The sequence below is a fragment of the Crassostrea angulata genome, chromosome 2 (assembly GCF_025612915.1).
Source record: "Crassostrea angulata isolate pt1a10 chromosome 2, ASM2561291v2, whole genome shotgun sequence".
In the NCBI taxonomy this organism is placed as follows: Eukaryota; Metazoa; Mollusca; class Bivalvia; order Ostreida; family Ostreidae; genus Magallana; species Magallana angulata.
This window is the reverse complement of record NC_069112.1, coordinates 15,102,561-15,174,649: the sequence shown is the minus strand read 5'-3', so window position 1 is coordinate 15,174,649 and position 72,089 is coordinate 15,102,561. Positions and strand designations below refer to the sequence as shown.

The following is a 72,089-nucleotide window of genomic DNA, read 5'->3' as shown; positions in this document are numbered from 1 at the left end:
ATTAAATTGTTTATTGGATGATTCCTGTGGGTTATGAAGGTAGCGATCATTGCATAAAACAAATGACATTCTAGTATCCCGCTAACGCGGGTTATGTATTTTTTTTCTGTAGTGTCGCTACTGTCATGTTGTAAATTTTGAATTTACCGGGTGGCAGTAAATACAAAATTTACAAAATGACAACTGTTGTCATGATGGTAATTTTAATTTCACTGCCATCCAGTAAATTCAAAATTTACAACACGAGACGAACTTAATATTTCAACACCAAGGTATATTTTGATTTTCCAATTTTTTTGTCGTCCTTTTAGAAGTCACCTTTGTTAATAAAAATATGGTTGGTGAGTATTTTGTGGTTATTATTGTTTTTTTTTTACTTTGAATGCAACAAACACTTTTAATAGATAACCGTAATTGAACCAGTAATCCAACTTAAATAGCCACTATCTACAACGTGAACAATAATAAAAAAATAACTGGGAAATGGACAGCAAATTTATATTACCAGTTTGGTGTGTTTGCATCGTGAGATTCAATAGCCAGAGTTTATAATTATTTCTCTCGCTGATATCGTAACTGACATGACTGAGTCGGAAACTTAACGATACTCCCTCGTTCCTGGGATATAAAAAGTTTAGAAAAAATGGTGTTTCTACTGCTTAAACAAAGTTCCTATGAGCATTACTTTTCTTGTTAAATGGGAATTTTCCTAATTAAAAAAAAACCCATTGTTTTTATCCCGTACAAAAACTGGTTCGATATATTGATATACTAGTATACCTTAGTAGATAAAGCTTTCTTCTGATAAAATGTAATGACTTATTTTAATCTTATTTACCTATCTCAATATGAGGTTTATTTTTTACATTAAAAAAATACAGCTTGCATGTATTGCTTTTAATTTCTACTATGTGCAGGGGAAAGGATTATCATTGGATAAAATTATATGTACACCTATCAATTGAACTCAGCTAAAGAAAGATAACTCTAGTCTACAACACATTACACACTATAACGGTATTTGCATATATTATGGAAATCAATTATACCGCTCCACTGTTGCATAAATATTGTATTAGGCAGTGATAAATTTCTCTACAACGGCAACATTCAAAGATAAAATGGCTTATGATAAATTTACCAACAAGCAAAATTAATTTATGTTCATGTTAATAGAATAACTGCTTATGAAAGTAGATGAATAATAACAATAGACTGTCTCTCATACACAAAAGTACAAATAAAATATTTTTACAAAAAACAACAAACAGACAAAACTAAACAATAATGATATTAACAAAAAACACCCCTCCCCTACACTTCCCCTAATAAAAAAACCCTTCAAAATCCGCAGTCAGCACTTTTGTGAAGACCGATTAGCATATGTTAAGTATCCTCTCTGTTGTTTAAGTAGCTTTCAAGAGAAGGATCTATTTCTACCATATATTCTTCCTGATCATCCATTATTACGCAAAGAATGAGCGAGAGGACACTGTCACAAGCAACATGGCAAATAAAACAATACAGTTACTGCTGTCTGAACGATACTCGAAACCTTTCCTTAACGCCGTCTTAGACTTGATTGAAGGCGGAATTAGTGTTTTTGCAAACATGACTGTTCTTGTTATGTATTCAGGATACATAGTTGATAAATCCCGGCTTTATTTTGATTACCCACTCATCTAATTTTCGCGCTGCAGAGATACCTGATGATTTGCCGTCCGTTCACTAACTTCAATGACTTGAAACTACTGCAGAATTGCTATTTAATGACCATTTTTTTTCTCGCTTGTCATTTTTGGTATGCGTGAAGAGAGACGTTTTTCTATTGTGATGTGCAAATTTGATTAATTACTGATCCTTAACTATGTTTTTTGTGTAAATTTTGCGAAATTTTATGAACATTGTTTCTCCAAATTTGTTTTTTCTGTAATATGTTAAATGTCCGAGTCAGAAAAAAAGTCGTCGTCAGTCGTCCGATGGGCTCATAATTTGGTGAGTTCGATTAGGAATCTAGAAAACTTGGAGTCCGATTTGACAGATCGAATGGTTATTATAGGAAAGGCTATCGAAAATCTACAGAAAGGCCAGTTACAGTTACAAAAGCCTTTGGATAGTAAATTGAATATTTCCGAAAAGAATTTCTGTCAAGTTTTTACGATAAATTTAATGCTATAAAAAGCGATCTCGACCTTGAGCTTGGATGTCAACAAACAAAAATTATGAATAGATGTCTTATCAATATCTATCAACTCCATTCTTAAGCGAGAAAGTTGAGAAAATTAAACGACCGGTCTCAGAAAATTGCTCAACCGAAATTGGTTGTTTATTAAACAATGACCCGTTAAGAGACCGATGGGTACAATATTTGCGAATAATGTGGAGCAAAATATAGTGTTCCGATGGGACCACTTCGACCTTCGCCTTTAAGGCGAAGATGCAAGAGTGCGAAGTTGTGAAGGCGAAAGTGCAAAGATGCGATGGTGAAGCGCGAAGATATGAAGACTTTCGCCTTCGCGTTTTTTGATTGCATTCAGCAAGTCTCGGTCGGTTACACAGAATTTGGTGCAGGCACGGTACTCGGCCAATGTTTGCCGATTTATCTAAGATAATATTGGTACGCATGCGCTAGGCCATCGTGCTTACTTTGATTGTTTATAATTATAAATATTTTAATGTGTATATGTGACATATATGTTTACCAGCCTAATCATTATATACTCTACATAAGATTAATGTCCGCCATAATGTGTACACATGCACTTCCAGACTCCTGTTACCAGTTGTCTATTTACCGTGGATCAAACACAGTAACATTCTGATTTCATTATGCGACATTCCTTGCTCATGCATGGATCTAGAGGGGAGAGGGGGTCCGGACCCCCCCCCCCCCCCGGGAAATTCAATATAAATAATTTCACACAGTAAAGGGGAAGAGGGGGTCCGGACCCACCTTCCTGGAAAATTTAATATTATTATTCTTATATAATAAAATTTCAAAAAATATGCCTCGGAACCCCCCACCCCGACATATACAATTATCCGTCGACCCCGCCCCCGGGATTTGTTCAGTTCCTCTGAAATTTCGAGCGGAAGTATAAGTATTTGGATAATATTATCAAAATACGTAAGTATTGGTCGTTTTTTAAATATCATATCCTGGTTTTATTTATGTTAACATATGAAAATCTATTAATTCAACCACTATACACATGGTTGAAAACATAAATATTGGGTTGCCGAATAAAATCATACCCATGTTTGATGCTTTTAGTGTGCAATACCATGCTTTAAAAAAAATAGATGGGTGTCTGTTTATTATAAATACTTAGTTTATCGAGCCATTTTCAAGGAACATCCTGCATAAAATAGTAAAATCTGTTTCACTATTGATGCTATTTCTTGGTCAGGCGCGGATCCAAAATAAATCTTTAGGGGGATCGCTACCAAGCATGTTAATTGTCTGCCTGTCTGTCTGTCTGTAATCATTCAGCTTTTTTTAAAACTAGACCTAAATTCGATTGTGATTTCACTATTTTCCTCACAGTTTAAAATGCGTTTTGTAAAAAAATTAAACGAATGATTGAATGAATGATTGGTTGAAAATTGAAAACAAAATTATAAATTGAAAATAAATATGAATGAACAAAGAAGCAACATAAAAAGATTTTGAAATAGCATATGTTTACCGTATGCAATCATATAAGTATAAATTCAACTTAATTACAAATGTAAACTGACTTACAATTCCATTTTTTAAAGCATAAATTGGACATAAAATCAAATAAAATCATGAAAAAATCTAACGTGTTGCATAGTTCATATTCCAGATGATGTAAAAGAATTTTATACAAGAACCCATCAATAGACTAAAAATCGCTTACGTTTCAAGAATCTTTCTTAATGACAGCGCTGTGCAAAAATCGCTGATTTTGATGATGTAATGGACACATTAAATAATATATACAGGCAAAAGTGCTTCGCATATCCCTTATGAAAATCTTAAAATTCACGCAAATTCTTTGCATGAGAAGGAAACGAAAAGTAACACGCATGAATTTCATTTCAAAATTATGTTTATTTTAAATGCGTTTTAGCTGCAGATTACACTGGTACACTTCACAATAAATCCTTGATACAACCATATCAAAGAGTGGGATACCTTAATAATTCTATCAAATTCTTATAAATCTATCTTTTTATCATATAATATTCTTTCCTTTGTGTGGTATCAATTGTTTTCTTTTAAATTAACATATTACTTTACTTTCTTGGCGACCTGTTGTGATCAGTTTTTGTCCGCCTATTTATTTTCAAAAATTAAATGGATAGTGTAACTGTTAATAATATTATTCAATTGATTTGGTCCTAACGTGTTGTTTGCGATCTGGAGAATGTCATATTTAAAAAAGAAATCAAAAGATGTATGGACTTTTAAACGTCGCTACCTGATACACTCACTTCTTGTTCATTCTTCTTCCTTTTTGAGAGATATTTAATAAAAAGTCGGCTAGGATAAAGCTAGATGAGGTACGTTTTATCATTTTATATCACCATTAATAACCTTTATAAACCATCTTCTAATTTTTTATGATCAACTTAAATACAAATATTTTATGGTTGTTTTGCATGTTTTATAGTTTAGATCTTTCATATTTTAACTTATATTTATTTGTGACATTAAAGTAATCATTTTCTTGACATTATCATTAAATCTCAATTCATATTTAATCGATATTTGCCCTGGTTAGTAATTATATTTGAAATCAACGTACATGTTTAATACACCATGTATCACTTCTATTTTAAACTTTTTCTATGAAATCTTTGAAAACATCAAACACTATTTTGAGAATTTATTTTTCTTAGTCATATATAATAAAAAAAACTTGTACATTCAAAATTCAGTTTGATAATTTGCCTCATAGAGTATTTGCTATAAAAGCTTAGTGTACGATAAGTGTACGATAAGGAAAATATAAATTGAAAACCAGAATGTCTAATGTATCTGCACGCACAAACGTTCTGTAGTAGGTAAGAAACAGAAATCATAATATATTCTTTAATTAAATAACTATTGTACTTTGTTGAAAATAAGACTGAATGATGTATAATAACTGTTTTGTGAAATATCTTTAACTGGGTATTTTAAATGGGAATTTTAGACTAAGTCTAACTTTGTTTCTTAATTTACTGGACAATTATGATAAATCGTGACCTGTTTTGAAAACTTTTTTTAGTAGGCGATATATTGATCATAAAATTGTGTAATTTGTATAATATTTTCTTCAAAAATGTTCTACCTGATATATATATATATATATATATATATATATATATATATATATATATATATATATATATATATATATATAAACGACGACAGATTTAAAGAAAATATTGATTCCGACTTTATTGTCCATTTTTTTTTCATACACACTATTTTTGTACATTTTAAGTGTTTTGATTGTTTGAATAAAATATGAGAACAATTATCATTTAATGTTACGTTATATTTGACATAATTCCATTTGTACGTAACAAACAATTTAATAAATGAAAGAGCGCATATTATATACACATTATATATAACACACTGTCTGCATTAAAATCGATCAGAGTATTAAAAACAGATATTAACACTTTGTTTTGCTAGAAGTGATAAACAGTTCTTAAAGCACGTCTTGTCCCTTTGTTAATATTTTCTAATTATCAATCAACTTTGCTAACATTTCTGTTAGAGAAATAATTACAAAACATTTCTCGAATATGTGAAGACTTCCCGACTGACCTCATGGCGATGTGTAGAAAGTCACATGTCTGTACTTAATACGAGATGTCGGCATAAACAACTTTGACGTCACATTCTGCATTACTTTTGGTATTTTTCAGGGAATGTATTGTAACATTCTAAGTGAATTTCATTGAATATTGATAAAACCAAGCGTTTCCTTTATGTTAACCCTGTTGTGTTTAAATATGTTTTCTCTAAACTGAAAAGCACTACAAAATGAAAATGAAACTTAAAACACGAATTGCAAATGCAACATATTTGTTTCTTGTAAAACAGTCCAGACTTAGTGTATCTATCTATCTATCTATCTATCTATCTATCTATCTATCTATCTATCTATCTATCTATAAAACGATCGTGCCTATTTTAATGATAACAATGAACAAATTATCAATAATAGTATCAACTTTGTGTCACTTTTAATGTGTATTACGTACGAGGGTTGTTAGAAAAGTTCGCGGACACGGTGTTTTACAGAAAAATCACACACTTTTCATGCTATTTAATTAACTAATGAAATGCACCTTCTTACCATTATTTGTCAAGTTTTTGTCTTTAGTGGCATTTCGTAGATCATTAAGGTATGAAAATTTCAGTCGACGCCGTTTCGACTTTAGATAAGGAAATGAATCAAAATCAATAAAAAAGAATCTAAAATGTTAAAACAGTGACCCCGGATATTTGTTCGGGTCATATATTTCCTCCGTCACAGGATGAATCTTTGCCATTCAGTCAATTAAAAGGTAACTGAAAGGTGACTGAATGGCATAGCTGTGCCATTCAGTCAATTTCCAGACCATTCAGTTATCATTCAGTTGACTATATGGCAGAGCTTCATCCTGTGCGTTTGCCTATTCTGGCTAATACTACATCCAAAAAGTGCCTTTTGTTTAAGGGCGTACAGTGACATTAAAAAAAGCTTTAGATCAAGGGTCAAAGTAATATCTGACGTCGCCAAATCATTGTTCAGAGCATATATAGTCTCCATTTTACTATAGGATTCATAATTTATGTACACAGAGCTTTTAGGTACATTGTATGCAAGTACGAATGTCAACTGTGAAGGTCATAACAGCTCTATATAAAGCCAGGTTTTATGTCATAAAGTATTCCCTTTTGGCTTAATCTTGTTCTTATCACATCAGAAAAATGTAGATAAAGAATGTACATTGAGCTTGACTTCAGTTCTATTCCAAGTGAACCATTTTATCGAATAACAAAATTACTATAGAAGATATTATCAACAACAGTACAAGACATCAGAAACTAACTACACATTAAATCCACTAAATGTAAAGGAGATGTCTGAAGTTTTTTTTGGAAAAGACAGGTAACTGATGAAACCTCTGATGGATATTTACCATGTATTGTATAGTTTGACTTTTCCAATTTGTACGTTAAGGTCAGATGCTACCTATCTTCTGTGATTTCTATTTATTCCGATCTCCACAATGTGAAGATTTCCACTTAGTTATTCTATTTTTATTTAGATATAAAGTGTTCAATTGAAAATGTATAGTATGGCTTTATATATAAGCATTCAAAAGCATTTTGCATGATATTTTAAGGAGAAATTGAAATATTCTAGCTCCGAAAAGGGCCTGTTAACGTACCTCTTGACCCATTATGATGTTATGCAGGATAACAGGGGATTGCGCAATCAGTGTTTTATAAAGAAAAACATTTGCATGTATAAAGATTAATAAATAAGGAATAAAATATCCAGGAAAATTAAATAAGACCGAGGAACGTCTCGTGTTTTCTTAAACTACAGGTAGCTATGAATTAACAGGAAAAATAAATACCTAAGGCAGCTCTATGAGATATAATTTTACTGCTTACTAATAACGCATAGCACATGATCTGGTCTGTCAGCTTGAAAGGGCTACCTGATTTAAAATTAGAAAAAAAGTATGGATACTAAAACGGCGCTATCTAAACTACCCATTAAGTCAACTTTTAACTGACATTTTATTCAGCTAATATAACGCTAAAAAAAGATACACGTTTGATATTTTCCCTTAACTATTAAAACTTTTAATAATGATCTTCTTTTTATTTCTTAATTTCTTATATTAATGCATATATTTCATGGTTGTTTCGCATGTTTTCTTTGTTAATATATTTAACATTTAACGTATCTGTGATAGCTTGTCATTATCTAAATTTAATTCATTATCAACCTATATCTGCCCTGGTAAGTATTTTTAATTTGGAAGTCAGTAGAAAAGTGCAATGTTTTATACATGGTTTTTTTGGTCTTGGTCTTCGATCTTACAATTTTTTTTTGCGTAAAAAATATTCCGAAAACCTTGTTTTACCAAATGTAAACTGTCATCGCATATGCTTTTGGTAGAGCAAGGCCGTTATAATGGGACCGTCAGATCGATGCGTATCTGCAAATGTTGTAAATTAGGTGAAGTCGAAGATAAATTCTATTTCATACTTATCTATCCTTTTTATAAATGTCAACGTGTATTTTATTTTAAAATAATATGACTGGACTCGTCATTCAATGTTTAAGTCAGTTCAACTCCTTGCCATTCATAATCACAAATAATTAATTGTGCAACCTCTCAATTTATCGGCGTGAGGCAGGTAGAAAACGGGAATGTCAAACTACTCTACTCGGACATCCAATTAATGTATTTTTATTTACATAACTAATTGGTTTAATAATTTAAAGAGTCTTTCCTCCTATGAATGTACATGTACGAATAATATTCTTTTTAGAATATAAACGTTTATAATGATATGCATGCTTCTGTTTTGAGAGAGTCTAGTGCAATATGTGTATAATTGTGTACATGTATGTTACAACTGCTTCTTTATTCATATGAATTTTAGCAAATAAACAATACTATACGAATATATATACACGTAATATAACATTATTTTAATTATCTTTTTTTTAAAATAATAACGAACATTTGATTTACAAAATATATGTCTAAATATAGCAAAAGGGTGCATAAATTTAAAATCCTACTGACAATATTATGTTGTTATTGGGTCTTATGCTGAGTTAAAAAATTGCCAAGAAATGCTATAAACCATGGTTATGATTATCTTAAGAAGGGTCTAAGCAATGTTGAATGGTGTATCATTTTCTTTCGGATTTGTTTGTTTATCGATAGGTAGATTCTTTTAACTATATAATTTGCTCGGGAATACCTTTCTTTAATGACTTAATTAACCATAATAGTGAAGAGACCATGAATTACAGGCAATCAAAGATACGCGACTTTAATGCCTAGGACGGGTCATCCACATTTCTCCGCGAGAAATCATTGCTGATCGACTGACTGATCTACGCACGGATACATAGAAAAGTTTATATAATGTAAACATTGTGCAAGTATTCCTAAGTAGAGAAGTGACATTTAATACCTTTGTGTTTTTAGATCTCATAGTGGGTCTTTTAGAAGTAAGGAAGTTAGAAGAAGAAAAAAACCCATCATAAACATGTAGCACAGCAATCCTCACAAGCTTTGTATAGAGCAATGAGAAAAAGATAAGATATTTTTATTTACCAACCAAATTTGAAAATAGATTAGTTTTTATCAGTGTTATTAACCCAATCTTATTTTATGATTGTGAAGTGTGGGGATTCGAAAACAGCTATTTTAGAGAAAGTTCAAACTTTTGAAATTTGTATGTCATATGAAGTATAGCACCCAAAATTGTATGGTATACAAGGAAACCTGGCGATATCCATTTAAACTTTTAGTGGCATATGATTGAAAACTTACTTACCTTTGTAATGTATCATTATTTTTATTATTGCTTTTCTAAGGTATTTATGCACCCATAATTAAAGGTCCGGTATTTGCTTTTAAAAAATATACCTTTTAGTTGTTGTCTCTTTTCGCCTTATTATACAAGTCTCTATATGTATGATTATCATTTTCATTTTTTTTTATTGATGATGATGATAATAATAATAGTGATAATAATATTAATGATAATAATAATAACAATATGTTTTTAAAAAGGACACGTAAGTAGTAAATAAACCATTATTTTTCAAACAAGTTATGCATTTTAGAAGTCCTGTAGTAGAAAAAAAAATTGAAACTATTAAAGATAATCACAAGATTAAAAAAGGTAACAGGGTCATTTTTACATACATCTTAAAGAAAATACTTTATAATATATCATTATTATCTTTTATTATTATTATTAATTATCGGTAAATGTACATTGATCGGGTACACTGTCATAACTGCTCGCATCATTGTCAAACTGCAGGCGGAATGTCTACTGCATCAAGGAAATGCTCACCACCAATCACAAAGCGCACCGTACTTCCTTCCCTCATGTCTTCCTTTTGTCAGGGACCAATTACATCCAGTAAGGAACATTGTTTGTGGTCTTTTAAACGTGTTGCGGTTGACTCCATCAGGTATAATATTGATTTTTTAAAAGTAGAAAGCCTTCAAAAAGGTATGTTTAATTCTTTTGTTTTATCATTATGAAACATGTCTTAACTTAATAATGTCAAAAATGAAATAAGTCTATATTTGTAGTGTATTGAGTTAATTTTTTTAAGATTGTTTCAAAAATGTTGATGGCTTAGTAATCTTTCTGTTGATCTTTAAAACTGAATCAAAACTCGTTTTTAATTTCAATATTTTGAAGTATCCCTCATATATATACATATAAGCAAATAAGTCTATATAATCCCTCACATATTATTTTCTACGTGTCAAAATTCGTCACTCGCAGATTTGTAACATGTCAGCTGTGCTATTTCAGAAAACGGATGGAGACACTAAAAAACGCATATTATTGGGACAGGTTACATGTAAATAACAAACATCATTCTAAAGCAGCAAATGTCCAGCTGTAAGAATTAGATTAAAGACTTGCCGAATCATTTTTTGAGTGTTTATGCTCGAGTTTTTATTGGTTACACCATCAGAATTACACACATTCATACGCGGACACATACACCATCACGACTGCATATTCGAATTCACAGGTTAACTTGTCTTGATTTATAGAACACAGTTACCCTCCATAAAACTTGAGCAAGACATGAGCACATGCTTTAAAGGGCATGGTCACGATTTTGGTCAAAATTTCTTAATAATTCTTTAGTAAGGCATTTCTAATAATTGGTCTGAGTATGAGCGTCAGTAATCGAGGTATAAGCTAGTTCACAAATTGTTGTTATGTAAACAAAGCACAGGTCATTTCTTTGTTTTTTTAATAACTGAAAAATAAAAGTACAGGTTTTGACCAAAAATGTATGCAACAAACGTAAGGAACTGTTTATTTCTGTTCAAAACGAATAAGCAGAAGCAGAAAAAATAACATGGAAAAGAACTTTCACGGAATATTAACCAATGTCAACAATAACATGGCACTAGCCTTGGTTACATTACAAAGAATTCTTGGCTCTATATCTGGCTTATAACTCTACAACTGACACTCAAATGTTGATTGCTTATTAGAAATGCATTACTTGAGCATTGTACACAACAACAATAAAAAATTAAAAATTTTACAAAATTGTGACCTTTAAGAATTTTTAATAATCGCGGCAAATATAAAAATCTAATGAAAAAGAAAATCACCATGTGTCTACAAAGATAAAAGATATGTTCATAATATTAGATTTAAAGAAAATATTTTATGTCAATATTAACTCAACGGCGTTAAAAATCGCGTACAATTAATCTAATAGGTAACATTTAACCATCTCGGCTCCTTTATTTATAATAGAAGAAACTTGCATTGTCATCCTCAAACAGTATAATGTTTTTTATTCGATTATCTACAAGAAATGACAAGGACGTACATAGGCATGTTTTAATTGTTTTACATGAAATGGCAATCAGATATTTTATAAAAACAAAATATACATGTATTTGTACAAAAAACTTTGGTAGCATTTCGGGTATGTCAATAAGAATTACATTGTAGTTGGAAAAGATATTTAATAAACTTTGAATTCTGACAGGATTTATTTTGTTTAATAACTTTTATCGTATTTTCATGTGTATGATCAGTGAGATGTGTATTGAACTCTAGTTTTTTTTTAGCACAATGCCTGAATTACATATCAATGGTCGGATTCCATATCATAACCCCTCCCTGGAGAATAATGCTATTGGAGCCAGTTATAATACCAGTTCCAGTTTTATAGTCATAGGGCGAATGCTCAACTCAACAATTGCTACCAGCACTACTACACATACTATGGATACTGAAAATTCATTCTGTAGAATTGTTTTCTCTATTTTCTGTATCTGTCTTGCTTTGGCCTTTATAATTTCGATTGGAATGTGTCTTATTCAAAAAAGACAAAAAAAAGAAAACACGAGAAGGTCAGGAATTCAACTAGTCATTTGAAATGAAGTCTCTATCGCCTCCCAATTCCATGCAAACTTGACACTGAAAAAACACCATATAATGATTACTTTTTTTGTTTGAAAATGTTTTTGTTTTTGATTCTTAATTTTTGGCTTCAGTAAAATTTTCAGATAATACGTGAATTAGATTTTTTAAGATTGTCAGTTTTAGAAATTTTACTTCAAGCGGATATTTTTAAGAGGAAATTGTCAAACTAATGTAATGGTCAATATTGTTGTACACAAGGAAAATAAAAATAACATTTAGAAAGCCCTATCTATGTATATATTCATTTGATATATTCTTAAAAAGGAACGAGAGCGGCAGTTACATGTAGATGCCATTTGTTATCATTTTGTTATATGCCAAAATTAGACGGATGATGCATCTCGTGACATTGATGCAGTCGACAGGATTAGATGCTTTGAGTCATAAATTTCGGATGCTGGTGGAGGTTACAGTTTTTGGAGCAGGTTACATGCTAAGATAAATTATGTTACTTATTCAAACTTTTATTTACAATGAAAATGAATAACAGAGCTAGGCTTCAGATACTAAACGTGAACTTGATTATCTAGATGCTAAAGCAGGTTAAAGATTTTGAACTACTCATATTTTTTGAGGTCTTGGTGATGGTTAAATAATGATATTATTTACTTGATACGTACTATAAGTGCATGACGAATATATTGCTAATTAATTCATTACTACAATTACAAATGTATAAACAGCACGACCGTTTTATGTGCATTATTATTAAAAGTCAAGGAAATTCCTTTTAAAGCATTTGATTTTTATTCAACTTAAACTCCTTTCTTCATAGGTTGAATTATGCAGTAGCATTTGGCCTAAATTTTCGAGAGACAAATGCAGAATACTAATAATACAAGCACTAGCTTTTAATATAGATGCATGGTTCTTAGGAGCAACAGTTTATCTGAATGTTTATGTCTATAGATAAAACAGGACGGAATATTTTATAAACGTCCTAGCACACACACCCTCTTATATAGAAGAACTAGCCGCCAAATGGCGTGTTTATTAGTTCTAATTCTTAAAAAAATTAAATGAGACAATCCGGGGTTTTTGTGTATTTTCGGTAAATTACGTTTTAAAGTTCGACCCGAAAAATTATTTAAGTGCTATATTTCTCTTTTATTGTACATTGTTACATGTTGTTACAACTGTATATTCTTGTGCATTATTGATGCACAATAATAAAGCAATCAGACAATTGCGCCTTAAAAATTGTAAACATTACTTTTCTTGAAAAAATGATTTTCATCCGACTAGAGCCCTAAACTAAAGCAATGAAAATCGCTGCACACCTTTCAAAATTTCTATAGTCTATCTAAATATTTACCAACGGCGCTTTCACTGCCCTTTTGTTAAAGGACGTAGCGGATAAATAAGTATAACCTCTAGGTGGCAAGGGATAGTTTCGAACGAAAGACCCAGTCATAATTTTGAAATAAAAAGAGAACCTGAGGTTTGGCTAGTTATTTGAGGGGTATAAATTGCTAAAATATTTATTGCATTCGTTTTGTGGATAGAGGAGCCCAGTATGACACTTTAATACTGGTAGCACTTTTCATCAGATATGGAATGAAAATGCGAAACTGGGGCCAAAATTTTCACTCTCGTTTTTGTGTGAGTTCAGAACACGAAATGTCACTCGAAAAGAAGGTGATTGACCCCCAATAATTGGTGATTATTTGCATGGGTAAACATTAAGCTACCAACCCTATGGTAGTTTATGGCAGTTGCTTAGAACTAACTGGAGCGTGATGCTGGACCCGTGAAAATTGGAAAAAAGGGCAATTTTCAGAATTTTTTTAGACCCTGGCTATTCTATATAGTGCTATATGTAAGTTGTACTTGTTTTATTCTGAAATGTTTAAAAATCAACAAGGGTGCATTCGATTTGGCGACCCGTGTTACTCGTGTCGTACTCCCAACAAATAAAACACCGAGAGTACACGTCGAGTGTCAAACACGTGTGACACCAGTATTCTCTCCAATGTTTGGAGAGTAAACGAGTTCCAATATGGCGGACAAGGACAGTAGGTTGCAATTAAAAGAAATGAATATTTGAACGATATATTTAAATAAGCACATAAATAACTGTAAATACTATCACATACAATACTTGTTAATATCGTATACGCATTACCATACACCCACTGTCAGTTTAAATGGCTAATCTACATCATTCGCTGATCCAGATTTTTTTTTCAGGGGGATCCGAGGGATAATTGTGTTTTCCTGGGGAAGAGGGGGGGGGGGGGGGGGGGGGGGGGAGTTCGCGGCATATTTTCGAATTTACTTCTTGAATTTATTAGAGCTAATGGATCCAGTCTCCCAGTCCGAGATCCGAGCGTAGTGCATGTTTCTATAGTTATGTTAGCAGTGAGCGGAAGACTGGTGTGGGTAGAGTGGGTCGCTTTGAGTTTGCTCTATATTGGTGATCAGAATAAATAAGGTTGAGTTTAAAAAATGAATATTTTTTCAGAAAAATAATCGGTACAATAGGTTGTTTGCCCATAGTTCTGACAATCTTTGAAATATCAGGCTCTATTTCTTGCATTATTCTGTTTCTTTTAAAAGTATGAAATGACGTTCAAAATCACTTGAAGACAGTGTTGGAACAACTTCTTCATAAAATCCTTGAACTGACGGAACGTTTTCTTTCGAAATAAATGATTATTTAGAAGAAACGGGAAAATATAATCCTCAACTTCATCTACATCCTCTTCTTCCAAAAATTCAGTCGTTAGTAAAATACCGATTGTGTCAGCCATATTTGTTTACTCTGGTTACAACTCGAACCGTTCGATTAGAACTAATATTTATTTTTAAGTGTTGTGCATGCTCTACCGCGACACTAGTGTGTGTAGTGTTGCTCAAATCGAACGCACCCCAAGAGTCGGGACCATGTGTTGCCTGCATGCAAACCAATTTTAGCAAATTCAAAAATCCACTGAAAAATTAAATCACATAAATGAGCACTATCTGCCTTTCCTCCACCAAAAAAAAAACTATCCCCTGCCACCCTACGCATTGAAGCTATCTTGTATGGGATAATGGATTCGTTCCAGAAAATTGAATAAAACATTAAAGAGAAAAAAGGAATGAGTCTTTATAGATTCACCTTTTATCGTCATTAGAATTACTGAGCATCAAAAAACATAAAATGTGCATCAAGATAACCGCTACAACATTCACATTTAGACGCACCTATCTATGTTTGTCGAAAATTAAAAAAAATTACATCAAATTAATTTCAAGACGGTTAAAATAAAAAAAAATCTCTATTTATGTTGACAAATCGGCGAGGAACATTTTATCATAAGCTCTGAAGAGAGCAAAAAATATTTTGCATTATCTGACATTGGATCCAAGTACTTAAACCCTGCAACAGTGTCTCACCTTTATAAATATGTAGTTCTTCCATCAGTTTTGTATGGTTGTGAACTGTGGAGTAATATAACCTCCTCAGATCTACAGCAACTTCATACATTTCAACACTTATGCAAAAATGCCCTGGAACTTCCCAAACTATGCAGATCCGATATATCCGAGTCACTTTTCAACGTTTAACCTATATCAGCAGAAATTGACACAAGAAAACTGCTTTTCTTCGGAAGACTCTTCCGCTTGGATTACGATGCCCTGCCGAAAAAAATCTTTCTCACTCGATTGATGTCCTTTATGCTAGTTTTGTCGGACAACGCAGTACAGTTAAGGCGGTCAATAAAAATATGGGCAAATTTTTGTGATGAAAACACGTATACTTTAGTTAAACTGACATGTCCTTTTTAAAATCAATAACAGTCACTCAAATGCAATATATTTTTAAAATATATATATAACAGTACAATATTTTATGTTCATAGTGGTCACGTGATATGGCAGTCGCATGGTACAAGCAGATGTATTTGTGGTTTTGAGGTCATCTAAAAAATTCAATATTGCAAGGGCATAATCATGTCAAAATTCACAACTGAATTATGAAATAACTTGATGTTATATCGTAGATTTTGAAAAACGGTGCGAACTTTTTAAGATAAGAATATTTGTTAGTAGAAACCGTAATCTATAATGTTGAATAATTTTGAAGGTCACAGGGTTAATTTCATTAAAAAATAATTAATTTGTAAGATTTTACAAGGATCGTAGAAGTTTTTAAGTTACATAGCATATTTCAAATTCACATGTAAAAGTTTGTCGGGATCAGGTAAGTGTATGCCCTTGCAATTAAGTGATTTATTTAGGTACTCAGATTTTAGATATACGATATTTTATACAAAACCGAGGTGGCTTCTTTATACGATGCATACTTTTAACAAAATGAAAATAAGACTTTATAGGTAGCATTCTACTAATAATAATTTTTAACAAAATATTCATTTATACTTTTCCGTTAATGTATGACATTTATTTTTCTTCGCTATAAAACTGCACGATAGCCTTCAATGATTTAACTTAATGCGTCATTTTGAAGCATATGACGTCATATTTTGTAGTACAGCGAGAATGACATCTCGCTTATTTTTCAGTGTGTACGATATAACGGACATCAAAATTGTAAGTAATAGCATTTGTTGTTTTTAATTAAAAGATTAGTATAAGTTAATTTTACTAATAAATAGATTAATAAGTACTTTCGAGGTTTGTAATATACTGTGATGTCATAATGCACATTTCCCGTACTTTTTGTCTGAACGGAGTTTATTGACAGCCTTAACTGTGCTGCGAAGCAAAAAGGATTTATCCCGGACATCATAACAATCCTTCATCTTTATGACCTTGCAGACTACTTACAAAATTGGCTGTTTAATGGTACTTTCCCAACCAAAGACTCCTGGAAAAAATTGTCAGACAAACTGTGAAATCGTCTCATTACAGAGATCGAGAGAGACGCATATCCTATGATTCAGACTTTTCCTTCAACCGAGAATTTTTTTCCAGGTTTATACCTTCATCTTTACGGAAATTACCATCAACTTGGTAAATTTACTGCCAAATTGTGTTCAAATATGCATTGTAATTATCATGAATATATATATATATATATATATATATATATATATATATATATATATATATATATATATTTATATATATATATATATATATATATATATATATATATATATCTGTGTGTTGTGTAATCGTGCATTCAGGGATGTCTTCAGTCACTGCTCATGTACGTGTCCAGTTACTTCCGATCTTCGTAATAGGTGGTGGAGCGTAATTATTAATTTTTTTGATATTCCACTATTTGCAGAAAAAAAGTGTTCTCTCTGAAGATAACCTATATATGAGTCTTATTGGTCGCCATACATCTACTCCGCTGGACAAGTCACTCCATGAGTCCTTTTACCTGGCCAATTTTCGTTTAGTGCGTTCATGTGCCGCCCGATACTTACGAGCCCTCCGTTCAAGTGCAATGTGAGCTCATAACTCCCAGTTTTGACGAAATTTTCGTGAAAATTGTGCAGTATACAATCGTGTATATTTTATATATATATGTTTTTGTTAGTCATCTTTTCTTTTCTTTTCACCCTTTTCCTTATTATTTGGTGTTTTCTGAACATTTATAACTTGTATGTATCTTCATTATCTCCTTAAGGAGGAAATAAAGTATGAATGAATGAATAAACCCAACGACCTTATTTAACAAAAGGTCGTTGGGTTTATTCATTCATTCATACTTTATTTCCTCCTTAGTCTTACTTAGTCAGACTACTTACAAAATTGGCTGTTTAATGGTACTTTCCCAACCAAAGACAACCGAGAATTTTTTTCCAGGTTTATACCTTCATCTTTACGGAAATTACCATCAACTTGGTAAATTTATTGCCAAATTGTGTTCAAATATGCATTGTAATTATCATGAATATTTATATATATATATATATATATATATATATATATATATATATATATATATATATATATATATATATATATATATATATATATATATATATATCTGTGTGTTGTGTAATCGTGCATTCAGGGATGTCTTCAGTCACTGCTCATGTACGTGTCCAGTTCCTAGTCAGAATACAATGTACTGTGTATTCTGACTAGGACACACAATCGTGGGTAATCTGTATAACAAAAAATGGGTTTACTATATCAAAAGAGTGGGTTTCATGCGTTTCAATTTGTGAGATTTAGTTTGGTAATGCTAAAAACAAACTATATCGAGTAAATATAAACGGTGCCATATGTACTATGAATAGTATATATAACGGTCTATACATGAAAAGAAATATAACAAAGTTCCATTATTAAACTAACAATTACTGTTCTTATGATTTTGATAATTTAACAGCATTTATAAAATTAAAAGAAATGTAAGTAGACTACTTAGACTCCTAAAATTCGCATTTTAAGTTTACGTGCAATTAAGAAGAATAGATGGTAGTGGCCATTTTTTCTCTCTGTTTATCTTTCTGATACTAAGACATTTTTTATGTATAAAAGTTTTCCAATTCTAAACTTTAAAAAATATAATTGGATTTTTCCTTTCCTATATAATTATGTTTACGTTTAAAAATCATATTTATACTTGTAGATTTAATGGTTGTTAAACCTCCATTCCCCATATTTTAGTAATAATAGTGTAAGTTTCCTCATGCATCTGTAATTTGAATGTGTCGATGTGAATAAAACTCTCTAAGCGACACATCGAATCTTAACGGTTTAACGTTTACTTATACATGTACATGTACTGTGGTTTCATAATATTAGCTAATTACAAAGTTTTCGTGAATGTTGTTAATAATATTGTAAGTTTCCTCATGCATCTGTAATTTGAAAGTGTCGATGTGAGTAAAACTCTCTAAGCGACACATCGAATCTTAGCGGATTAACGTTTACTTATACATGTACTGTGGTTTCACAGTATAAGCTAACAACAAAATTTTCGTGAATTTATTTGTTAAGTTGATTCAAATATTCTACAGCTCATTGATGTGCACTGTAGTAACTCGAAATGAAATAACAACGCAAAATGTAATTAACCTCCTTTATAACATTTTGCGTTACTTCATTCTGCGTCGGTGTCAATGCAGAATGTAGAGGTTCATTACACTTCGTGTCGCTACGGTGCACTATCTGAAAACAAATTGTATTTATAGTATCACTGGCCAACAATTAACGAATTCTTGAAACCCAATCCCTAAATGCATGACCTCTTGACAATAAAAATAATATTAACGTTGTTGTCATGACGAACAATATTTGCAGACGTAAATGTAGATTTAGAGTTACATTAAAGGGAAATGTCATCTTTTGAGCGATGAAATTTTCACTACATATAGAGAAAGTTCAGGACATGTCACGAAATGACTTAAAACAATGCTTAATTAGAAAATTCACTGTCTTCCACAAAGCATGTAGGTGAAAATACGCATGTAAACATTACTCAATCATTGCTTGCTCTGTAAAGAGTAGGTGGGGGTAATGGTTGATATCCGGGCCCTCCCCTCCGAAGATTTAAAACTATGAACTTTCATAACCCTTAAAAAATAACGCATGGTGCTCATTACAGTGTTTTTGTTGTACCTCCAGTCCTAAAAAGGAATCATGTTTTGAGCTTCAAAACACTTCCGTGCACAACAATTCAAAGCACTTTAACGGCCTTTCATATCGTAATAATGAGTTATCGGCCAAGAAAAGAAAGACAACCCCGTTATTGTCCGGAAGAGTTTTTGTATGAACGTGTTCAGTCTATCTTGATGTTTTGATTTTTTTACGACCTTGCTGCTCTGACTCATTTTTATATTTAAAAAATGTAAGGACAACCGTTTTATTCTTAATATTTGTGTCATAGCAAATTTATCTCGTAATTTTTACTTGCAATTTATATTTGATTTTTTACATCTACTAAGTATGATTCTTTAGACTTTTACGGAAATTAATAACAATTTACAGCTTTATAGAATCTGACAGGACTAAAATCTACCCGATCCAGTTCTTAAAGATTTATCGATTGGTCGAAACCTTCGGTCACGTTGATTTTAGACTCCAAAAAGTAATCATTAGCATGTCAGACTCAAATTCTCATACAACGATTTGGCAGTTTCTTTTATCTAACGCACTTATTTACACTAACAATGATTTAATTAGTGCTACTTTTTAGGATCAATTAATTGGTTTGGTAAAAGTAATCTTTAGATATAGGCAATAAACTTCTTACAACGGAAAATATTGCAGAAAAAAAAATAGCATAACCTGCTAACGCGCGGTATGTAATCTTTTGCAATATTGCTTCATGTTCCTTCATGTCCTGCATGAATAACCAAAGATTTATTGTTTAGATGGTACATGATGCCTTTGCTGTACGCTGTTTAAAAGTTTTCTATTTTTGTCCTCCTTTCAGAAGTCACCTCTGTTAATAAAAATTATGGTAGGCAAGTAATTGTGGCTATCATTTCTAAACTGAAATGCAACAAACACTTGCAATAGATAAATTAATCAGGGCTGCGTTTTACAAAAGAATTTACGACAAAGTCGTAATTTAGTTTAGTTTCATAGAATGATCCCTAACGTATAAAATGTATACAAAATAATTTGTATAAAATACTATCCAGTTCTTGTAAGTATGGTTTATTAGTAACAAGTTAAATGAGTTGGTAGCTTATTATTAATGAGATTTTATAAATTTTGTCGACACCAAATTCAGTGGTCATTATGTATAAAGTGAATAATAAATTTAAAAATATGGAAATCCGACAGCAACTTTTGATTACCAATTTGGTGCGTTTCCATCGTGTGATTCAATGACTCGAGTTTAAAATTAATTTCACTGCGGGTATCATAACTGAGTTGGAGAACTATAATGTAGCCACTAGATAAAAACGATAGGAGAAATGGTGTTTCTACTGCATTAAACTAAGTTTACATGAGGTTAATGTTTGTTGTGAAAATGGGAAAAGTCATTTAGAGGCCCGGATTGGAGAATACTACATTGTTGTCATCATGTACAAAAATTAGTTTGATATACCGGTATACTCCTTAGAGTAGAGAAATCTTTTTCTCAAATAAAATAAAACCATTTATTTAAATCTTATTCATCTTAAAGGTTTAAGTTACTGATACATGCAGGCTTATCATTAAGTATATAGTTTAATCTTTTTTTTTACGGCAAAATACAATTCAAAAAATACAGCTAGCTCTTGCGTGGCATGTACTGCTTAAAGTTTCAACTACCTGTCGGGGATAGACAACTCATTGGATAAAAAATAAATATCATCAGAAGACATGAAAGATCCTATAAATATCATAATTATCTATCTTCTGCTAACATTGAATCAGCTAAAGAAAGATAACTTCTGTCTACCACACATTACATACCGTGGTATGAAAATTACAGTATATGCATATATTATGAAAATCAAACATATAGCTTTACTGTTGCAAATGAATTAAGCAGTGATAACTATTTATACAACTATTTATACAACGGCAACATTCAAAGATAAAATGGGCTACCTTATGATAAATTAATAAAAAGCAAAATATTCTTTCATGTTAATAAAAATAACTCCTTATGAAAGTAAATTAAAAAAACCCAATAGAAATGATTAATAAGCACATAAAAAATGAGAGAAAACTTACTCCCCTCACTCACACACACACACACAATAGTACACATAAAAAATAAAACAAAAAATCCACAACAAACAATCAAAACTAAATAACAATGAGAATAACAAAACACATCCTCCCCTACACTCCTTCAAATTATAAACCCCACAAAATCCGCAATCAGCACTTTTGTAAAGAAGTATTTGAATACGTTAAGTATCCTCTTTGTTGTTTAAGTAGCCTTCACGAGAAGGATCTATTTCTACTACATACTCTTCCTGATCATCCATTCTTAAGTACAGAACGAGTAAGAGGACACTGCCACCGGGGACATGGAGAATAAAATTATTTAGGTATAACACTGTCTGAACGATACTCGGAGACATTTTTTCCTAACACAGTGAAGATGAAGTTAGTGTTTCCAGAAACATCACCGTTTTTGTAATGTATTCAGAATACTGTACGCAGGGTTATTTTCGGCCCTTGTAATTTTCGCTATTATACACCTGCAAACAATTTTGCCCCATCTTGAATTTGCCCTGGCACATTTGTATTTAAAAAAGATTAATCTAAAACATTGGAATTTGCCCGATCTTAAATTCGCCATCAGACAACGAGGGCAAAAGTTGCAAAAATAGAACCGAGGCGGATATTTCTCAGTATACAGTATTTTGATGGAATATCTTTGTCTTCTGTCTTCGTTTTAATCTTCAAAACCATATTGCAATTCCGTATATCTACTGATTAAATGATATGATATTTCAGAAAGTACTTTAGAAGTTATGCTGTAGGAGAGACTTAAGGAAATCTATTTAGATGGTATGGGACACTCCATATTGTGACGTACTGCGTATGGAAATAAACAATGAAATATAGTATAATTTTATTAGTGTTTTTGGGAGTTGATTTTAATCAACTCTCCTATGCACTCACCCGGCAAAGCGAAAGTGAAACAGTGTTGTGGACCTAAGCACAAATCAATTATACCACTGACAACACTTAGTTCTTGAAAATAATCGATAAATTCGATGCTATGTATTCTGAAGCACTGTTTTCAAGAAAACTTATTTATATATACCATGAAAATAGTGAGATTTAAAATTGTACTAACAGTTTTGATATTTTTAAAGTCGTATGTATTCCAACGCTAGAGTTTAATGTAGTCTCGTTCAACCAGACGCTTGACTGTCTCTGTTAATATCCGACAAAACAGAGTCTCTCTTGCTTGTCGGAGATATACGGAGACAGCCGAGCGTTTGGCTAAACAAGACAAGAGTTCAATCTTGCCTGAATCCATGCAATTTCTAAGAAATATTTCGATTACTGATACTACTTGCGATGCAAAATCAGATATCGTTGATTTTGATTAAATGATAATTGATAAAATCAACTCAAAACTTCAGTACTTTGATTTTTAATTGTTACCTAACAATATGAGCTTCTGATATGTAACTCATGAGTTCGAATCTCGTTTGAGCTTGAATATTTTAACCTTACATTTTTAAATTATATTATTTGTTCAAATATCGTAAAAAATGAAAATTCTAAACAGGTGAAAGTATTTTGATTATAATGACATTGTATTCACCTTAATTTCGTCAGGTGTCCAATATCAAATTAATTAAACTTCACTGGGGAATAGTATGTAATAATGTAACAAAAATTTTATTGGAATGAGTGAATGCTTATACTACATTCCACAGACGATCGTTGAATAAGTGTTTACCAAAATAGTAAACGATCGTTTTTTCTGAAAAACAAAATTAGCTGTGACATCGTTAATTTCTTTCTTATATTCAAGTTTATGCTCATATTAATCTCTTTTCGAGATAGTAAAATTATTCACGAGACATTGTTCTTAAACAAACTGTGGATGTTTTTTTTTACAGGATATATCCGAAGGTTATTTACTAAAGACAATTATTGTACCAAATATCATTAGCTATATTTACTTTACTTTAGAAAATCAAGTTACATGAAAGACGTTGATTATCTATAAATTTACGAATAGTCTCTACGCTCAATATAAAATTGTTTTATAACAACTCACATAACGAACTTTTGACCGTATCAAAATATAGGCCTAAATATGGGAACACGAAGTAATCACTACAAAATCCTCCTTACTTATACCTGTTTAAAAACTGATTATGTTGTTTCTGGGTCTTACACTGTTTTAAAAAAAAGAGTGAAAAATGGCCAACAAATGTCATTAACCATGGCTATAATTATCTTATAATAAGGGTCTAGGCAATACATTTGTATAAGTTAATATCATGTTTATTTCCCAATAAGTAGATTTTTTATGAGCATTCATTTGATTATATAATGTGCTTATGAATACATTTGTTTAATCACTAAGTCTGTGAATGCAGATTAACAAGTAGAACAGGAAACACTTTCTTATTGGTACAAGTGATAATTGAGGCAATTAATCCGCTGGAATGAGTGGGACGATAGGAAGTTTTCACTCACAATTGAATTTTTTTTTTGTGATGACGGAAAAACAAAGGCCATCCAAAACAATGAGAGCTTCATGTACGTGTACAATAGAAGACACGGAATGGCCTCATATAATTGTTTTCTTCAATCTAAAATTCAATGCACGCGATCCTCCCCAACGACCCCAAGTCTATTTTCCATACAGAATTGTAACGGATCCTTTCCACTCCCATTAAATACTAAACAATAGTATGCTATTTATAATAACGCTATTTGTATCACATTATAATTATACACCCCATCCACCAATTGTGATTCGAGGTTTTGGTTTTTTCAGCGGCTTTTAATTTGTAAAATCTAAAAGTACAGGTTAAAGAAAAAAAAACCAATTTCTAAATTTAACGCATTAATGACCTTAGTAAAAGTTTTAAAACAAATTTACTATTGCATATATTTTACAATGACAAAAAAGCTATAAATAGTTTAAATAAGCAACCTGTTAAAATTTACAAGTTTTGATTTAATATTGAGTTAATTGAGTGAATGATAAAAAACAAAAGATGATTTAATAGAGGAAAAACTGAAATATATTACGCATTAATTGTTTCTCGTAGAGCAACACTCCTTTCTTGATTCATCTTTTTGACTAAAATACCCTCCAAAATATTAACATTGACCTATAATATTCTACTAGGCAGCCTAAATACTAGTAGATGTCGAAAGACCAACATATTACGTACAAACATTTAAATAACATACGACTAGTCATACTAACGCAGTAAGAAAATCTGTCAAATTAAGCACACCCCTTCTCCAAAACATTCTCGAGAAGGAAGTATTTGAGACGTGAAGTATCCTCTTGATTGTAGCTGCTGAAGTCTCCACATTTTATAACATCATAACGATATACTCTTCCTGATTATCTAGTCTTCAGTTCATTTGAAAACAGAAAGCAGAGAAGACATTCTAACATGGAGGGTGAAACCATTCAAGACCTCCTGTCTAAGCGATATTCGGATAGACTTATCCCAAACACTGTGATTCACCTTACTGAAGGTGCCATTGGTATATTCGGAAATATAATTGTTCTTGTAATGTACTCCAGATATATTGCTGACAAGAACGGGACAAGGTACTTTATCCCTGTTCTAGCTGTGGTTAACCTCATGGGATGTCTGTCAAACGTGGTCCAATTTCAGCTGGACAACACTATGCGATACACCTACCCTGACGTCCATCTCTGCAAAACTCTTTTTTTCTTGATGATAATGTCTGGTGGACTCTCCGCTCATCTTATTTTCGCTATTTCTCTGCAGAGATACTTGATGATTTGCCGTCCGTTTGGTCAGCAGATGACACGAAAGTACTGCAGGCTCGCTTTTGTGATTTTTGTTCTTTTCTCGTTTGGATATGCCGCTCCTGTGTTAAAGTTTGGAGGATTTAATGAAATAAAAATATGGCTAAAGAGAAAATCTGGCAATGTGAATCGGACTTTCTCTTTTACTATAGGGAGTTGTCATTTCGATGATGGTTCGCACGGACCTAGAGTTATGGTTCCTTACTTCGGAACATTGTTGGTACTTTCGTTTATTAATATCATTGCGACTTCCGGTTTATACATACCCGTGACCAAAACTATCTATAGGACACTCTCATCAAACAAGAATCATGGAAACAGAGTCAGTCGAATGTTGGATGGAGATACACCGATATCCTCAAAAGACACACACAGTACTAGTGTTGAAAAAATCAAAATGTCAGAAATTCCTCAACAAAGCCAAAATACAAAGTCAAAATGCTCTGGAACTGAAATAAAAGCTGGACCTGGTATAAAATCCGCACTGCAGGAAACGGACCGAGAACAGAAGGCTCGTAAAAGAATAAGCGTCATGTTTCTTATCATCATAATTGTCTACGTAGTTTCGTATCTGACGTCACTAGCCACACAAGTCTATGAATTCCTATCCACAGAACGTATGTCAGGTTACCGATTGCACATCCGTATGTTTTGTCTTCGTTTAAACCTTCTAAACCACATAGCAAATCCGTATATCTACTGGTTTTACGACGTCAAATTTCGAAAAGAACTTCAGAAGTTATGTTGTAAGAGACATTAAGTGAGGCATGTGTAAGACAAGAGAGGCTATCATAATGAATGAACGAAATAAAAGCAAACCCCAATCCTATATTCATATTATTTGCGAGTTAAGGTGATATATTTTATTTCGGTTTATTTATTAGCGCTGTTTCTCGGTTGGGAATGAATTTTCTGAGTTTTCTGCTTTAAGGTACATTTGCTTATAAATAAGAATCCGTTGTATGGATTGGATATGACGAATGGCAAACTTTGATAACTTTAAAGAAAAAAGAATTCAAAAATCAAAATTCTTCTACTGAAAAACATTTCCCAAAACAATTTAATTGTATTTGATTCATTTCTAAGTTGATAACGTTGGAAAATTTTGCGAAGAGTTGCGAGTATTTCCGTATAGAGAAAATATTTAAACAATTCACATTATGAATCTCCGTAAGAAATGTACTTTTGTTCACGTGAGTTATTTTAGGTAAAATCGTATCTCGATTTCAATTGTACTTCATTAAAAGGTGTGTATATTCTGGACAAATTTCGTCAAAGGAGTTACGAAAACAGTCACCATGGACATATTATTACAACATCTCTTAATATTTTTTGTGAGTTTCTTTAAAAAAAACATTTAAAGTGACACTACAGCTCATTTTGCACAAATTTCATAAAATGGCAGTTTTCTCGTTACCTAAAGGAATTTTCATGCAAAGTTCTAAGTATGAACTTTGCAAAAATTACGCTATGTGAAACTAAAAATTCTCAATTTATCACTAAAACGAATAATTTTAGACGGACCATAGAGTTAACATTGTCAGTCCAGTCTTTCGTTCAGCAGCACATGCGCATCGATTGTAAGCATTTCAGTAAGAGGGTTAGAGGACCACGAATTTCGACAGATTTGGCTAAAAAGTGAATCTTCTTATCTCGTTAATACGCAATTGTATTATAAGAATATGTTAACATCTAGATGCGCAGAGGATTATAATTTCCTTTCTTCGCAAAGTGCCTCATTTCATATGATATGATATAAAATCTGAATTTCGAAACATCTTTGACACGCAGTAGAGAGCTTATTATTGCAGTAAAGAAAATCAAACTTTCAATACATGCACAGCTTTTTTTTAAAAATTTAATTGTGTTAATAAATGACCAAGATTATGAAAATAAGCTGTAGTGTATCTTTAAAGAAAACCGAGTTAGAACAGTTTGCATATATCTATTTTTTCATTTTTGCTGCTGCATTCTATCATTTCATTGTAAAGGTTAAATATGCTATTTTGACATATCTTTAGAGTAAAGATTTGTGAGAACATCCCCAATTTTTAACCTGAGGAGAGTGGACATAAACAAAATAAGGTCTGGTGTTAATAATCTTTAGCTCTGAGATAATATAACATTTAAAGTTGTTTAGTATTTTTCATTGTCTAGAATTTTCTTAATGAACAAATAAATTTCTTTGTTGATGATTTTGACTTAACTTTTCGTCACATCTGAGTTAACTGAATGACAGAGATTCATTCTGTGATGTCGATACAGCAAGTAAAAATATTAAATACACAGTCTTACAGGGTCGAATTATTTCGAGGCAATTTTACACTAGAACACTGAATATTCTGTCTTTTTAAGGTATTTGATTTATAATGAAGAGAAATTGAACACTTTTTCATCATTTTAATTCAGTTGTATACGTGTTCCTAAATAACAAACCAAAATCCCATCATTTCGCACTTTAAATGTCTTTGAAGAGTTAATTGTATTTGGTGAAAGAGGAATTAATTTCGTCAATATGTCTGCGGTAAATGATTTATTTATTTCATACTTTGATAAAGAGAGAGTTTATGGATATATATTTACCAGGAGATTTAATGAATTTCTGATTAATTTCTACAATATCTCGAAAACACAACTGCCTCCCATAGTCTTCAATATTAAATTTGAGGTGCAATTACTTGGACAGTAATCAAAATTTTGTGAATTCCTTTGGTGGAGTATTTTTTTTAATTTGAAAACACTTTCAAAATCCTACCATCGGACCGTGAATTAACTACTTACAAAATATGGCCGTAATCCATTGAGTACTTTACGAGGACTAATCGCGATCGTTTTTAGGCTGTATTATTCCCTACAGACAAAAAAGCTCTGTAAACATATATACAGAAAAAGTTCAAGTTTTATAGTTTTAATGTTTGGAATTTTTCTTCCAAAAAGAAAAGTACGCTTTTACAATGTCAGAGTTAATACTCATTGTGACGTCATACTTTGAATTCTACTACATCACATTGATTTCACTGGATATATGTGGTGTGTGATTCTGAATATGAATTTTATAAAAAAAACTATTTATATTTATATGAATTAACACATTATAAATCGTTTTATTTCTTTTCGTTTTATAAAAATTATCTCGTTTCATGGTGTAGGCATGAGAGAGTTATCGATCTTTATGTAAACAATTTTACATGAATTTTATGTTTTGGAAATTACTAAAAGGGTGTCACGTTAGGTTGATGTTGTATATATATATATATATATATATATATATATATATATATATATATATATATATATATATATATATATATATATATATATATGCCAAGGAAAGGGGAGTCCAAGGAATATTTTCGGTACTTTTATCATGCAAATTTAAGATTTCTTTAGTACCCTCAGTGCCGACTTTAGGATCACTCAGAGTTTCCCCAGTACCCTCAGTGCCGTCATTAGGGTCTCACGGGGTAAGTAATCTTTTTGCCGTGCCACACATGGCTTCCCCAGAGTTGTTTGATAGTTGATAGTCTCAGGGTTCTTTTATAAAGAAGTGAACCGTTATAAAAGTAGGGTTTTAAAACGCAAATCTATCGAGGAAAACAGGGAGTGCCTCCATCTTCATGGATCATGGGTGAAGAGCAGGATAAAACCCTTAGTGCTCTGAAAGAAAAGCTAAACACAGTTCCGATTGTTGCCTACCAATAAGTCACCCCATACTAATACCAGCATTAAAGAGCTGGTAGCGGACATGTATAAAGGTAAGACAGAACCAAGACAGTGATTATAAATGCAAGTCAGAGGAGAATTTTTCGGTACAATAACTTGGGTATCTGGCTTTGAAGTGGTCTGTGAAGATTTTTGATTCATAAGCAGGAGCTGAGGTTGCTGTTAACGACGCAAATAATTGGTACCGGCAGCACTCCTAGCATTAAAACGATCCCTGCAAATAAAAAAAACACGTCCCGTTAATTTAGTCAAAAGATTATATGACTTTAGTTTAGTTAAACAAATATTCATCTTTTGTTTGTTACGTCATTTTTTTTGTTTCGTTAAACTCCGCCTTCATAGGATATTTTATGCGTAACAACTTTGTTATATTTTACGTAAACTTGGGTACACATGTGTATCACAGCCAGGGTTTGAATTATTTGTGACCGGGTTTACTAGGCGATGCCTTTCCTAGGAGTGTATTACTATTTTTAAAGATAATGATAATTAATTTTATGACCTGTACCAACTTTAAAATATTTTTTGCAAAACTTTTTGCTATTTCACATTCGCAACAACATCGAACTGTTTAAATTTCAAATGTTGTTTAATGACATTACTGAGACAATGAGCCAATTATACTTTCATGCTAAATACTAAAATCTGATTGGTTTTGACTCAGTTCATAATCCGTGCTATTGCCCTAAGCGTTAGTAAAACAATAGCATGCAACGAATAACACAACGGATTGTTACATGCGCGTAGAGTATGCGCGTACGGTTTGACGTAAAATTCACGGTTCGTCTTTTTACCCCAATGAACCCCAATGATACCCAAATAGTCCTTATTGATTCCCAAATATACCTAATGATACACCTATGATACCAAATGATATCCCAATGAACCCTAATGATACCCTAATGAACTTTGAAATACCCCAATGATGCTAAATATCAGCATATATAAAAGATATTCAGCGCAAGCGTGTGAATAAACATTGTTTATACATTAATATCATTGTTTTTTCCCTTTCTTTGTTCATTCTTGACCGAACGTTTTCTAAATTCTATTATTTTTAATCTATTCTCTAAAATAAAACTAAAAAACTAAAACCATAGCTAAATATTTAGAGGAGCGGGTAGAAATCTATGATTTTTGTTACTGCCCCAAATAAGAAATTAAAGACTGTTTTTAAAAAGCAATTGGGGAGAGAGGGGTTCTCCCATTCAACTTTCCCGTTTTCTGCATTCATCATTTATTCGTATAGGCGTAGAACACAATACATTCATTGCTTACAATTTAGTATAAGTATTAGCTTATATGATATAAGTATTAACTACCAATCTGTCATGGTATAAAAATGAAATTAAAATATGCTCCCCTATGCGTATTTATTTGCATACTTTAAACCAAAGTTGCTAGATCCAAAGTATCAGCCCGATTCTAAAATCGCCTTACATTTTCTGTCATTATGTTAATTAGTCAAGACCTTGCGACAATGGCGCCCACGTTGATTTTGAGGAACCAGGATTCAGAACTAGATACGAGGACGGAGACTAACGCCCAGTGAAGTTGCTGACAGTTCTATATTTTGGTAGGCCTACCGATACAAGAAGCACTACCAAGAGTGGTACTTGGAATTCCACCCGAGATTGGTTCATTCATTGCTGAATAACCGGCAAAACTCATACGAAAAAAAATTATTTGTGAAATTTTCACTAAAGTATGCAGTATTTCGTTTTGAAACACCGCCGAAACCATCTCTAACAGTCGGCCTTTCACCTGTTCTTGTTTACCAGGAAGTCTTCTCTTCGTCTTTGCTGGTGCTGATGTGGACGTAGAACTACGTGCTAGTGGTGTTTCCTCAGATTCAGAGACACAACTACCCTGTGGACAAGTGATTTGTTACATTTGAAAATGAACAATGAAATTAATTTATCTCTCATTTATGAATATGATACTTTACTTGATATTACTTTTAAAAAAGATTTTGTTGATTTCGTATTCCTTATATCTAACCTCTTTATCTGGACAACAGATGTTATCTAAGTCGCCATGTAAAACCACATCATCATCGAATTTGTTGCCAATGCTATGAATTTGCTGTGGAATCACTGAGGAAACTGCTGACTGAAGGCTGTGTCAGAGATCATAAGTAGGGGATAGCTTGTGATAAAGAGATAGTGTACGTGTAATACATGTACTCAATGCTAATAGTTGTGCATAACCCATGCTCATCATATTTTAACAAATATATACTTAGCATGTTTATCAGAAGGGTACTGCACTTTAAAATTATCTAAAAAGAATATACTATTATTTTTCGCAGTGATTGCCAAAAAATTACTGCTTGTAGTTTTGATTTACTCCAGTTAGAACAAAATGCATTAATTTCAAAAGTTTTATTTATTTTTCATTTTCAAAAAATCTAAGAAGATGAAATAAAAAAGAGATTTGCATCCAGATTCTTGTTTCACAACCGATCGCTGACATAACCTTTAGTTCTCAGTGTTATGCATTTAACTAGCGTTTGAAATAAAGTTTATTACCACTAAGCGAGATACAGAACGCAAAAAAGAAAGTTTACAGGAAAACGCACGATTTTGCACGTACTCAGGTGCAACTTTGGGCTGATCAAGATAAGAAAACCTGAATAGATAATCGACAAACCGAGAATTTATTTGTCTATACATGTATATATAAATTCAGCCCGGGAAAAGGTCTATGATTGTTGTTGTCGCCTGGTGACAGCTTTCTCAATATACATGTAAGAGTCAAAACGACGCGTTTACTCAAATAAAAATGAAAAAAAAAATTGTAAAAAGATATCAATAGATAATATTTATAACGGTTCATATTGACGCCAACTTAGAGGGTACAAATTAGCTGCATGTCTTTAGCTCTCAAACTGAAAAAAAATCCGATTTTTTTTCAAAATCCAATTTTGAAATTTCTGTTTAGTGATCATAGTGTCCTTTCTGACATAAATTATCTTTTAAAATAATATTTGCAATATGACTACCTTGTTGTCATGTACAAATTTTGAATCGCAATAATCAAAATTTTTGTAAAGAACAATAGAAACACATGGAAAATATGCATTTTTCGATAATTATTCTGTGTCTCTAAAAAATTACATTATTTAATCACATTTTATAACTCAAGAAAACCCCTACGCTGTAGAAAGCGATGTTGGCATATTTGCATTCGGTTATAATGTTAGTGGGACCAATTTCATTCAAACAAATGGTGTGGGGCTCTGTTTTCTCATCAAAGTTTATTAAACTGTATGAAGGAATTCGATGACTATGTTTGGCCACCAAGCTTTGATTCCTGCATAGAACTGATCTCAAAGCTTTTTCATTAGGTATACGTTTATTTTCTTTGTTTGTTTTCATGAATATGTATAAACCTTGTCTATATTTTTCTAGGAATGGAATTTTGTTTTTGTTTTTTGTTTTGTTTCTTTTTTTGTGGGGAGGGGGGGGGGGTTCAATTTATAACTATCGGTAATTTAATTTCTCCACGGGGAAAAGTGTCAGACCCACACATCCCCTCCTAGATCTGATCAAGATATGAATACTTTGATACTACATTCAGCATTTTTTTATTCCACTGAATTAAAGTACATGTGTAATACAAAGCCTTGTTTGTAGATTTCATATGATTAAAACCAAAATTTAAAATGAGTAGCCATTTCCTGATGTTCTAGACAATTCAAAAATTCATTCATTAAATATTGGGGAATAGATAATACCTCCTCAGCCTGGCCAAGGAGCCCGGCTAAAAATTGCTTGTTGAAACAATAAAACAAGCAGTAAAGGATCTTTGCTATGTATACTTTTAAGTTTTATCTGTAATTTATTGTGCATTATTTTCTCGAACATTTAAAACAAAACTCAATGGATGTAAATTCAAAGTTATGAAATAAAATGCTGTTAGAGGTACATTATATATGTTCCACAACTTACAAGGTTGTAAATTTTGAAGTTTGACACTGCCCGACCAAAAAGTACTTACACAGTTACATAAAACCATAAATGCAATTTTACCCTCCATATTCGCTTACTCCTTGGTATTAAGTCCATTTGTCAAGTTCATCTTTGTCATTCAAAGAGACGCAGTAATTTTTTTTATATGTACAGACATATTTCACCGAAATCAAATTCAATCTCGTTTTCATAAAAAATGAAAAAAATCGGTTTGGTTTTTTTTAATTTATCATATTTAAAAGTAAGTTTTTTTCCGCAGCATTTTCAGCTCCAAGAAATATCAACAAATTTTTTTTTTTTGCTTCAAACACTTCATGTTTAAAAAGAATACTCGAATAAGAATGCCAGGTCGGTTTGCTTGTAAGTCAAACGCGGAAAAGATCAAAACCTTTCAATTTCGAAAAGTAGAGTAAAAAAAAGTGAATCGTTGTATGTCACAAGTGTGAGTTTATTTCGCTAGAATCATAAAATAATGAAAGAAAAATCCTATATCAAAGTATTGAATCGGTATCTTTTTTTAATACCACACTACACTATTCCTAATGTAAAGCTAAATTAAATGTTTTTGTACAATCCAAATGAATATAGTTTTTCTGTCCTTAAGAGAATATTTCCGACAAAATTTCGATAAAAAATGGCTTATAGTGTTAAGAAGAGAACAATGTGTTTCTAATTTTCAATTTTACGTCGAAAAAATATTTTGATCTATCTGGAAACAGAATTTGAATAATCTTTACGGCATTATCTACATGTATCGTATTGTGATCGTTGCAACTCTATCTTTAAACCCTTGTATAGAATATATCTGGTAAACAGTCAAATTATGAATATTTGCTGTCAGCAATAAGCGTCTTTTTAATAATGAAACAACATCCCAAGAATGAAAACAACATGAGGCATAAGCATGGTATAAAACACAATATTCATCATCACGGAACGATTAATGTATTTGCATATCACGTGGGTTTTCAAGTTAAATACCATTGCGTGCAGTTTATCGAACATTTTGGACGTATTATTTCGTGAGAAAACAAACTTTTTGAATGTTTCTCATAAGAACACTTTTCAGCTAGAAAAAAAATACAAATGGAATCCAAGGTATTTTTCTTTTCTTACATTATGAGCTAATTATATTAAATGTACCTTGTTATTTATAGAGTTTAGTTTGTTTTCTTACTACTAATAACCTTCTAGGTTTTTGTAACTTCAATTTATTAAATAATTATATTAACAGATAATATGAATGAACTATTGCTAAAAAAAAAGAAGTAAAAAAAACGTGTTTGTCCAAATAGTTCGTGGTCTAATTACATGTATATTTTAGTCAAAAGCGACACTATCTTCAAAAAAGCGTTGCAGTATTTTAAAGCTATACACGCTATTATATATATAAAAGTGTCACTTTTGAATGGCGGTTGGACCGCATGTTTCTTTTACCAATAAAAGTTACTGAATCTGATCACGTAACTAGGACATTTTAATGATAAGAAAAAGAAATTAAATATTAACTACTTTTCAACTAAAGATAATGATGTTTTGACATGTTTTACAAAGAACTGTAAATATTCATATCTAAAAACTTAATTACGAAGTTTTGACAACTTTTATACTGATTCATGCTTATTTTCCGTTACCCTTTAATGCTGTAAAATTCTAGTTACATTTTTGTGAAAACATTCAAAACCACTCTACTTTGATTTGGAATTTTATGACAAAAAATTCGGTATACAATATACCGTTTGAAATGACAAACACTCGTTATTGCATGAACTTTTAAGACAGTCATCGTATATTTGACATACATTTAAATCAAACCTCCGATTAGAAAAAATCTTAGACAAAATGTGCGAGATTATACAAATTAAGAACTTTTACATACATCTTTCATATGCCCATTTGTCCATTCTTTTGGGCAAAACAGTTGATATAAACTGCATTAATCATGGTTTTTAATGTCACAAACTTTTGTGGTAGTAATACCATTCCTGTTTAACTCCAAAAGTGTTCAATTGTATCCTGCGTGTTCGTGAGTGTATCAACTGATCTGCGTTGATTATTGTGCGTTATTGTGCCTGGTTTCGTTTTGAAACATTTTATTGCGGAATTCCAGAGTTAGTAAAATTTCGGAAACTGGGAGAAGTATATGAAACGAGACGCTATGCCTTTTGAAAAAAAAAGAATAATATTGATAATTGTTTGCTACCCTAAAGATCTACGACTCCGGACACATTTTGTTGGTTTCTAATTAAACAAAATTCAAACATAACATCTTTAGAAATAATAGAAATCGAACAAAGGAATTAAAAAAGGATGGGTGAATAGGAGGGTGAAAATTGCTCATTCGTATGATACAGTTACATTTTATTACCATAAAAATCTATTTGATGATATTATAGACTTTTACAAAAGAGCAACTTCTAGCTATATTAAATTTGAATAAAACACACAAAGAAAAGTAATTGCATGACCAGAACCCTCTTTCTACAATCGTTAAAAAAGTTTTATACGGTTACCTAAGGTCTGATGTTTTAACCACTGATATATTCTAGTCACAACAAATCGGTCAATTTAAAAGTTTTATGTGACTTTCGCCATGAGTTAACATACTTTCTTCTTTTCGTAAAACAATACAGATTAGGGGATATATACATTCCCCATTTAGTTTCAGTTTGTGATATACAGTGAACTTAGAGTGATACTTAATTTTGGAAATGTATAAATATTGTAGATTTATACATAGGTGTGAGAACAGATTATTTTTGTAAACAAATCACTTCTAATAACATACAGAATTAAAGAAATACTTTTTACAAATAGAGTATTTGAATTAGACTATTTACAAAAATTGTCTTTATTTACTAATTTTGAATCATAAATTTGTCTAATCAATGTTAAAAAAAGAGAGGGGTGTATACAAAAAGGGATAAAATATATCCATTGCCCGCCATACATTAAAATGTAACAATCATGCAAGGGCATTTTTAGTATTTTCTTCCACCAAATCTGATATTTGTTTCTATTCTATCAACATCATTTAAGGTCATCATAAATGCTTTGAAATATATTTGAACATAAAAAAAAAACTTACATCAAATTTATCTCTTTTTTTCGTATAATTAAGGTCTTCCGTTTCCAACGGAAGACCTTATTGTTTTTCTTCGGTTTTTTTTTCTCATTCTTCTCCTTTTTTTTTCTTACCGATTTTGTGTCAGCGATTACTCGAAAACTGTTTGATCGATTTTAATAAAATTTGCAGATCTTATTGACATTTGTTTAAACTTGATCGGAAATTTTTTTGGTTGATGACGTCATTTCCGTTTTTGAAATATCGACGTTTTCTTGATTTTCAGAGTGTCGGCTTGTCCAAGAGAGTTATCAAAAACTATAAAAGATATTAAGTTCAAAATTTCAGGAATGATAGACAAAAGATTGTAGATATGTAATAAGGCATTAATAAATTTCAGGCACAAAAGGCGCTAAAGCTCGGTAGGGCTCAAAAAATGAGATGAAAAAAGCGTTGTGATTTTGCTTGGTTTTCTTAGATTATCTTTTTTCTCACAAATATTTTGTTAAGACATGTAGAAGAACAAAAATTTATATTTACAAGATCTTTTGTTTGACACCTAGAAAAAGGGGCTGGCCCCTCAAATTAAGGACCTAGAACCCTTCAAAGTTTTTACTTTATAACTCAAAAGCGGTTAAGATTTCGATATGGCTGTCGCGGCAAAAGTTGTTCATTATGATCTTATTAATGTCGTTACAATAATATTTTGTTCGGGTATTGCGTAATATGAGTGTAAAAAGCCAGACTTGTTACCATGTATTTGTGTTTTATTTGGCAAATAAACGGGGTATTTGTGCGTATAACTGACATAAAGGGTACCGGTTTACACACGGAAAGTGTTTAAACATTTTAGTTATTTTCCACTGAAACACATTATGGATAAAAGAACTGTTTCTATGCAATGCATTTGAGTCGCATTTAAAATCTAGCTTTATACCGAACTGTGTATGTTAACAATTACGTATCCGATCCCTTGCCGCAGCCGAGGAAATAGGTCACGAATGGACTAGCGAGCGGTCTGCCGTTATCTAATACACAAGATTTGCGTCTTGCTGTAATGCACACATGGGTTTTTTTATGTAGCTGCAAACACAAAACTTCCGATTTTAATGATTTTAATAGTAAATAAAAAAGATTATACCTTTACCTAATACCATAGACAGTGTACTAGCTTGCATTCGGAAAGTGTTTAAACAGTTTAATTCTTTTCTAGGGAAATATATTATGTGTATAAAAATTGCTTCTATGCAATGTATTTGAGTCGCATTTTAAAATCTTGCTAGCTGTATTCCGAGCTTCATGTATGTAAACAATTATACGTATCCGATCCTTGCCCGTGGCCGAGAAAATAGGTCGCGGCTGGACTAGCGAGCGGTCTGCCGTTATCCAATACACAAGATATACGCATTGTTGTAATGCACACACGGGTTTATTTATGTAGCTGCAAACACAATGAATTCAGATTTTAACGATATTAAAGAGTAATTAAAGAAAAAAGACTATATTATTACCTACGAAGTATTGCTGTTTTGCTCTCGTAATTAAAAAAAAAAATAGATAGTATGGCTGTCATTGAAAAAAAGGCGTTCTTTGTGTTCTTGTCTATGTCATGAAACAGTTTTATTGTTGGAAAATAAAATTCAGTTATCAAACTGCAAACGTTAACAGTTCAAACCCACCACGTTGAGTGTACATTTTCATAACACGGGCCGAGGAGATGCCGCTCTAGTGGACAGCCAATTCACTGTAGGACACATGCTTCTCGTGTTTATATGTTATCACACATTCCAATGCCCATTGATTCGTTGTTATTTTCTTTTCCAATTATATTGGTTAACGATGCATCAAACCATTGATTTAAAGCATAGTTCGTATAAAAAAAGGGAAAAAAAAAACTGCCATCAATGAATATAATACAATTGAACGTTTTACAGTCGTACGATTTGAAATGTAAATAAATTCACTTGTGTCCGTTTGTGACATTTTGCTGCTGAGAATTAAATGCATTACACTACCAATTTCAACAAAATATAGGCGATATTCACATATCTATGATAATGTGATACTTCATTTGGCTAACAAAATATTAGAATTTTTATGAGTTATGAAAGAGAGAGAGAGAGAGAGAGAGAGAGAGAGAGAGAGAGAGAGAGAGAGAGAGAGAGAGAGAGAGTGTTAAGCAGGATGTAGTAAGTAAAAGTTGAAATATATTTAAAAAGCGTTCGAGATAAGGCAGCTTAAGAAGTCCAATGTTACATGCTTGCGGTAGGTACGGGCACGATAAAACAAACCATTTTTAAACAAGTTGAGGTTTTATTTACATTCAGGCCGTAAAATAATAAGGGTCACAATATTGGTATAACCTCTCCTCAGTGGTAGTCAGATTCATTAAAAAGCAAACTCATTGCTGATTTTATTCATTTATAAATTAATATTTTTTGATTCTGAAAGAAGATGTGAGTTTTAAAAATGTAATGTACATGTACATTCATTGTAAAAGTTTTGACTGTATTCGGACAGTTGAAGATCGAGTAGCGAACACTAGACTTAGTAGATTAATTGTCTAATACAAATCGAATTGGGTTTAAAATTTTGCATATTCAAGCACACTTAAATAGTTTATTCATAAATTATATATAATTATATTAATAAAAACGTCTGTATGCTGTATTATGTATTTGCTGTCTGATTAGGATTTCCATGATTTTGGGAATTACTTTTTTCTCAATATTTCTGAGGATTAGTCTAGCCCCCCCCCCCCCCCCCCCCACTTTCAATTTGCTTCCGACGCCAGTGTTATAGACAATTTTTTTAAAATGTGTACGTTTAACTAAGCGAAATTGTAGATGTCATGGAGTCAATAGGCAAATCAAATTCGCCAATCAGGCAATATCAGTTATCTAATGCCTATGACTGATAATTTTACAAGGTGAATTAATACATGTAAATATGAGTTTTAAAGCACTCCCTGCTCCCGTGTTAAAAGCTCCCGTTACCTGCATTCTTTTATTAACGATTTTGTGCACACATTTATTCGGAAATGGCTCAAATTTGTTACACGGGCCCGATAAGAAGATGAAAGGATGACCCCTAAAATTTCTTTCCCAAATATTTCAAGAACGGTCTCAAATTTCAAACACTGGTTGAATAACTTATAACTTAATTTGTACAAATTTTATGTGCATGAATGACAATGTTCCTGTAACTTAACAAAAAATGACACTTTTTGAAATGTAAAAGTTTCTGAATTCATCATTAAAATTAATAATGTTAGACGGCCCATGCAGCAAGTTTTTCTAGTCGAGTCTTTCGTTCATCAGCGCATCGATTGTGAACATTTCAGCGGGGTTTGGGGTTGCAACAAGAGGGTGAAACGACCACGAATTTTGACAGATTTGGCTACAAAGAGTTTAAAAGAGATGGATACAAAACACAGGTGCGATTATATCTTTAAGAGATAAAAAATGATTAATCTGTTTGCCATAAATACCAATTTTTATCATAAGAATATTTTAACATTTGGATCCGCCAAATATTTCCATTTCCCTTCATTGTTTGGTGCCTGGTTTGAAATAACGTTTCGAGGTATAATAAGTTGAGAAATTTCTTCAAGCTGCATGTTCCGATTTGTCGGCCATTACAGTATCAAATAATTTTCCTTGCAAACCTAATGAATAATCTTACAAATTTATAGACGTATTTAAACGGAAGTGCTCTCCTTTCAACGTTAGAAATATTCAAAGTAAATAAAAATAAATTTGGGGCATACAAAAACCCCCCAAAATACATCATTGGAATGTTTAAAAAAGGAAACCGTTGGGTTTCATCCTCCGAATGATTGAGTTTATTCATCCTGCATGTTTTGCAATGATTATAAACAACGTAAACATCAAAACTATTAATGAACAAATGTACACTGCTTTATTTTTGTTTAAATAGTCATGCTGTATATTTTATATGTTATAATAGATTATATAAAAAAAACCAGATGTCAAAGTCGTAATACAATCATACTAGCTTCGACGTAAGGGGCCAGTTTAAACACGCGGCGAAATAACGCAAAACCCTTTTATGTCGATTATTTTGCGAATACACAACAAAACTTGTCTAATCCGGCGGAGGGTGGTTCGGAAAAAAATAAAATGGCCGGATTAGGCAACATCCGGTTTAGAGGATATTGTTGCAAATTAATTTTAGTATTTAATGCAGTAGGTCCTGATCGTGTATTCTTGCAAAATGTTCAATTGTTCTGAATTATATTAGATTTCATCGATCTTATTTACGGTACAAATTTTCATTTTAAATATTTTTTTTCAAACAATAAATCCATAACGAAATACATACGATGGAAATCCTTGAATTAAATCGTCGTTATTGATAATCAAACATCCGATTTACCTGAAAAGTGCATGCTTAACCGTAAATTGTTAAACAAAACATTAACAAGTCAACAGGTGGCTGAAATACCTGATGGCGAGAACTGTTTTAATGCAGGGAAACAATAGATAAATATTAATATAAATGAGAATTTTATATAAAAAAAAAAATTGAGCATTTTGACAGAATAATATGCAACTCTGTACGTGTAGCCATGCAACGGGGATAACAAACGATATCGGCAGTCTTACTCCCGCATCACTGAATCACGGCCTGAAAAAAATTGGGTGAACTATAATCTAATTATCCAATTGCAATTCATAACAAGACTTAACGGTATTAACTGAAAAAAGTTGCTTCTTTGGATCTATATTAACAGTTGTTTAAATCAATAGCAACGACAGAAAAATTGGTCAATAATTGAGCATTAATATCTCGCAGAAGGCCGATCGATCGATAAGTGGACGGACTACGGGAGATAAATCTCACTAATAATATGCAGTAGGCTTTTTCATTGCGCCGGTTAACAGAATAGATAGGATCCGGATTGCACAATTTTTTTTAAAACAAAAATGATGGGAAAATGTCAAGGGGCTGAATAATGTCGCCGGATTGGGCAGCATGCCGTAATAAACAACATCCGGATTCAACGAGTTTCAACATGTACATAATTTTTTCATTGAAATATGGCTTAATTGACAGGGAAAACTACATGTACTGCAACGTATATTATTGCACACATACTTAGCATAACCATCGTTTAAAAGCGTACAATTATTTTATTGAAAATCGGACCAAGCAGCTTTAACATTAAGATTTACATGTGTAAGACACTTTATTTGTCATGTGCATGATCATGTGCATTAATTATTTTCAATACCTGCATATTCTCCACAATGATCTCCAATTCCATTCACAACTGTTGTCATTCAAAATCACATGAATTAAAAAAAATTTAAAATTTTGTGTCGATCTCAACTGTTATGTATCCAAGAAATCTATTGATTTTAACATGTGTTACGTAATTAGGTAATAACGTTTTTAGGGGTCAAACTTCATTTACAAATTACCATTTTTCCTTCGTAAACATTCACAGGATCGAAAACAGATTTCCGACGGATATTTATAATGGGGAATGTTTACTCAATTCGGAAGTCTTTCGGAATATCTAGCACAATTTTTTAAAGTTATCATCCGGGCTTTATAATGGCTGATGCAATGCAAAATCCCCGTAGACGTTCTTTTTTTAGCCATGTATTAAAACCTGACAAGCTAGAGGGGGCGTTTCAAAAGGGAAATCTTGGGATTTTTTCATACTATCGAATGAACATCGTCTGAATCAAGAGATATTTACAAATATCAAATAATTTAAGAGAATGTGTGGCAAAAATATCTTTAGGTATAATACGTTTATATATCCTTACAATATAATGATTTTCTCATGCGTTACCTAACTAGGGATATTAGGGGCCAGAGGTAAAAAAGTTTAATCTTGTCTATTTCAATTGAAAGAAATGCAAGTATTTAAAAAAGCAACGTAAGAGAACTTATAAAAAGCATTACAGGTAAGCATTAGTACTTCACTCCTATTTCCATATCATGTTTTGTTGTCGAAAATTAAAGTCGATGACGTGATTTACCTTTTAAAAATCGGACGGAAGACCTCCTCGTTGCTCGCAACGAGATCGTGTCTAGTTATACCACTTATTTGTTATGATAATTTTTTTCTTAAATAAAATCAATAATTGCAATACAGTTTAACCTATAACATAATCATACTAAGAAGATCGGTTGTATAATTTGTTTTTATTTTAATTTCAATTCAATTTTTGTTTTGTTTTGTGTGTTGGTTATTGTATAATCGTTCGTGTTCGTTTTTTTATCGATTGTTTATATATTGCTGTTCTTGATAGTTCACAGCTATAGCCCCGATTCACCACAGGATAAAGTTTTTAAAAGCTCATTGTGAAACCGTTGAAGGAAAAAAAAAATAGTTAAAGGTAACAACAAGCCACTTACATGTTTTAGTAAAAATCAAACCGTATTGAACTAAAGAAAGACTCAACATGGAATATGCATAACATGTCTGCTATGACCTTGACCTTTGGTATAAGGTAGGTATAAGGTCACCGCGAACTCATAAATAATCATCAAGATTTTTGCTATAACAAAGAATACACAGCACAGATAACACAGTTAATGCACGTGTAGACTACGATATTGACTTCCTACGCTACAGGGGGTGGAAGCTTTCAGGAAAAACAATCTGTGTGATGTTATGAAAAGCCCTGTATATGACTATTCCAACCTTATTTTTGACTAAGAATGTTTTATGACCTTTTATGACCTTACAAAGTGATCTGTGAAGTGATTGATATTTGAAAAAAAAATATATCCTTTACTTACAAACAGTTTATGGTTAAGTCCAGACAAAATTAATGCAGAACTAAATAATGGATTTCAAAGAGATATGCTATTAATATTTGACCTAAAATTTGTTTTTAATTCATTGAAAATCCTTTACTTACACACACTCTTTATAAAAATGTCTAAGGCACTCTATGGGTGACGTATTAGAATCAGAACGAATTTAATAAAGAGAACAAATTTAATATAGAGAAATTATGAATAGAAGGAATAAATTGGATAGACAGACGGATCGAGAAGAAGATATACGAACATGTAGACCATTGTACGCTGCGCCGGCAGGGTGGGACATTTATTGGGGCACTTTATTTCTATGAATAAATATTATGACTATTAATCATTTTACCATGTAATTGTTGCTTGTAGACTGACTCTGTATTTTTTGAAAAAAAACATTAAATATTGATTACATTTAAATTGCTTCACGTCCATCTGTAGATATAGAGGGAGTGGGATTTTACGCACTATTGTTTAAATAAGGGATGTACTCGAGTACTCGACTATCTCTCGATCTCCGTTTGTATCTTTATACATCTGCTGACCCGTTACATTTTCTGGCAATTATTTGTAGTTGTTTGTGTGCATATATACTGAAATTTGAAATTTCTTTTCATCGACTAAAATGTTTGGTGTTGAAATTTCTTTTCATCGACTAAAATGTTTGGTGTCGAATACTCTATCTAAACTAAATGGAATTCGAAACATGTGTATATATGTTTTCTTATAACGCATTACTTTTTGGACTGCGAATGACACTGACAGCATTATTTTCCGACAGTTTTGGTCCATAATTCAAACTTTGCTCCGGGCATCGATGCCTCCGATGCATTTGTAAAGGGCTAGTATATTACTGACCAATATAATAAATCAAATTATAATTTTAAACAAAAGTATTTATGCATATATGTAATTGTCGAAATTTATTTTGATGTTTTTTTAATTATCAATATAGTTTATTAAGGAACTAAATTTTCATATATTGTTATAATTCAATTATATAAATAATTTTTGCGAAGCATTTTTCTATAAGAATGACATTTTATCTGTTTTTATACACACTTCAATCAAAAAACATTTGAGTTGCTTTAGATATTTCACAGCTTAATCTTATGTAGGCGTAACAAGAAAAATAATTTAAAGCAAGGATATTTGTTAACAAATATTTAGAGAAAATAATTTTCATTTTGACGAATTTTATTTTAGCATACTGGTATAAAAGGTTTTTTTTTACATTACAGATGTATATAATATAAATGTATTGAGAGATATAGGTATATATATAAATGTGGCATAATTTTATTAAAAAGGGATGCAGAGTTTCAACGAGTACTCGACCTTCGCTCGGCTAAATCCCTCGAATCAACGGTAAGATGAATTTATCTGTTCATCTTAAACGAATATAAATTGAAAATGCAATTAATAGTATCAAGGTTTAAGTGTGTTTGTACAAAGAAGCTATGAAATATTAGATAAATTAGAATCACACGAAGCCCGCATATTTGACTACAGTAGAAGATAACATGCATGTCTACACGTGCTGGACCTCCTCGGCCGTGAGCGAGGGACAAATTATGTAACTGTATAAGCAAAGTTCTGTGCACGTGATTAGTGAACAGCAATATAACTATTTTATAACGTCGAAAGATCACAAAGAAGACATTTTCAATGACAGCAATACCGAAATATCTACTTTTTTTTCAATTATGAAACTAAAGTTGCATAATTGCAAAAGTTAGGTCTTATCTTTTTTAAGTGGGTATCAAACATTTTGTTTACACAGTTTTTAGAACATTGCAGACAGACGAGCACACCAACGTCTATGTATGTGAATGTTTTAGATTGCTAATAACATGCTCTTTTTTTCAAAACATTTTCCTAATTTACACTTTATCATTAAGATAAAACAAAGATGAATAAACTTTGATATATCATCAAATTAAAAAGAAATTTTTGTGTTAATGGCGAAGTAAACCTTTTTATGCATGGTTTGCAAGACGGTTATCTTAAGCATTAGAAGAACGCCTGAATGCTAGCCGATTTATTTGGTTGCAGACGAGGGATGCCTAACGTTATTGTACACATAGCTTAGATCGACAATAATGTTTTCGAAATGTTCGTAGTATGATGACTAAGAAGGTATTTTACAAAGTTTTTTTTTATATAAATAATATGTTTCACTAGAAAAGACAAGAATGTATAAAATTTTCCTTTCTCATTTTTGAAGGATTTTTCATTATAATAACTAGTTAAAAGTGACTTATAGTCCTCACACAAAAGATGTAAGACAATCGTTGATACTTTTACAATAAATTTAAGAATCCCTAATACCGTTCGACACTTTCAGTTGTAAACATACATGTATATCAGTTTTATGCACAGACCATTTGTTTGCATGCCAATGAAATCGTTTGCTTGGCAAAATGAAAACATGTACACATGTATATATTAACAAACGAAAGGCTTTTCATACTAAATTTTCACAGAAAGATTTCTATGTAAAATTTTTGGTTTCCCAGACACCTGAGTTTTAACTCGATAAACTGGAATGTTCGAAACAGGCTCTTCTACTACAACACACGGATCTCTTTCCTATTTATCTGATTGTTTTGTTTTGCCTTAAAACACCAACATATTTACTAACACTCGATCACCAATATTTAATTTCTCAATCCTAACACCGTGATCATAATTCTCTGTATACCTGTTTCGAATTCCTTCCTATGTTACCCCTCGCTATGTTGCAGTGTAATCGTTTCTTTAACTTCATGGCATAATTCTCTTTACTTCTTACCTTTTATTGTGAATCCTCTAAGCCAAGATACACATCGATAGCTAAGCTTTCATATCTTTCTTCTGCTCATCTTTCAATGTTTCCATCATCTTAAGTAGCGTTTGGTTATATCTTTCGACCTGACATCTTTTGACATTTGCTGAATTCAAGTTTGTTTTTGAAATGCGATGATTTATCTGAAAATATAACTTTGTACTACATAACTACGAAAGTTTCAGATAATTATTGGTGGCATCAGCAAAAATGAGTTTAACCTAAAGTGGCGTTCTTTGCTAATAAGGCAGCTGAATGTCTGAATGGTAAAAGTTAGTTTATAAATTCATTTTATATTATTTCATTCATTTATATATGCGTTTTACAAACCAAATTTAATGTCTTCTAACATGCTATTAAATGCTTTTTAAATTTTCTCAATAGAATAAAGAGGATGAAGAAGAAAAGTCTTCATATGAATCGCTACCAAAGTCTTCTAATGACAAACTACTGCTTAACAATCCACGAATCATGGCTTCAATTCAAACGAAGTTCGAAGATTTCGAGAATGAACTTCAAGGAGTAGCATGTCTCAGTGAAAAAGAAATATGGACATGCGGAAATGAAAATGACTCCATAATTTTGTATAATCTACAAGGAGAAGAGATTAAGTGTATCAATACGAAATCGGGTAACATGCCTTGGGATATAGCAGTTACTAAATTAGGGGATCTTTGTTATACCGATGCTAAAGAAAGAACTTCGAATATTTTCAAAAACTCATATTCAGGTATACATGAAGTCATCCGGTTAGAATCTTGGATACCTCGCAATCTATGCTGCGACTCGTCCGGCGATTTTCTCGTAATAATGGATAGCAATGACGCTAAACAATCAAAAGTTGTGCGGTACGCTGGTAACATAGAAAAACAGACAATACAGTACAGTGAAAAGGATGAACGACTTTATTCATCTAGTTCTTTTAAATACATATGTGAGAACAAACATTTAGAAATATGTGTCGCTGACAAAGTAGCAAATGCAGTGGTTGTAGTAAGCCATTCTGGATTATTAAGATTTACATATACTGGGCACTCTTCTCAGATGTCGTTTACTCCGGTAGGTATCGCCACCGACAGCACGTGTCTTATTCTTGTAGTAGATCATGACCACCAGATTATACACGCTGTGGATCAGGATGGACAATTTATCAGCTACATTAAAAACTGCAACTTACAGTCCCCATGGGCTATATGTGTAGTCAGCAAAGACAGACTCTTCGTGGCTGAGAGTTTAACAGGGCAAGTGAAGAACATTGAATATAAAAACGTTTGAACAATTAGAAGATTTTTTGTCAAATCAAGTACTGGATGTGCATTAACAATATTTATATTTTTCATAGTAATGTTATATGCTTTCTACATTTACGACCACGGGGTATTGCTGAATCGATAGACATTACTGAATCGTTTGTACCTATACTTTTTGAGATAAAAAGCTATCTAATTTTGAATATTTCATTGCTTCAAAGGTTCTCTTGCAAGTTACTGATAAATATGGCTTACATATGCCTTAGGCAACTTTTCAATTACATATTAAGCTTTACTTGTTCATAAAATAACTTTTTTGGAGACATGCCGTTACATATTACATTTTAATTTTAGCTAGCATGAATGTATAAAAGAGAAATAAAATCTATCTTGCATAAACATTCAGAGGGCATAATGGTCTTGGTCATTATTAGACTGTATTGAACTCCTTTAAAAGAACTTGCCTCACTTCACTTGCCTATGATATTTTTTTAAACACCATCAGAAGCCCTGTAAATTAAAGTGGTTCAAGTTTGTTTACATTCAAAAAATGGCGACTCTCGATCTCGACGTAAATTAACATACTTCATTTTCCGAGGTCGGTTATCATTTTTCAGAGAAAGTCTGAAGCAAGTAAAGTGACGATAGTAGTAGTAAATTGGCTGAAGAATTTAATGGTACTATTTCCTTTTACAGAATTTATGTGAAAATAAGGTAAATATGTCCAAAACTAGCGCAATTTTTTGTGCGCCGTATATTGCAGATTCTTCCTATGGTAGGCACTGTAGCTCCGAGGTCGTCCATCCGAATTTTTTCAGACCGGGAGCTACAGTCCTGCAGCTACCCTTCATCGCCCTAGTTTTCTTCGAACAACATTGTACTAGTTCACTAATTTTTGTGAATCTTTGCCGAGGCGATTGACGAAAAGAACATGTCTACTAACGATACTTTTTTCTTTGGCGTGAATGGAAACATTGATCAAGAGGATTCTATATCGTGCCAGCACCTATCTGATACATTATAACATGTTTCTTTGGTCTTCGTTTTAAAAGCTTGCTTCTTTCTTTTTGATGATACTTTTTAAAGAATACTCTGCTATTAATGTATTTAATTTTGTACAAAAACGGAGATATCATTTCTATGATATCAATGTATCAATTATTTGAAATAAATGCTTTAAAATCGCTAACTAAAGAATTTCAAACAATAGACCGTAATTTATTTCTTCTTATTTCTAAAAAAAAACCCCACCACTTAACGATATATTATCGAAGTAAAGTACCCCTCAACATCTGGTGTTTATCTCACTTATTAAACACGTGGATCATGTAAAATAAATATAGTATATCGCTATAAAAACAGGTTTTCAATAACATCCACTAGGTATTTTCTTCTCTATTTCATCAGAAAATCGATTTAAGTTTATAAATTTTTGAACTGACAAACCAGAAATCTATGCGTTCAAGTAAAACGACGTTCGTGTATAAGCACACGTTCGTGACACATGCATGAACACTCAAAATCGCACTCATAGGATAAGTGTGTGGGTAAAATGACACCAATAAGAACATCATTTAATTAAATCCCAAAACACAGTAGGTACCGCCTAAATGAAAATGATATTTCAGTGAGTTTAATCATTTTCAGTCTAATCAAAATGGCTAAATACGAATGAAATGGAGTGTTTTCTACAATTTGACAATGTTATTTTTAATCTTTATAAACATCTCAGTATCTTTAGATATTTATTTAGATTTTGCACAAATGCTTGTACAGAATCACGAATATGAACCCAGGTGACAATATTTCCAACAGTGTTATAATAGTAATATTCTGAGTGATATAAAAAGCTAAGAATTAAAGTGCATGAACATCTAATACATGTCTCGACATTAACTGGATGAATGTGTAAAAAAATATAAATGAACTGTCATAGAAGAATTTTCAACACAGCAGGATCAGTTGTTTATCAATTTTGGGAAAATAAAATCTTTTAGCCTGTGCTGTACTGGTTTTTAGCTGTTTTCACACAGTCTTATATTGTTTTACTGACAATTAAAAAAGAAACAACAGTTGTGTAAAGCTAAGTATTGTCAGTACAAGTGCTATGAGCTGATTCGTGTCGATTAGTTCCTGATGAAAATGATCAACATTTTAACGACTGGCAATAAACGTACATGTACACACTGTATATATGTAAACAATGCAATCTCTCTTCATGTTTTGAAAGAAACAACTCACTAAGTCGATCACAAAATCATCAACAGTATAAAACCACACAATAGTTATATACCTATATTTTTAAATACATATATCTGCACATATATATCAGTGTTGGTTTTGTGAAGTTTTTAGTAACCTAGATCTGCAGGGATCGACACCTGTCTTGTGTTTCATTTTTTCCGAGCGAAAACCGTTTTGAATACGTGTTCTGGTTTATCATAATTGTTTGATTAAAACACTGTTGTGGTGTCATTTCTTTGTTTTAGCAGTACCAGTACTGATATCAATAAAAAAGAGACTGTCTTAGGTAAATAAACAATGAAAACCAGGGAATGTTTTAGGTACCATATCTGCCTCAAACACTTATGTATGAAAAAAAAATTAGTTTTGGACCTCACGAGCCTCAAAACTCTTTATCTTTTAAACTGAACTGTTTGGGGCATATATTCATTACATTAACGTCCTGCTACCGAGTATGCATTCGTTATTTAACTACCTTTTTCTCATTTCGTCTGACTATATCGAGAAAAATATTTTTAAAATCAAAAATGATTTCATTCGCGTACAAATATTTTGATATGCATTGTGTTTCTCATTTTTATTTAATTCTAGATATTGGGATTTATCCATTAACTCATGTAGAAAAAATGCATGTTCATGTAGACTCAATTTCTCTTGTCAAAATCGCTGTTCTGCGTGCCGAAAACTTTCTTTGTGCAATTTGTGTAATGAAAATCTTTGTTACCAAATAATAAAACCGTGGAACTAACACGGATTATACAAGATATACACAACATATGTGTCTTTGTCCAGACGCACGGCTATGTTCTCTTTTAGAATAAATAATTAAATAAATATTCATCCGTTGATCACAATTAATAAAATTGTCTTTAAAATAATACAGTTTGTTGGTTTAGTAAGCCCAATATTAATAATGGACTGTTGATTTCTGAAAATAAATGGCTTAAAGGTGGCTTGAAGACGTTTTGACATTAGGAACCAATCAGTTGTCCTTAAAATTGGTCTAAAGGTATTCTTAAAGCTGCTTTTAAGGACCTAAAACAATTTTTACACTTTCTTTAAGTCACATTTAAGCACCTTTAACCACTTTTGAGCAGCAAAGATAGCTTAATAGTGGCTTTAAGATCGTCTTTAATCTACCTATAAACATCTTTAAGCTACCTTTGAGGAAGATAGTCAGTCATCTGTTGGGTTATACATTAGCCAAATTATATGTATCCCTCTGCGCTCAAACCTAGCATACATATTGGAATTTTGAAAAAAAAGGCGACTGTCATGGGTACTGCCAGGCCATCCTACCACTGCACTGGTGTGTTTAGGTTAATGGTAACAGATTGCCAAGGCAATAATAGGAATTTCTTTTATTTCTAAAAGTTCATCATTATCCCCTCCTGGAAATATCATTGAAATAGGGGAAAATATATTAGTCCAGCACCACCGGGTATGCTTCTATGTTTCAAGAAGGAAATTGTACATAATTATTGTACAAAGACTTTATTGCACGCGAAACTCTCTTTAGTATTGTTGACGATGTACAAATCTTCATTTACTGACAACAACCTGAAGTTGCAAACTATCTCAAAGTTATTAAAAGTTGATTCGATGGAGATACCGACGAAAGGTGCATAATTCCATCGTCCAAATCCCTATCAACAAAACTGCCCCTTTGTTTCACAAAATCTGTATTGTTATAATTCGTAATGGGATTAAGCATCGGTTCTCTTCTAAGGAATCTTTATATAAGAACAAACCTGTCCACATTTTCAAAATAATTAACGTTATTTTTCTATGAAAGTTTAAAGCTGGGTTTATAAAACCCCTATACCAGGTTTATTATGAAGTTACTCAGTTCATCCTGTGTGCGCTACCATTTAATATTGATTGATCATGCAGGGTTTAAACCTGGTATCAGCAACAGAGCTTTATGCAGCATTTCAACAACACAAAGCATAACTTAATAATGAAACGTACAACATAAATTACTTAAGTTTGACCAATCAGATTTTAGCAGAAACATACTAATTTGCAATTCCTGAACTTTGTGTCTCAAACTATAAATATTTACCGAACTAAGCAGTAATAAAGTATTTTGGGAGTCTTAACAGTGTGAACAAGGTATGTTTGTAACAGTCAGGATATATAAGTAAGGGTAACCGTATTGTGGAAAAACAATATAAAAATATAGCGTTGAGAAGGAGTTTGAGGGGTCAGTTGGTTCCATTTCTAGTGTAAAATTATTTGTCATTTGAATTTATCGCAGTATCCATTTAATAGACATAATAATTCATTATCCGATATTTGCCTTAATTAGTATTTGTATTTGAAAATCAACATATTAAAAAGGATAATCGATACGTAATTTTTTACTGGGGAATCATTTGTATTCATGGATGTAAATGTTTGCGGGTAGCCAAAATGTTCCTGGTATGAAGGGACATATTTTTTTGGTGGTATACTCAGGATAATTATAATAAATTTTAAACAAATGATTGTGTACAAGTTTATTGTGGACCTGCGTTACCCGCGAAAACCACAAGCGTTGCCCCCCGCCCCCCCCACGCCCCCCCCCCCCCCCACGAACAATTATGACTCCACGGTAGTTCATTTCAAAATTTATTTTTGAAATCTTTAAAAAAAAAAACCACAGTCAACAATTAATTTTTTTTTGATTTTTGCTTATACATTATAAAAAGAGAACTCGTACATACACAATGCGTTTAAGGATGTGCTTTCAAGAGTACTTGTTATTAAGGAGATTTACTTTTGCTCATGATTAACCTTTGTCATTCGTCTTTTAAAGTCCTGAATGACAGTGCGTTAACAGGGAGTGCACTTTTCGTTACATTTTGTCGAAACTTAACGAATGGCAAATGTCCATCTTAATTTACTTCTTGGCACACCTCAGTACGTGAATTAGTTTCCCTACTATTTTTAACAAAATATTCTACTGTGGAATCAGTAAAAATGCTTGTTTATACATTTGTGGAACCATTTTTATATGTATATACAATTTTATCGATCACTACTGATGACTCACTCTTTTTTCCACAGTAAAAACCAAAATCTAAACAAAGAGGCCGAAATATTTGTGATATAATCCTGATCCTCTACAAGTAGTGATATAGTAGATTTGTTTGATATTGAACTTTTCTGTACAAAAGTGTAAAATATTAAGGTGGAAATTTAAATTTATCATTGTCTAATGTTCCTGGAGTAAGTCAGAGTCCATATACAGTTTAAAATATGACAGGTATAACCCTTTCATGGCGTTTCCTGATACAATTAAATCTCCATTGTAAAAATTATAATTTATTTTGGTGCTATTATTAAAATATTCATTCACGCTCATTGAAAGCTTAAAGACCGGGGTCGACCTGCCACCTGGTAGACAATTAAGCACATAAAGGGGCGGAGCCGCGTGCGACATAACCGGTGTTTTGCATGCTGATATGACCGAACTCTGCATGCATGCAGTGTGCCTGAGTCAGCAGTGTTTATAAACACACTGGGAAACCCACATCTCTTTTTATATCAATATGTTTATGAAATATCCTTGGCAAGTTTAAAGTAGGGTGTGTTTTTTACAGCTGTTATCTAGCAGTACAATCCTAAAGCAATTACTTTTACTGTACCAAAAAGAATGTACCGACTATATATTTAACTTTGCAGTAAGTCCCAGTCACTAAGAAGGAGGAAAAATAAAGCAATCAGATAACACTTTATGTATTTTGGATTTCTTCTTTTTAAAATACAAATTTGATATATCTATCCCAATGTTTTTCCTAAAATTGATAAGTTCATTTCTTGTAATTTTTTTCCTTTTAAGGTTAATGAAAGGTGCCTACAGGTTTATAAAAATTCAAGAAATAATTTGTTAAAGATGCTCCATAAAAATATATTTGTTTTATAGGGTGTACTGGGGCTTAAAATGTGATAATAAAAAATAATTATTTGAATAACAATTTTCTATGAAATATGAAGGATAAAAGTAACAAATCTCTTAGTTTTGTTAATTTTTGACTAATGAAATATATCTGGAATGTCTATAGTCTCTCTAAAAACGGCAATAAACAAGCTTTTGCTTTCCTTTTTAAAATGATTTCAAATTGAATATAGGTACCGGGACTTTTCTCGTGCTTAAATATAGAATGTCAAAATATTGTTTTATTTTTTACATAGTTCCTTTAAAGCCGTAAAATACGGAAATGATTCATCAAATCAATTATGACATCATAATGGTTCTAGCACCAAAAAGACACTGTGGAATCATTTGCTAGATCTTGACCTTAAACTCCGAGGCATTCTACGTTAAGTCCGTATCAACATTCTTATTCCAGTGAAAAACTGCAAAATTAGCCCTTGCATTATACTGGTCATCAGAAAAAGAAATTCTTTTGCCCTGGTATACTTTCACAACATTCTTAAAGCTTTCCAAACTCGCAACAGTTTATAATCTGGAGGATTTTTTTTGAAACAAATGAAATTTTGATGACTCCTATTTAACGTTTTTCTGCCTGTGGGTTTGTTATTACTGTCCGTGAAATTTCATAATTTGGATCCTTTCTACATTTTGTTATTGAGTGGCATGATCCGTGATCGTTTTTAATAGTTATCTCACCTGAGCTAAAAGCTCAAGTGAGGTATTCTGTTCACATTTTGTCCGTCGTCCGTCCGTCCGCCGGTCTGTTTGTCCGTCCTTCCGACCAACTTTCACATTTTGAACTTCTTCTCTTAAACCACTGGGCCAATTTTAACAACATTTGGCACAAAGCACATCTAAACAGATATTAGTTTCGCTGATGGAAATATCTACATGTAGCAGAAACATAAATAATTGTTTATGTGTCTGCATGGATACATTTTGTTTAAAATAGTGCTTTTTGTTTTATTGCATTTTTACTTTTTTAAATTGTTTACATTTTTTTTTAATTTCATAACCATATTTGAATATCAAGCTTTGAATTATAAGCATACAGACCTTTGCTCACCATTCTTTGTTTGCACACAGCTGAGGCCTTGTTTTTGTTTGTTTACATTTTAAATGCTGAAAAGAAAATGCCAAGTTTAAAATCTTAATTTGAATGTAATAAACTCATGTGAATAAAAGCATGACTCAAACCTAGCAGAATAGTAAGCTCTATATCTTTCTTATAATTCTACGATTGACGCTGAAATTTGGTTGATCATTGGAAATGGCTCGTTAAATATTAAATCCTTGTACAGAATAATTAACATGGAGATATCCTGTAACTACATTTTGCACCCCTTTTTTATACGATGAATTCTATGAGATCTACACAAATATGGATAGTTTTTCAGACGTGAATAAATCAAAACGACGTCTTTAAATCATAAATCATTTCCATAGTTCTGACACAATATTGGACAAGTAAATGCATTATTGCTATTCTTAGTAAGTATTACAGCGGAAAATCAACTTTGGTTTGTAGCCATTTGTTGTGTTTTTTTAAATAAATAATTATTTATGGGGTAGCCTTAGTAAAATAGAGTGATATGCCTGTCAAATTATTTATAAGAATATCTCTTTGACATATCACGTGACAATTTTTATCAATCGAGTGTATTCATCGATCAAGTGAGTAAAGTTTTAAAACATCACGCCAGGTAAACAACATAATGGGGAAGACCAATTAAATTTTGAATGATTTTAATGAGAGGACTTGAGTCTGTTGAAGTACAATGTTTTTCTTTCACGTAAATGATTTTTTAAAAATAAAGTACAATAATTAGTAAAGAAAATGAGGAAGAAAACATAATTTGATCACTTTGTAAATTGTGTGAAGGGGGAGGGGATAAATAAAATTAAGGGAATTGAAAGTTAACGGTTTACCTCTGCCGAAAATTTACTCATGGGTTTTGCATAGGGTTTTCTTATTTTCGGTATAATTTGTATGTCTTAAAGGTATATATGTCAAAGTTGTATGCATGAATAAAAAAACAATTCGGATATTTATTTTTTTGTTATAAAATTGGTTTTTTTTAATTTACAACATGTATTTTTTTAATATAAAATATTAACACGGTTGCAAAGCACTCATTAAGCCTTTTTATCAATCGATATTAGTCCTGATTAGTGATTTTAAAATATTTTGAATATTTTATGAATAGTTTGAAAAGTGATACATACATCCTAGTGCATAACTAACATTTAACCACCGTTATATTAATTAATAACATCTGAAAAATAACTTGCACACGTATTATTAGTTTCAGTTACTTCACTGATAGTTCTTTTTATAAAAACGATTAATTTTCACATCTTGATTCAGTGTACGTTCTTAAGTTTTGCTCTGACTTCTCTCTTTTCTATCAAAAAGTGGTATTCTGTACTGTATAAACTTATATAATGTTGTTAACTTATATCAAACACATGCTCTTTGATTGTTAAATTATCTGCATAAGTGTTCATTAACAAAAGTACTGAACATCAGGTACATTGTCTGCTATCTTTAGCCATTAATGTAATTGTAAAGGGAATACAAAGAAAAGCAAAATTGATAAACATTATAATAGATAATGTGCACGGGATTATTGGAACATACAGGATATATCAAGCATGGTTACCTTGTAATAAAAAAAAATATCGATAATTAAATAGAAAGACAAGTCTACCTCATTGCGGATTCTCTATTTTGATGTTTATAAATATATAAACAAATTGACGTTATTGTTTGTAAATTATTGACAAAATAAATTTCTAAAAGTAACCTTTATATTTTCAGTGCAGTGTTTTATGCAGTTTTAGCACAATGCCTGAAATATATATTAATGGTCGGTCGTCAAGTCATAACTCCTCCCTGGAAATTGAAGATTTTGGAACCAGTAACGTTACCAATTCCGGCTTATCGGTTATTGCGGAATCATACAACTTGACAATTGCTATCAGCACTCCTACAAGTACTTTAGATTTTGACTCTTCTGTCTGTGGAATTGTTACACTGATTGTGTTTTTTTGTTTTGCGTTGATCATTATGATTGCTCTTGCAATTCGCCTCGCAAAGAGAAGACAAAAACCAACAACTGAATGAAAACACGGAACCAAACTTTCATTTCAAATGGAGTCTCCATTTCCTCTCAAAGCCATTCAATATTAGCAAAGGCAATAATATTGCGTATTTTACAACAGTTTACCATAATTAAGTGCAATTGTTGAATATATATGTCAAAGGAAAGTTTCTTCTTAAAACTACAATTTTGTATTGATTTGTGATCATATGTATTAAAATGAGGATAAACTCTCTTAAATCCTTTTTTCTGACACTGATATGAGTTGTGCTATAGTAGAGTCCAAATGCGCAATATTGTGGAAGTTAAACAAAACGTTAATAAGAAAATTAGTGGATAGTGTACCACTATTAAAGATACCCATATGACGTAATTAAATCCGAACGAAATTTTATGTGGTTTAAAAACAACGAAATTTCAACCAAAGTAATATATATATGATTTGATCTACAATACAGTAAAACACGCTTAAAACGGAATGCCAGGTACGGACGATTTTGCTTTGTTATAAGGGCAGTTCGTTATATCCATCAAATTTACAACATGTAATAAATTCACGGGGAATGGAAATCACATTGTTGTAAGTGTCAATTCATTATAAGCATGTTTGCTATAACCATGTTTTACTGTAAATGAAAAATATAATTGATTTCTTCAGTTTGTATATTACTATAGGACAAGTATTATCAATAATATTATATCTGATATATGAAAAAATTGCCAGGAAATGCGCTAACGAGTTAATTTTTATTTTTTGTTTTTCCAAAAAAAAAAAGTATGATTTAACTCTTACACGCTTTTCAAAGAATGATATTTTACCTTCTAATGGTGAAATCAATTTGACATGAGAAAACTCTAAGACTGAAAAAAACCCAGGAGAACATGACTTGTTCTTACAATCACTTAAATTATGTTTTATGTTTTGGTTATGTACGCTTTATATAATTACAAAATGAAATCTTACCATAAAACATGATTCACATAAAACAGATCAGCCTTATTCCAATATTTCAGACAAAATTATGAAGGAAGTAGTTTAACTCAAATCAAAAGCAAATATTTTAAAGGGAAATCCCAAAGTTATAAATAGAAATACACATGCATTCATCAATCAATACTTGTATGTACATTGCGTCACTCTTAATGTGTTTTACGTATATTGATAAAGTTGCGGTTTTGTTGAAATGGATAGGAACATTTGTTTTTTGACTGGTTGTTTTCAGCTCAAACTATGAACAACGGGAATTAACTCACATTAAAATGAAATGTTCTATAGGTGAATTCAACGGCTATATATAGATATTTACAAAAAACTAACATGTTGTTTACCCAATATCGCTGTTGGTGGGTCTTATGTAAAAATAATGAGTATCCTTACTTTTTTGGTGTCTGTTACGGTATTTATTTGTTTTTGAATATTAATGACGGTAATGCATAGACCAACCTGAACATACTGACGGGCTCCCATTTTAAAAAAATACTAACTTTGATCCTTTATTTTTCTCGACTATTTTTTTAAAGTTTGAAATGTTACTGAACAGAGAGAAAATAGTCTGCTGTCGAACTTTAATATCGATATAGGTCTGACTCAGGTCATATATATATGCATGCATATTACCCTCTGCACGACCAAACAAAGATTGACCAACCTTGATGGCAAAGTCATAGACAGATTAACAAACCAATCAAAACCCTACTATTGAAGTAACTGATCTGCTCCAGAGGTGATACATGTAATAACGGTTACTGGAGTCCTCCATGGCGGCTGTTGTCACGAAATTATGCCTGACTACAAAGGTGTGAATTGAAAATCCCACCTTTAATGTTTATATACTGCTTCAACAAAATCAAATTTATTCACTGTTAAAGTCTTTGTTTTCACGTTTTGAGACTAGACGTAATATATGGGAATCCTACAGATCTTTGGACACTAAATACAAACTAGTTATGGCTATTGATAAGAAGACACGCACTTAAATGAAACAATATCTGATTCTTTCGTGTTCCTGCACATTGAGAACATTATTTAACACATTTCATTTCTAAGCGTTCTTTTGAAATAACGAACATCGGTTCTGAAACTGTCAATAAATGATATTAAAGTACGTTAAAGTAATATTTTATCATAAAAATATATGATATTTATTTATATACTGTGAGTTTAGAGAACGATTTCTCTTGAACTGTGATCTATTTCCTTACAATTTTGCGAAACAGTTTTTGAGACATGCTATTCGTTTTTTGTTTGTTTGAATAATGATATAAACAGAAAAGTGTCAACTGCTCATCTACTTAAAACATGCATGTGCTAACATTATGTTTTGTGAAAATATAACCCAACTTTTTACTTGAAATTATAGAAACCAAAACGCTCTTCCTTTTTATGAAGAACTCTGAATTATACAGTAATATCTTGATAATCATTTCCACAGAGAAAAAATAACTGGATGTATAATCTATGTGTAATTTCTAAAGAATCAGCAACCCAAAAGGAAGGTTTTAATGCGCAATGAATTGTTACCCGATGAATACAAGGTACAATGTAGCATACGACTGACATATTTGACGTGAGGTTGAACCACAACAACTTGAAATTGAATGATATACAAAGAAAAAATGTAAAACCGTACTAAAGAATGCCTAAAAAAAGTGCATGACATATGTGTGTATCGTGTCATCCCCTCTGACGCGCAGCGTCGACATAATTAAATCTTATATACTCTACGTAGATTCAAACCGAATGCAATGCGGTCCGCTTGTACATATAACAACGGGATTTGCTTTATTTGCATTGACGAGCACTCTAGTGGAAGATCATAGCTATCCGGAACACCCACAACATGTAAATACATTCATCAACATTCACTATTACATTAACTACTTTTGTAAATGAAAACATGAAGATACTTCTATAAACAGTTCAATGGTTTTACACGACCGCAGACGATATACTGGTATCTTCGATTGCATGGTTTTTGGTGTTATTTTGATTCACAGGTGTAATTCTGATACATTTTGAACGAGTATAAAGCCTGAAAGAGGTATGTTTGTTATTTTGTTCCATCATTATGAAAATTGTTTAACTTAATATGTATCTGTGATATCTAGATATGTGATGTGATTCATTTTATTGTGTTTTCCTCTCATTTATGTTTATTCTGTTTTTATTCAATTTTTACTCAATTTCTTACTGAAAATATTATCTTTTCTTAATTAAAGTAAATCCACCCTCCTGTGACGTCATACATTTTACATAAACCATAAATTCATTAAAATTCTTGCAAGCAGATTTGTAATTTCTATGTTATGATAGGTGCACATCAAAAACTCAAATCATTGCTTACTTGGAGATATTTACTAAGCGTTTTACATCCTTATATTTGACATAATTCAATAATGACAAAGGGAAATAACTCTTTTCTACTTTTCTCTAAGTGATATATCTAAATGCTATAATTTTTCTAATGTAAACATTTTTTTTCTTCTTTTTTAATTAATTTTAGTTTTCTGGCAAAGTAATCAATAAAATTTAAATAGACAAACAAGTATCCATCCACTTATAATTATTGAAAAGGGTATGCCTCAGATGACAATTAACAACATGGATGGAAGTTGCAATACAGGGGTGACAAGGGATTACGACAAGGAAATGATTAAAATACAATTGGGGCATTTATTGTATGTCAATAATTACAATTTTAATTTTTAAACAAAAAAAAGTGAGATTTTCAGATGATAATTTGAGCTTTTGGTTTTTATTACCTTACATCTTAAATAGTATGGAAACATATATATTTTATTTATTTTTTTATGAAATTAAAGTCCAATAAGTTAAAAAAAAGTTAAGTTTTTAACTTTGAACCATTGATTTTATAGGTACGGAGTTACCTTAAGTATGTGGTATTACGTACTGTTATCAACTCAATCATTTTTCCAAACCATGAGCATAATTTGAACCTGATGATTTTTTTAAATAATTACAATTTTGATATTTTAAACATTTGTTTGATGATTTTAAAAATTGTACAAAACCTGAATCTTCATCATTTGAAAATTTTCTGTATTTAAATTAAGTGCAGGGGTTAAAAATCTTTATCAAAAAGTAAAAATTACTCTATTAAAACATTGTTGATCATTTACCCTTCTTACACTAGCTCTTAATAGCATGCACAATCAAACTTTCAAATGTTAACCTTCACGTCAAAAACCTGCTTTCTTCAAAGGATATGGAAGAAACAGGTCGTACATGAAATAATCTGCTTACACAGAAGGTTTATTGAAAAGGGTATGCCTCAGATGACAATTAACAACATGGATGGAAGTTGCAATACAGGGGTGACAAGGGATTACGACAAGGAAATGATTAAAATACAATTGGGGCATTTATTGTATGTCAATAAGGGTAATATTGTAGTGGCTAGATACTATAACGTACTTTGTTCCTTTGTTAAAACGATAATGGGGTCAAAAAGTAACATTCCTAATATCTATTAACTTCGCATTTCACTTTCAGAAATATTGACAACACATTTCAAAATAACAAAGCAACGGAAAAAAGTATAATTTTAATAACAATCTACTCAGGAGACCTTGCATTTTGAGAAAGTATGACAAAACATAATAAAACTTACTATTTGAAAGCAAAGGCAGTTAAAAGGGTTTTAATCATCAGAAAGATGTTTGACTCTATTTATCAACAGACGAAAGCAGATAATATTTCCAAGCTTTAGCTAACAATATGGATGGTTCTTATGTAAAATGATTTGTCTGAATTGTTCAGGATTATCTAGAGCACCTACATTCCCTTCATTTCATAACGAAAGGAAGCTTTTTTTTTCAAAAAGAATCTAAAAGGAAGCGAAATACTCGTGTCAATTACTAAGCGTAACCGACTTCCGGTTTTTAAAGGTCTTTGTGCTCCATTGACAAACACTTTGTAAAGAATATAAAATTGTGCCTACGTGGGATAAAGCCTGCCGCGAGGTTTGTTAATAATTTTTCTTCATTTTCTCTAAAAGAACAATATTATTTGATTTGAATATCTCATATTGATTTATTTTGTAACTTTTAAGTTGACCTTAACTTGTTTTTTATTCTACTATTTCTTAATCTGTCCTCATTAATAAATACAATTGCAATATTAGTCACATAAATCGCCGCCTGTGAGATTAAAAAACCGAGTCTTTTGAAAAATTAGAAATTTTAGCCTTGTTTGCTACATGTAAGAACTTCTGTTCAACGTTGGGTTTTTCTACTAAGTTTGAAACTATTGTGAACTTTTAATCATACGCACGATGATCCTAATGTGATTCTTATTTATGTCTTTTTCACTTCTTTGACACATGATTCTATAAAGAAAGGGTTGAAAGCGCAATGAATAGTCTGGATAAAAAATTTGAAATTTTTTTGCAGCATTCAACAGCTGGTATATATCGAATTATCGAATAAATTATAAGTTAGAGCGAGCCTTGTAAAAATGTAAACTATATAGACGAAAGCGATATTATGATACTCTGGGTACATGTCGTATGAAAGACATTACTGGTTTGAGTCTAAGGCCCGAGCGATATTGAGATTACCAGGTTTTACATGTGACTTTAGCTACAATGATGACTTATATTGAAAGTACGGAAACATAATAATTCAACCTAAACGTACTTCACAACAAAGTTCTTCTAAGGATTGAAATTTGTGTACAACTCATGTCAACTGAAAACTAAGCTTCAAAATATGTACGATTGGCTATTTTTCTCAATCATTAAGAACTATTTAAACTTTATATGTCAATCTGAATATAGAAAGATGTATGAACATTGTTTTGTGGAATTTTTTGAAATGAATATTTAAAATCAGATTTTCGTTTTGATTTTTTTAACAGCTCAGTTACTAATCACAAGTTAAATTTACTTTGTTGTTAATTGATAGTCTTACTGTGTTACTTGATTTACTGAAAAAAATGTAAGAAATCATATTCTGAATACTGAGGTACGTGCTTAAGTATATACCAGGGTTGTCAAATCTCATGTCGACCCGGCTTCAAACACATACATATATATATTACTGTAAAAAGCGAAGACAAATAATAAAATGTTCTTTTGGTTTAAAAGATATTTGGCTCAAAATTTCAACAGACGAAAGCAGATTAAATATATATGCAATTTCCAAGCATTGGCTTCTCAAAAAGATGGTACAATGTTATTCAGAGCTACACCCACACACCTTCAGTTCATTCATCGATTAGTAACGTTTTTTCTTATGAACTTAAAAAAATTGAACAGGTAAATATCGTAACGTACGTGAACTACTTCCTGTACTACCTTTTAAAAGTTCGCTAAGGAAATGAAGTGATTTACGCTAGGTATACAATTTGTTAATGCATACAAAGCCTGCAAGGAGGTATGTTTTATAATTTTGCGTTATTGTGTGAAAGAAAAAAGTTTAATTAATATGTCAGTTGTAATATACATATTTAATTGCATTTTGTCGAGTTTTCCTGTGCTCGATGGTTGAACTATTGATGTTGATTATATTTTTTTGGTAATCATTCAGCTCATCTTCAAAACTGAATCTAAATTTGATTTAAATTTCATCTTTTTTGGTCTTTTTTCATAAGAAAAAACTATTTGCAACGAAAGTCATAACAATTGTCTCACGTGATATTTTACCACACAAATAGCAATAACTCGTATATTAAGGAACGTGTGCGTTGTTTTTATTTTGTTTTTTTTTTTGTCAACAATTTTTAAAGGGATTGTTTTTTGCGAACAATTTTAATGAGGATCGTTTCTTTTAACTAAATTTGATACTATTGCTTTATTTACCTATTTCTACTGTTTGACACATATATTTTGAACAGACGAAAGAAATATTTAAATATTTATGTTTTTCATTTTTGACACGATTCTATAAATACTACTTTTATTAGCTTTATTGTTTGATATTACCGACTTTTGCTATGGAGTATCCAATTACTGTGTTTTTCGTTTAGTTTATTCAAACATTTTTCTTACCATAAGGGAAAGATAACGGCATACATTTGAGGCTTAATATATGGAGTATGTTCACTTTACTGCAACGATTTTCGAAAGTCAAAGTTCTGTATAAACATCTAAGAAAGATTTCAAACAATTATCGAAATTATTAAAGAATGTTCTGTATCAAAACTGGATGGGTTATAGAAACATTGTACTGTGTTGACTGTGATTATTTGTAAGACACAGATAGCAGATCCGGTATTTCGCAGTGTTGTTAGTAGAGATCCTTTCTTCCTTTGTTTGAATAAGCGAAAGATCAGAAAGGTGGCAGTTGTTAATTTACAAAATAATTTTTCATTTTATAGTCAGATGACAGAAATGTAAAAAAAAGATTTTTTCATAACAGAGGTAAATTTAAATCTGCACTAAGATATCTACAACAAAATATTGTAATCAGTACATATCTAATGTCCGAGCATCATCCTCTCGAAAGAAAGGTTTCAGAGCGGAAGCAATAGCATTTGTGAAAATTTGATAATGTTAAGCATCATCCAACAACTGATTAGGCTATATCGAATTTTTGATTATAAAACTAACTAGAACAGACCTTGTAGAAATGTAAAACATTCCGTTAGTCACCGCAATTTAATATTAATTTGTTTTAAATTGGGGCTTTTTTTCAGCAAAATGCCTGAATTTCATATTAATGGTCGGTTTCCATATCATAACTCCTCCCTTGAAAATAAGGCTATTGGAGCCAGTTATGATACAAGCTCCAGTTTAATGGTCACAGGGCGATCGCACAACCCAACAACAGCAATCAGCACCACTACAAATACTTTGGATTTCGAATATTCAGTCTGTGGATTCGTTTCCTTTATAATCTGCTTTTGTTTTGCTCTGGCCATTATGGTTGCAATCGGAATTCGGTTCATCGGAAAAAGGCGGATAATGAAAACACAGGAAAGTCAGGAATCCAATGTGTCAATACAAATGGAGCCTCTATCTCCTCCCATGTTTATGCAAAACTGTAACTGAACAAAAAAAAAACCAACGTTTTAATGATAACAACTACACTCTGAATCAGTGAAATTTGAGAAAATATTTGACAAGAATTATTGCGTTTGAAAATGAACTTTGTTTTGAATACTTATTTTTTCTCATAAGCAGAATTTTGAAACAGACACTCTGACGATGTTCCCTCTTTGTCGGTTTTATAAATTTACCGGTAAGTTCAAAATGACATTTACAAAGTAATTTGGTAAGCTGATGTAATTTGAATTATAAATGTTATTTTACGTTTGATATTGTTGTACACAATGGAATAGCATTTACGATATATTATATTTGCATATAAATGCATTTATTGGGTTTTTAAATTTTTTATTGCCTATATATTTTTAAAAGCAACAGCAGCAGCAAATAGACATTTGTTATTATTTATTTTTCTTTATTCACTTGGATGTGATGAATCTTGTGATATTGATGCCATCGACAGGCTTTGATGCTGAAAATGAGTCTTAGATTTCGGATGCTGAATCAGGTTGTAGTTTTTGGAGCAGGCTACATGGTATGATTAAGAATGTTCCGTACTTATCCAAACTTGTGTTGTTGACTTACCCAATGAAATGAATCATAGAGCAGAGCTTCAGATAAACGTGATCTTCATTGATATATTATCGAGATTCTTATGCAGGTTTAAGATTTTTTAACAAATCAAATTTTGTGATGTCTAAGTGCTCGTTATATAATAAAGTATAATATTCTTTTACTGAATACATTATATCAGTACATCAAAGTATAATTATTTTTTTTTTATTAATTATAACTATTATAAACGGCAGAATCATTGTATGTATATTTCAATTCATAGTCTAGGAAATTCCCTTTTACGTATCTGCTTTTAAAAATTAACCTCTTTTATTTATGGTTTGAAATATGCAGTAGCAGTTGATAAAAACTTCGACAGATGAATGCAGCTTGATAATAGCGATAGCTTTTAGCATAAATGGTTCTATAAACAAAAATTTGTCCCAATGAATGGTAGAAGATCAAGGTTATAAAAAAAACCGCACCACCCCTTAGTTCATTTCATATTCCATGTATTATAAAAAATAGAAAACAGTAAATTAAAACAGGAAGGGGTGTTCTTTAAACGACTTGGCAAATAAGAGGGTTTGGTGTGAAATGGCGTTGAGTGAAAACATCCCATTGACAAAATCTATTCTGTATTTTGAAGCGGCAGGTATAAAACTGATAAATGGCTATTATGTTCAAAGCGTGCTAGGAGGTACGATTTTCAGTTTTGCTTTATCATTAAGAAACTTGTTTTTTGTCACTCAATCTGTCAGATTAAGTTATGATATGAATCTATAATTGTATTTTATCGTTTAAACTCATTGCGTAACAAATCAAAATAAAGACCAAAACAACAACAGAGGCATTTAAAAAAATATTCTGTTAAATATTTCAATTAAAGATGATTTTAAGCTTACAAAAACGAAATTAAAGGGCGTTTATGCAATACGTGTTTAAGTTTTGATTGCAGGTACTGTATTTAGGTTATTACTTATCCTGTATTGCCGCCTGTGAGAAAAAAAACTCTTTTCTACCGTTGACAAGTTTAGCGTCGTTTGCTACATGTAACAATTTCTGTTCAACGTCGGGTTTTTCTACTACATTTTAAATTATTGCGTACTTTTAATCATACGCACGATGATCACTTTTTTGACACATATTTTTATAAAGAAAGGGTTTAGATTGCAATGAGTAGTCTGGATAAAAAAATTGATAATTTTCGGCAGATTTCAACAGCTGATTACGCTATATCGAATTATTTGAATAAAAAATAAGATAGAACGAGCCTTATAAAAAAAAATTAAACGAACGCGGTTTAATGATACTGTAAATATGAAGAACATTACTGTTTTGAGTCTTAAGCCCTAGCGAAATTGAGATACAAGGTTTTACATGTGACCCTTAACTACTACAATGATGACATATTGAAAGAACGGAAACATAATAATTCAACCGAAACGTACTTCACTACATTGTCATTACAAAAGTTCTTTAAAGAGTGAAATTGTGTACAACTCATGTTAACTGAAAACTAAGCTTGGTTCTTTTTATCAATCATTAAGAACTATTTAATCTTTATATGTTATTCTTAATATAGAATGATGTTTGATAATTGTTTTGTGGAAGTTTTTGAAATGAATATTTAAATCACATTCTCGTTTTTGATTTCTTATTAACAACTCAGTTAGTAATCACAATTTGAAATATCTTCGTTGTTAATTGATAGTCTAACTTTGTAACTTAATTTACTGAAAAACTATCATAAATCATAATCTGAACACTGAGCCTTGTGCTTAAGTATATACCCTAGATCACCATTACAGAGTGGTAAAATTTGATGTCGACCTGGCTTTCAACACATACATACATATGGTACCGTATAACGCAAAGACAAATGATTTTCTTTTTACATGATCTAATAGATATTTGGCTAAAATTTTCAACAGACGAAAGCAGATTAGATATATTTGCAATTTCCAAGCATTAGCTTCTCAAAAAGATGGTACAATGTTATCCAGAGCACACAAACGCCTTCAGTTCATTCATCGATTAGTGACATTTCTGATGAACTAAAAATAAAACTACAACTATAGTAATACACAGGTAAATATCGTTGCGTAAAATTAAATCCTGGTAAAGTAGAACAACTTTTAGATTACCTTTTAAAATTTTCGAGGACAAATCCGAACCAGTCCAAATGCTTTTTTCTTTATTTTGAGTAAAGACATTGAAGTGATTCACGCTAAGTATAAAATTGGTAAATGCATACAAAGCCTGCAAGGAGGTGTGTTTTATAATTTTGCTTAATAGTTTGAAAGAAAAATGTTTGATTTAATATGTCAGTCATAATATGCATATTAAATTGAACTTTGTCGAGTTTTCCTGTGTTCAATGATTGAAATATTGATTGGTGGTATTTTTTTGGAGTAAAAATTTAAAACTAAATCTACATTTGTAGTTTTTTCTCATTAGAAAAAAAACTATTTGCAACGTAAGTCATAGCAATTGCCCTGCGTGATATTTTAACAGACCAAAAGCTTTTTTTACTGGTATATTAAGGAACGTGCGCGTTTTTTGCCAACAATTTCTATAAGGATTGTTTTTTTTTTTTTTACTAAATTTGATAATATTGCTCTTTTTGTTTATTTCTTTTTTCACTTCGTTGACACATATTTCTATATATACTGCTTTTAGTAGCAATATTGTTTGATATTACCGACTTTTGCTATGTATTATCCAATTATTTTTCGTTTAGTTTATTCAAACATTTTCCTTACCATAAGGTAAGCATAAAGACACACATTTAAGGGTTAATTTATGGAGTATGTTCATTTTTACTGCAACGATTTTTGAAAGTCAAAGTTCTGTATAAAGATATAAGGAAGAGTTCAAATCAATAATCAAAATTATTAAAGATTTTTCTGTATCAAAACTGGATGGGTTATAGAAACATTGTACTGTGTTGACTGTGATTATTTGCAAGACACAGATAGCAGATCCGGTATTTCGCAGTGTTGTTAGTAGAGATCCTTTCTTCCTTTGTTTGAATAAGCGTAAGATAAGAAAGGTGGCAGTTGGTAATTTACAAAATAGTTTTCCATTTTGTAGTCAGATGACAGAAATGTAAAATGAAGATTTTTTCATAACAGAGGTAAATGACAATCTGCACTAAGATATCTATTACAAAATATTGTAATCAGTACATATCTAATGTCCGAGCATCATCCTCTCGAAAGAAAGGTTTTAGGGCGCAAGCAATAGCATTGGTGAAAATTTGATAATGTTAAGCATCATCCAACAACTGATTAGGCTATATCGAATTCTCGATTATAAATGTAAACTATATAAATGAACGCGGTGTTATGATACTTAAACTGCAAGATACATCACTGGTTTTGGTCTGATGCGCGAGCGACATTGAGATTTCAAGGTTTTGCCTGTGACCTATTTATTTATTACAAAGATAACATACTTAGTATATTTGAAATGCGGAAATATAATAATTCAACCGAAACGTACTTAACTACCGTGTTAATATAAACGTTCTTTTAAAAAGCGACTGTGTCCAAAAAAATAATAATACCTGATTAGCTTAAAATAAGTATGCTTAATTATTTTGCTCAATTGTTGAGAAATATTTTAAAGTTATATGTCAACTTAAATAAAAACTGATGTTTAAGAACTGTTTTGTGAAATATCTTTAACTGAATGTTGGAAACCAGAATATCTGTTCAAGCTCTTATGAAACAGGTAGTCACCACAATTTAATATTATTTTGTTTTTTTATTGATGGTTTTTTTCCAGCACAATGCTTGAATCACATATCAATGGTCGGTTTCCATTTCATAAATCCTCCCTTGAAAATAATGCTTTTGGAGCTAGTTATGATACCAGTTCCAGTTAAATGGTCAAAGAGCGAGCGTACGACTCAACAATGGCTATCAGCACCACTACAAATACTTTTGGTTCCGAAAATTCATTCTGTGGATTCTTAACCTTTATAACCTGTTTTTGTTTTGCTTTGGCCATTATGATTGCGATCGGAATTTAGCTCATCAAAAAAAGAAGGAAAACAAAGCTAAAAAAAGTCAGAAATTCCATGTGTCAATACAGATGGAGTCTCTATCTCTTCTCAATTCCTTTCAAAATTGTAAATGAACAAAAAAAAACATGTACATGGTTACTACCACACTGTAATACAATAGAATCTAAGAACACATTAGACTCGAAGGATTTTTATGTTTGAAAAATGAAATTTGAAATTTTATCGAAAAATTGAAAATGAACTTTGTTTTGAATACTTATTTTTTCTCATAAGCAAAATTTTAAAACTGAAACTATCTGGCGATGGTTTGTTCCCCCATTGTCGTTTTAATAAATTTAAGTTCAATATGACATTTACTGAAAGTAATTTGGCAAATTAATGTTTTATCAACTATGTTATTCCAATTTTGATAATGTTGTACTCAGTGACACAGAATTTACGATGTATTATCTATTCATATACATCTATTCTTTTTTTCTTTTTTATTATATATTTTTAAAAGCAAATACAGCGACAGATAGCCATTTGCTATTATTATTATTATTATTCCTTTATTTACCAAACTTGGATGGATGATGAATCTTGTGATATTTATGCAATGGACAAGATTGGGTGTTGAATCTTAGCGATATATTTCGGATGCTGGAGGAGTTTTTATGGTTTTTGGAGCAGGTTACGTGTTAAGATATGTTATGTAACTTACTCATTCAAACTTGTGTTGTTGCCTTAGCTATGGAAAGGAATCACATAGCTTAGCTTCCGCACGGGTATGATAAGACAACTCTCAGATCAAATTCCTCTGATCAGTATGACGTCACAATAAGCAGCATGATGTCATATTTTACTCAGAAACATGTCGATTTTAACTTTATCTCTGGTTTAAATTATTTAAAAACTACAGACATAAAATATCACTAGAAACTCTTCTAACTGAATATATCTTCGATTTCTCGCTATTACGTATAATTTTCAATGATGAGGTTACAAGCATGTCTAATAAAGAAGCTCATGTCGGGAGACAAATCATCGGAATGCAGTGTAAACATTGCCGAAATAAGACTTGTTTAATACACATACCTAAGATTTAGATGAGTGTCAAAAGGCAAAAGTGCAACATTACCCCGGATATTATGAAAGATCATCGGTATATGACGGTATATGACCTAAACTACTTAAAAAGTGCTGCTAGAACTATATTCTTTGTTGTTTTAAATGCAAAATACGTAGTATTTTGCATGAAATTATAGAAGTTGAGAGGGTTTCCGATAAGTCTTTACAATATTTATTTTATGCGATTAACAATAGGATTCTAGCAGTAATACTAATAAACATGAACTTACTGCCGATCGAATAATTGTAGCAAACATACAAATGAACTTCGGGGTAGTGTTACACTTTTTGATTTTTTGTTAAGGTAAAAAGGTGATCTATTTTTAACTCTCATGTGATACCATGGCAACGGCAGCTTCAAAGACCGAGTCGATTCTGAAGTGGAAAAATAATATCTTGGTAAAGAAATTCACTTGGTATTAATATTCCTCACTGTTTACTTAAAAATAAACTGTTTTTAAATTGATCATAATTTTGACGGTCATTAAACGTGGAGTTGCCTTAACCTACCCGCGCGATATTTAATGTGATCTTAATTATCTAGATGCTTAAGCAGGTTTAAGGTCATTGTGCTGATTATGAAATGAAGTACTTGATTTTTTTTTTTACTAAATACATATTATAAAAAATACTCAAAATATACAGACTCTATTTTTATTTCATTCATTATTATCATTATAAACAGTATGACCGTTTTATCTGTATTTCTATTCATAGTCTAGAGAATTCCCTTTAACGCATTTGCTTTCTCCTTAAAATGTTTATGGTTTGAATAATGCAGTAACATTTGACTCAAATATTCGACGGACGACACCAGATTTATAAATATGCGATTCTTAAGTACCAGTTTCTAACATAGATGGTACGTATGTGAAATATTTCGTGTGAATGTATGGTAGAAGATCAAGGTTATACAGAGACCCAACGAGACTTCCTTTCATTCCACATTACAATGCAATCTGTAAATAAGAAAAAACAAACTATAAATAGAAACAGGTTTGAATTCCGTATAAACCACTTGTCGTTCCATATACGATAGAAACGATCAATTGCTTAAATGCAGGTGCTTGAAAACACTTCCTTGACAAAATTTTGGAGCGACAGGTATGAAATTAATTCACAATTACTGAGTACAAAGCAAGCTAGGGGTTTGATTTATAATATTGCTTTATCACTAAGAATATTTTTTTACTTGATATGACTGTTATAATACGAACTTTAACTGTAGTTAGAAAAACAAAAAAGGAAAAGAAATACAACAAAACCAAAACAACTAAAAACGCGGATTTTTTTGTACCTGTTGACAAGTTTATTATTTTTGTTAAATGTTTTTATTGCTGATGATTTTAAGCTAACCGAGTTGAAGGTAGGGGAAGTTTCTGCTATATGTGTACCCTCGGAGTCGGCGTCTGGAACCTGTTAACGGTTTGTGAGCAGGTTTTATATATACCAAACTAGCAAGAATGGTGTGTCGGGGCAAATGTATTGTTTAAATTGGCTGATGCTGTATCTACGCTCACAAATCCAATGCTAAAGGAGGTACTTTTCGGTCCAGGTCACCATTTTTTGGAGGTGGCGCCCTTTGATTGCAATATTTAACTATTACTCGTACCATCTTCTTCAAACTTGCATATATTGTGAGTCTTTTGATTCTTATACTTTTGACATGTTTGGGTGTTGAATATGAGCCACAGGTTATTTATAAAGCAGCCTGGTCACAATTTTAATGCTGAATTAATAAAATATTTGATACTCGATGAGGTACTTATTTTTGATGCACGTTTCGAATTAGGATTTTGGAGCTAGCGCCCTTTGAGAGGAAAGTCTAAATTATTACTGGGTCTATTTGGGTTGTGCGCATTATTATATTCATGCTTTGACGTATTTGGCTGCTGAATCTAAGCCATAGTTTGT

General features: G+C 31.6%; 2 protein-coding genes and 1 long non-coding RNA gene across 3 annotated transcripts; 2 read left to right on the top strand and 1 right to left on the bottom strand.

Annotated features, from left to right (window-relative positions):
* Window positions 1–25,148: 25,148 nt before the first annotated feature.
* Window positions 25,149–27,619, top strand: LOC128173137 (5-hydroxytryptamine receptor 2A-like). The gene has a single exon (XM_052838856.1). The coding sequence runs from the start codon at window positions 25,174–25,176 to the stop codon at window positions 26,317–26,319; it is 1,146 nt and encodes a 381-aa protein (XP_052694816.1). The 5' UTR covers window positions 25,149–25,173; the 3' UTR covers window positions 26,320–27,619.
* Window positions 27,620–29,303: 1,684 nt separating this feature from the next.
* LOC128171187 (uncharacterized) lies at window positions 29,304–31,372 on the bottom strand. Its single transcript, XR_008242032.1, has 3 exons — window positions 31,284–31,372; window positions 31,047–31,151; window positions 29,304–29,496 (listed from the first exon to the last, which is right to left on the bottom strand). It is a non-coding gene; the product is annotated as an uncharacterized LOC128171187 (long non-coding RNA).
* Window positions 31,373–34,282: 2,910 nt separating this feature from the next.
* Window positions 34,283–47,223, top strand: LOC128172944 (tripartite motif-containing protein 2-like). Its single transcript, XM_052838681.1, has 2 exons — window positions 34,283–34,354; window positions 46,333–47,223. Exons 1-2 carry the CDS (start codon window positions 34,343–34,345, stop codon window positions 47,221–47,223), a joined length of 903 nt encoding a protein of 300 aa, XP_052694641.1. The 5' UTR covers window positions 34,283–34,342.
* Window positions 47,224–72,089: the final 24,866 nt, after the last annotated feature.

What these genes read in the sequence shown, in the direction of transcription:
- LOC128173137 (XM_052838856.1), top strand. Translation starts at nt 25,174, where the DNA reads ATGGAGGGTGAAACCATTCAAGACCTCCTGTCTAAGCGATATTCGGAT.